Below are 60,948 nucleotides of genomic sequence, written 5' to 3' on the forward strand. Positions count from 1 at the left end.
TGCGTCGGGATCGATTAGTGACTTGAATGAGGGATATATGGCTTCAATATCAAATTCCTGGAGACGTAAAGCCCATCGGACGAGTCGTCAAGAGGAAGCACTGCCAGCAGAGGGCATTATATATGGTCGGTGACGATGCAGAATGGATGGCCACAGATGTAAGGGCGAAACTTGGAGATTGTCCAAGTGATGGCAAGATATTCTTTTTCAGCAACAGATTAGTTGGTGTCAGTATTAGTGAGGGCGCATATGGTGTAAGCGAAAACATATTCCGGATGCCCAGACTTTCCGCGGGCAAGAACGGTGCCCAAGCCCATGTCGCTTGCATTGGTGTGAATTTCTGTTGTACATTCGGGATCAAAGTGGCGGAGTACAGGTATGGAGACCAGCAGGCGACGCAAAGTGTTAAACGCGGCATTGCAGGCGGGTGACCAAGACGAGAAGTTCGGGCTGCGGGCGAGAAGCTACGTTAAAGCGGCGATGATACAGGCAAAATTCCGTAATAAGCGGCGGAAGTAGGAACGCAGGGCAATAAAACTGCTCAGTTTTTTCGGTGTTGTCGGTTTAGGGAAGTGAGCAACGCCGCGAAGTTCGACAATGTCGTGAAGAAGGCCATCCTTGGAGGTGACATATCCTAATACTGTCAGCTTCGTGGCGCCGAAGTAGCATTGCTTCAGGTTAAGTTGCAGCTCGTCTTCAGTGAGAAACTTGAGTACGCGCTGAAGACGGAGTAACTGGGAAGTAAAATCTGTAGATAAAACGGCAATGCCACCCAGATAACATAGAAACGTTTCACGTTTGAGCCCGCTAAGACTCTTAGCCATCATTCTTTCGAATCTGGCAGGGGCATCCCCCAGGCCGAGTGGCATGACGCTGAACTAATACAAACCATCTTGGGTGACGAAGACGGCTTTCAGCTAATCACCGGCAGCCATGGAAACTTTTCAGAATCCGAAGCGCAACTCTAAGGACGAAAACTACTCCGCTACCTTCAAGCAATCTAGTGCGTCGTCGCTTCGAGGTAGAGGATAAACGACTTTGTGGGTTACCTTGTTGAGACGCCGGTAGTCCGCACAGAACCTAGAGAAGCCGCCTTCTTTCGCACCAGAACAAGCGGAGAGGCGCAATGTCTGCGAGAGGGCTGTATCATGCCGCGCTGAAGCATATTGCAAACATTGTCACAGATGACACGGCACCTAGTGATAGACGGCTAACGCACGGCCCAAGGAAGGCTGGAAAGATCAAAAGACGTGCTGAAGCGTTGGAAAAATGCAATATCTGGTCACGTTGAGCGGGCACAAGGTCGGCAGCGATGGTGCGATGGAAGACGTCGAAGGAAAGCGCATTGGGTGCGGTCGCTTACAGGCCATGGTAGTAACCTCAAGACAGGCACGGCGGTCAGAGAACTTGTTGGCACGAGCCCAGTTATGCAAGAAAAAACTTGTTATGCGTGGTTATGCTGTGCTGGTAAGCCAGGTTAGACTCAGCTTCTTTCTCCGCCGCCGAAGTAGTGGCGGAGGCACAAGCAGCATCGGTTCATTCCAAAGCTCTTCACTGCCCGCTTTAGTCATCTTCCAACTGCCCGTTGCGAGTCGACGAGTTCGTTCTTCGTCGGTCTCTGCCGCTAGATTCGCACGTTTGACTTCCCTGCTTATAGCTAAATACTAAGCATGATTGGCAACGTGAGCCGGATTATCACACTCAGCCTGTCTTCTACGAGACCATCCCAATGGCGTAGACTGTCCCGGCCTACTCCCGGCCTACCCACTTCTGTTTTTAATTTATATTAATGACTTGCCAGGCAACAAGAATTCTAAAATTCGCATGTTCGGAGATGACTGCGTCATTTACCGCTCAGTTACTACCATTAATGACCAAAATTCTCTCCAGGAGGACCTTAACCGCATTCAGGAATGGTGTGACATTTGGTTAATGGAACTTAACCCACGTAAGTGTAAACGGATGTCATTTCACCGCCGCCATAATCTGCTTGATTTCCCATACGTAATTAGTAACGTCCCTGTAGAGATTTGTCTATCATATAAGTATTTAGGTGTCACCTTGTGTAACGACTTGTCCTGGAGTGCACACATCACTAATATTATCTCATATGCTAATAGAACACTAGGTTTTTTACGACGTAATCTCCGCCATGCCCCCGATCATGTAAAATTACTAGCATACAAAACACTTGTCAGATCAAAATTAGAATATGCCTCACCTATTTGGAGCCCGCATCATGCTTACCTCATCAACGCTCTTGAAGCAGTACACAACAGAGCAGCCAGATTCATTCACTCTTCATATTCCTACGACATCAGTGTGTCAGGGTTGAAAGATAAATCAGGGTTATCACTCCTTTCAGTTCGTCGTCGCATCGCCAGCCTTTGCTTATTCTACAAATTTTACCACAGTTCACTTTCCTGCGCGCCCTACATCGTCCCGCCAACCCGCATATCTCATCGCACTTGTCATCCTTTCCAAGTTTCTCGACCACGTGCCCGCACGGTTACTTTTGCAGCCTCATTTTTCCCCCGTACCATTGTGGACTGGAACGACCTTCCCAGAGACATTGCAGCCATAATGTGCTCCGCTACCTTCGCTGATAATCTTCATGCTCATATCATCGTGTTAACACTTGCCGCCAACGAATATTGTACCCACCCCTTATGCAATGCCCCTCACCGGGCCTTTAAGGGAAATAAATGAAATGAAAAAATGAAATACATAGCGAAAAAGTGCGTGGCGGCACTGTGTATGCACGTGAGAGCGGCGCCGTCTCACTTTCAAGTAAACGGCAAAGGACATCTTGTACTGAGGCTGGGAGACACATACTAGGCAAACTCAATATTAATCCTGTAATGGAATAGGATGGCTGAAGGAAACTTCCGGACCTCTTACGATATCATTAAATTGTCATACTAATACCTAATAATATTTTTCCAGGCAGACATGATAGCAGACGAACAGCGAGAGCTGCTGCGTTGAAAATCGAGCATGACTGCAACCACCATGCAGTATACGTAGAGGCAGCTGAGCACACTTACCACCAATTCACAGCATGTGCAGTGACCGGGGAAGGAAGAATAGTTATCACGGCTGTGGTTAAAGCGGCCTAAGTTGTAGAAACCGAAGAGGCTGCAGTGGCGCTGACTTCAAGGATACATCGACGCACACCGTCTGAAGGGACTACAAGCTGGCCATCACGAATTTCTGTGAAGACGTGGTAGCGCACTGCTCTCGTGCAGTGGCCAGTGAAGCTCATCTCTTCGCGCAACCGCGGATTGAAATGTCAGTTGCGGCAGTATTTCATTTATTTATTAAAGGTGAAGGCTTCAGCGATTAATCGGACTTTGCAGCTTTGGTCTTGAAGCAGCGCTCTCGCTCTAAAACAAGCACATGACGCCAGTGGGATCCGACCCCACAGCATCTGAATTTCGCATGCAAGGCTCTAACAATTGAGCTACTGCGGCTGCTGTCCAGTCTTCTGCTTTCGGAAAAGGTCTGCAGGATATATTTTGCGCGTAACCTAATCTTCAGAGTGTTCACCGACGGCTCCTTCATGCATAGCGGGCCGGAAGCCAAAGTCGGAGGTCGCGGGTGCGGATCCCACTGTCGGCATGTTGTTTTCTTCTACTTTGTAATCAGTTATTGTTAAGCGGTAAAATGCCTCCACTAATTATTTCCTGATGATCAGCACCATAAACTAAGAAAAAAGAAGAGAGCATCATTCCCCTATGTTCTTTGGTTGCGGTTTCTGTTGGCTTCGTTTGTGTCTATGTCGTAATAAGTGCCTCACTTCTATTGCCTTGTCTCCTCAATAGTCAAAAGAGCTAGTTGGAAGCTAGTTGGAAGTAGCTAGTTGGGCTAGCTGGAAATACATACTTGAAGGATAGTGTTTTGACAGGCTTAGAAGTGGTCACATTATTACGCGCAGTAAAATTCGTGACAGAACAGTTGATTACAAGACTATCTACGTGGTTTTCCTCGAGGGAAATGTAATGAGTAAGCGCTGGTAACTACGGCCGAGTTTATCATCAAAAACATTGAAAGCTTCTTGTTTACACCGCGTATTTTTATGGGTTAGGCCTTTCACTTCTCGAACCGCACTGTTTTACGCGATAGAGTCATGAGCTCATTCTGCTGAGTACCCGGCACCACTGTCGTCCCGAAATCAGGGGAAAAATTCCAGAATATAGCAGTTGGCGATTAAAAGAATATTACCATTAAAATAATTAAAAGAACCCAGGCCCTCTGCGTGCCTGGCGGGCACGCAACGAATAGAACATAAATGGTAGGTGGGTCGAGCGTGTTGGAGAGGCACCTAGTTTGTTTATTTATACTGTCAGCCAAAAAAACGGCCTCTAAAGGAGCAGATAAAAATACAAAAACTAAAAGGTACAAAACTTTGCTCTGTGCCTCACGAGAATCGACAATCCAGTACAATGGCAGTATCTATAAAAAGTTACATGCGGTGATACAAGACAAAATACAGTCGTATTGTGCGCGCCAGACAACAGAAATAGACGTTAAGACGCATTCATATCAGAGAAGAGCCTTTAACTCAGCAGTAAGAGCACTTTTGGCGGAAGACATCACAAGTGGTGAAAGCGTTGTGGTTTATACAAATTATTAACGTGTGTTTCGAACGTGTGCGCATGTTGTAAAAACTAAAAATAAAACCAAATATATATATGCTATTCATCGTGAGATATTGCGCGGAATGAAAAGTTGGTGTTACAATGCTTCATATTGCTGAGACAAATGGTGTACATATGCCAGAGTATGTAGTGGTGTAACACGTTGTGCAGGCTAACCTAGATACTGATTTGCAATCGATGAATGTGATTGTTAATCTTTAACGTGGTCGGTAATTGTCAACTTAATCAATGATCGTATTCTGTATGTGATTGTGGATTGGTTTTCGGTGACAAATTTAATAGGAAATTAATAAAAAAAGAAACATAGGAGAAGGCATAATTAGGTTTATTCGTAAGGCGAAGCTTAAATATTCTCCTTAATTTTTGTTGAATAAGCTAAGTCCTTATTTCAGTATCTGATAACGTGCCGCGGAACAGGCACCACGCAAAGTGCCTACGGGCCGCGGGTGGTTAAAAACTATGCACCCCTTTCAAACGGTCCCCTTTTTACTCTGACCCATAAACTCTAAGGATTGGATAATATACGTCGTTTTGACAGGGATTTTCTTTCTCCCTCGTCACGGCCGTCGCACTCGTAGCAGTTATGGCATCCGCCGTGTAGTTTGTTTTCGCGATCGAAAGCTTTGTGCCAGGATTGGAACGATTACAAGCAGTTCAAGATGTTTCATCTGGTAAGCCACAAACAAATTTTTTTTATAATTTCTTTTGAATGTATGCTTTAAAAACGTTATTCAACTCAATTTTACTGCGTGCTGTGTACACTACGCTCATGGCAGTGCCCTGCTTCATTGTAGTCGCGATATAAAGTCGTGTTCCCAAAGGCGAAAGCTGAGCTGACAAAGCAGTGAGATTTTCTGGCCGTAGCGGTTTCAAAATAAACAGAAACTAACATAAATACAAAGTATTGAAGCCCATGGACTCAAGTTAATGCATAATATAAATTGCCAGTGTCTAATCATGCTAACGAAATCTTTAACGATCATAAAATTCTGGACGTCAGATTTTCGCGGATGTGATGTCCTCATCATCAGCCTGCCTACACCAACTGCAGGGCGAAGGCCTCTCCCATTAACCCTGTCCTTTGCAACCTACGGGCTCAGTATCCCCAAAGCTTCTTAATCTCATCTGCGCACCTAACTTTCTGCCACCCCCTGCTACGCTTGCCTTCTCTTGGAATCCACTCCGTCACCTTTAAGGACCAGCGGTTATCTTGCCTTCGCATTATTACATGCCCTGCCCAAGCCCACTTCTTTCTCTTGATTTCGAATAGGATGTCATTAGCCAGCGTTTGTTCCTCCACCTACTCTGCCCGCTTCCGCTCCCTCAACGTTACTTGTAAGAATTATCTTTCCATAGCTAGCTACGATGTCCTTAACTGAAGGATGTCCTTAACGATGTCTTTAGCTGAACCCTTTTTGTTAGCCCCCACGTTTCGACACCATAGGCGAGTACCAGTAAAATACAGCGGCTGTATACTTTTCTCTCGGGGATATTGGTAAACTGCGACCCATTACCCGAGAGAACCTGCCGTATGCGATCCACCCAATTCTTATTCCTCTAGTTATTTCTCTCCCATAATCCAGATCAGCGGTCACTACCTACTCTAACTTGACGTATTTACTTACCACTTCCCTCACAAGACTGTTGAACATTACTTTGGTTTTCTGCGTGTTAATTTTAGGACTGCCGTTCAGCTGTTTCTAACCAGTTGGTCATGCTTTGTAGTTCATCTCCAGAGTGACTTAGCAAGGCAATGTCATCAGCGAATCGGAGGTTGCTTAGGTATTCTCCGTTAGCACTTGTCCCCAGCTGTTGCCAATGCAAGCTTTAGAATACCCCTGTAAAGGGACGGTGAATGGCATTGGCGAGATAGAGTTTCTCTGCCTGACACACTTCGCTTTGGAATGTTATTGCTGGTTTAACAGAGGACAATGTTAGCCGTGCAGTCTTTATTGATATCTAGTAGTATTTCCTCATAGGGCTTTTCTGAACCGTTATCCCGCAATACCTGAATGGCCACAACTCAGTCAAATGTTTTCTCTTAAAGAAGGCTGTATATAGGGATTGGATACATCCTGCGCATTTCTCTATCACCTGATTGATAATGTGAATATGGTCACTCAAATCAGTCTCCTTAGATGCGATTAGATTAGTCAGGTGTCATTAATATTTGCCTGAAAAAGCAATAGTTAAGATTCACCTTCATTTATTCACTTTGCTTTCAAGCTAGTCCTCGCTCGTTTGGGGCACGGTAACACACTGGATATGTGTCCTTCATTGAAAAACGCACACGAGGAGCACTTTGCTATGTCGATAACTGTCAAATAGCGTTTACATTATGGAAGAAAAGGATAAACCTTTGGGTTTGCTTTTTTCTTCCATTTTTGTCTTGGTTATGAGAGCAGATTTTTTTGCTGCGGTTTCTTTTTTTTTCAGCTTAATCAATGTAGTAAACCTTCGCGTGATTGGTTTGGTTCACAGGATTTAGTGTTCGAAAGCGACTCAGGCTATGAAGGAGCCTGTAGTAAAGAACTGTGGATATTTTCATGCACGGACGTCAAACAGTACACGGGCCTCGAGCACTTCACCTCCACTGAAACGAGGCGGCCGCTACCGGGTTCGAACCGGTGCCTTTCGCGTCAGCAGCTGACCACTGAGTCATTACGTTTTTATTGCCTTTTCGAAAATTGCTATGCGGACAAAAGACTTCAAATCCGCGGCTGTCAGCATATCCTCGGGCTTTTTCCCTAACCCGCTGCATTCGCAGAATAGTCCTCCGGGCTGAAAGCATCGGTTCAGTGCTACTAACTTGTACTCTGGCCGCCGCGATGGCTCCATGGTTATGGCGCTCGGCTCGTCAGCGCTGACCCGAAAGACTCGGGTTCGATGCCGGCTGCGGTGGTCAAATTTTGATGGAAGCGAAATTGTGGAGGCCCGTGTGCTGTGCGATGTCAGTGGATGTTAAAGAACCCGAGGTCGTAATTTATGGAGCTCTTCACTACGGCGCCCCTTTGTCTCCCATAAGCCAAAACCGCCTTCTACTTTAATCTTGGGCATTTGTCTTTTAAAGCCTCCTATGATTCTTATCTTTCAAAGCAATATAAATAAGTCGTTCTGCCAAAGCGAGGAGATAAGACATTCTTGTCAGCTTTTCATATAGGCTGCTATGACCTTTTCCTGGACGCTTCATAAGATTTACAGCGGCGAAGATAACACTAGTCCTTACGGAAAAATACAATGAAATCCTGTTTCGTGATGCGGCATCCTGGTCACTGACGGCAAGTACTCTTCCGCTGCGCAGGAAAAAATAAATTGCTTGGTAGCGGAACTTATCACACATACCAAATCACACCACTTGTCGCATTGACAAATATCGTCTGATGCTTGCATCAGCGCACCGATATGTTAACAAGAAGCAAAGTTCCAATGCGGAAGCTTGTGAACAGGCTGCCGCCAAACAAGGACGAGCCGTTGCCGCATCGCGATGTTCGGATTTCAGGTAGCACGCCCTCATTACATTCGCAGGCCAACACAGGACGTTCGTCAACCCAGCTGCAGTCATGCTCCTGCTCCCGGGGCACAGCCATACGAAACTCCAAACCGCCACAAGACTCTGCCATCAAGCCACAAGTCTCCCTTCCACCGAATGATCTTCAAGCTGGCTGCCCTGTTCAAAAGAACACCTGCAGTTAAGCCTCCAGAATGGGGAGCGTCACCAGAAGAGAGAGAGGAAGCTACACTTCTGTGGGTGAAAACAAACAGTCTCTTGCCGGCAAGCGTCCAAGAAGGGTCACCTGAAGCTGCCAGGAGCCTTGCGATGAAAGCCTTACCAGAATCGTCCACCTGTGTCGCAGACGCCAGCGCAGTGAAGAACGATCGACAACCGAACACCTTCGCCAAACGAAGTGAAGTTTTTGAGCAACTTCCACCGGAAGTGCTCGAGACAGAAGGAGTTTCCTTGGTCAGGAAAGCTCCCTTGGCGACAGTGGAAGACTTCTCGTCGTCTCCGGCTTCGGAAAAAGTGCTCTTGAAGGAAGTGGTAACAGTGTTCAAGTCGGCTGGGCTGGCATTAACGAATGATATCTCGTCATCTTCTGATTCGTAGGAAACAAGATACGTCATCGTATTCAGCGATCAAGGCTGTCAACCATACATTGGCGACTTTCGCAGCGAGGCCGCATCCAGTTACTCAGAAGCCGCCGTTTGAGGTGACATCCCCTGGAAAATTGAGGGTGCTAAGACCATTATGCAAGTGCGAACCGCAAAAATGAGCGAGTATATAGCGTGTGGAGTATTTTAGAAACTGAATGATGCAATCCAAGCACTGTGCCTGCAGCTGTACTCCTATATGTTGCTCATCTCAGTTGTTTACGTTGCTAGCTTTCCACGTTCACCTTCTCATAAACAGTCCATCCCTGTTGCCTGTGTTCTTTGTGTCGGTACCTGCTTATTTTTTCACCCAGTTGTAAAGCTTTCTTCTGCGCATAAAGCTTATGTGGAATCATGCGTGAAGTTTATTCGTGGGAACATTGCTCTGTCAGTACTGTCTGCGTTAAAAATATCGCCGTAAATAGCAAGTCACCCCAGAGATACAATTTCTGAGTAGCACCGCGTAGCCACGAACATGCAGGTACCGATAATAGCGGGCAGTTTCTAATTTTACCTCACGGGGGAGCGAAGGTTCCTACTTGGTCGCGTTGTAGGTGACCAATCCGGTTCCAAACCTATTGCCAACGGTATCAGTTGGAGTTGTGCAACTGAAATGATGCCCGAAATATGGGGCGGCTGCGCGGTCTGCCTACAAATTGGTTGGTGTATGGTCGGGGTGTGCGAATATTCGAAATTTTCGAATATATTTCGAATATTATAATTTTAGTATTCGAATTCGATTCGAGATCCGAGTATGTTTGTTTGTTTGATCATTTTATTTTGACAGAACTGGTTCCAATACAAGACCGAATAACACACATTGGCATAAAGCACTGCCAAGGTAGACGAGGCAAAAGGCGTTTAATGCACGCCTGACGAGGCCTCGTCTCCGGAGGCCTCGTGTTGTTCGAATTCGTGTTGTTTCGAATATTCGACCCGACGCGAATATTCGTATCTAGCCGAATATTCATTGTGAGCACCGGCGTTCATTTTGATCCGCAAGCCATATCGACAGATACATAACAACATGGTGGCGCCTACACGGAAGGAAAATACTTTCTTCCTCCAAGGGCCATGCCGTAGCTGACTGCGCTGGTGAGCTTTTTGGTGCTATACCTGCGAAGCTGGTATAGTCAGAGGTGTGCACGAAGTACCTCGCAATACGTGCCAGGTCAGTGCCAAGTGAGAGGGCGTTTTCTGTTGCTGGAGGAGTCGTTTCAGTTAGAAGGGAACTACTTCTGCCTGAGCATGTGGTGCAGCTGGTTTTCCTTCACGACAACCTTTTACGTCATCCCAGCAACGCGCTTTTGTGCTGATGGCAAGTTAGCCTTAATCAATGCTGTGTACTAGCCATCTTCTCTGATATTTCCACTCTTCTAAGAATAATGTTCGAGACTTTGATACTTTTTGTGCAGCCACACACATATTTTGTGTTCATTTATTCATCGATAGTTGAACTGTGATGTTCTTGGGTGCCCAAATAAATGTTTTGTAGTGATTAAATGCGTCTGTCCTTGATTATTCGATATTCGATTCGATATTCGGAGCTAAGTATTCGTATTCGATTCGTATTCGAAAAATTTGATATTCGCACACCCCTAGTGTATGGGGTTTAACGTCCCAAAGCGACTAAGGCTATGAGAGACGCCGTAGTGAAGGGCTCCGGAAATTTCGACCACCTGGGGTTCTTTAACGTGCACTGACATCGCACAGTACACGGGCCTCTAGAATTTTTCCTCCAAAGAAATTCTAGCCGCCGCGGCCGGGATCGAACCCGCGTCGTTCGGGTCAGCAGCCGAGCACCATAACCGCTGAGCCACCGCGGCGGCCTACCTACAAATTAAATGTGTGTCAAAAGCTAGAGGAATAAATTATTACGGCAATGCAGCTTAAAAACGATGCGTCGAAATTGACTGTGGCAATTTAACTTGAATTCAAATTCTATTCTTTCTTTCCCTGACGAGTCACCAGGGCTAAATGCTGTCATGTGAGCTTTACAAGGCCCAGGGCCCAATAGACAACAAGAACGGGCGTACCATGCAATTTATTGTAAATTAAATATACATTACAATAACGGAATACATAAATTCATAGCATATAAGTGAGCAAGTGAAAAATTTATTGTAGCAAGGACATGTATACATACGAGGAGTAAAACGTTTATATAGCTAGAATACGTAGAAAATCTGAACAACAGGAAGTAAATAACAATCTGCCATGGTTTTTTAAGGTTGGCTCTGGTAAATTGCTCATATTGAGTATTAAGGGAAGGTTATGTGTCACAGACTGTAGTTTATAATTGTTGCGGAAGTGTGGGATGAGCCACCGATCAGTGATGTCTGTACAGGCAATAGCTAGGTTATTTTGTAAGGATGCGATCGACCAAATAAACTACCTGAAAGCGGGTGATAATAAATAAAATCAGCGCAACGTAAGAAACTCGTACGTTTTTCGTATCGAGACTATATTGCATTGTCAAAAATATTGTTTTGTAGAATAAAACTAGTGAATATTAGCTATGATGCACACAATCTTTTTTGCAACACATGAATCTTCTTAATGTGGCCATGGTTGTTGTTAACGACAGCGAATTGCAACAGTCAATATATGAAAATAACAGTGCGTGATATATTGTTAGCTTGCCTGACATATTGATAGGCACGCTCTCCCGGTTTTGTAGGCACGGCAGGCGGGATGGTATGGAGGAAGGAGACCATAGGCGAGGCAATAGCTACCCGAGCTGCTTGACAAAAAGCGTGCCAGAAGTACGTGTTTTTCCAAGGCCTACTGGAAGTCTTGGGCTGATGGAGCAGCGAGTAGCAGCAACGTTGGCCGCAGCGGCATCTCTACTTCACTGTCTCCTGCGCATGCGCAAGCGTCCTGAGACAACGACCAACTAGCGATGTGAAGCACACACCTTCAGCTTAAAAAAAAATCTCACGCAACGGCCTCTGCTCAATTCTTCCCTTCCTCACCGCCGTTTAAGGCCGATTCACATCACGTGTTCATGCGTCGGCACATTGAGAGGCACGCTGACCAGGCTGCGGGCCGACAGCGCGGACCGTCGTGTGAATCGGCCTTTAGCGGTTGAAGCCAGGTCAGTGAGGCAACGTTTTTGCGGAGGGGGGGGGGGGGGGGGGGCAGCCGCACAAGATGAGTGTTGTCGTCAGGTTCTCTTTTACAAACATCTGCGCACAACATGAGATATCTGCGTCAAACGTTTTTGTGTATAAGTCGGTGGGTCGTGATGAAGCTCGAATTGACAGCAAGGCTAAGGCGATGAGCGTGCACTGAGAACTTCATGCTGCGCACGTGCCTCCTCGGGCGCTGTCACGGTTGACGCGCACCTGCATTGTCGGCGTATTGCTGTGTCGCTTTTGCATTAAAGCCGGAATGTGAGGTTTTAATGCGAAAGCACTTCTGTGTTATGTCGGTAGGATCGTGCCACCAAAACGTGCCCGCAAAAGGTGGCCGCAGCACTTGGGACGTTCTCAGATGCAGCAAAGAAATCATTGCTGTGAAAAAGGAAAAACAGGAGCGGCGGTCATCTTCTTCAAGGAATAACGAGTGCCGCGGCGCGTGTACTAGTCGCAGATCTTCGTAAATTTTACGCTATACAAAAAGAGGTACGAAGTGTGCTTCCGGTGTGGGAATCTCGGGCATCGGTCCGACGTGTGCCTAAGCACGAAATTTTGCTAGAACTGTGGAATCGAGGATCCCACAGAGGGACACGAGTGCAAAGCTTGGTGCGCTCTTTGCAAGGGACCGTATCCGATGGGAGAAAGGAAGTGCAAAAAAAAAATCCGAGATTCGGCAGCAGAGGAAAGAAAAGCGCAGACATGCGCGGCGCCGCCGTCAAAGCGCAAGGGTGAACGAGTAAGGTCAATTGAAGTCAGGGTTGGAAAGATTGAGCGGGTAATAGCTGAACTTCAGGGTAAAACGGTTGAATTTCAGGGCTCCATACAGGTGCAATTGCTGTGGAAAGAAGTGGATCATCTTAGCAGAAAACCGTCTGGACCAACAATGGCACTTACCGTCAACTATCATGGCTCGCGAAACCAATGGGAACGATACAATCTGCCAGTGGAACTATAGGGGCTTTCCGAGGAAGCAGGCAGCACTGCAAGAATACTTAAAGCGCGGGAACCGACCGGAGTCAATTGCGCTCCAAGATTGCAGTAAAAAGACAAAATTATCTGGGTACAAATCTTAAAGAAATGGGAAAAACAACATGCCATTGGATATCTTGACTCGGTGGGTTGTTACAACGATGTAGCACGACACTGGAAATAAACAAATGAACCGCGCCCGGAGTCCTTGTGGAAGTTATTGCTAAGTAGAAAGGAAACAGTAGCCGTTTTATCTTAAACATGTAGAGTAAACCGAGGCAGCGTAAAATCCGACTTTGGGAAACTGTTCGCCAGGAGGAAACAAATTTGTCAACAGAATGCTTTGGTCATTCTCGAGAACTGCAATGGTCAACACACGGCATGGGGATATAAGCAGAATCCTGTACAAGGTAGGAGTCTGTGGGACATCGTACAAACACACGGGCTAGACTTGCTAACAGACCCTTGCAGACCACGAGGGCTGAAAGCAGCGTCGCCTTAGACAGACACCTCTCCCTACCTCACCTTTGTCAAAAAGGGGAACTCAGCAATGGGGTTTGATGCACGGGAGGATCTTGGCAGCGACAACAAAATCATAGAGGTAATAGTAGAAGGGTGATCATCAACACCCCGCAGGAGGGGAGACAATTCGGTTGATTGGGACCCTTTTAGAGCCTTTCCTAATGACGCGGGACTGATCGTCCACATTTTGAGCTGGAATTAAGGCGTTCTGTAACCAGTGCGAGACGCCACGGAAGCGGTAGGGATAGACTGAGAGGAAGAGGTAGCACATCGCAGCTTCATGAATCTATGGGGAAAGAAAAAGAGATTGGAGGACAGTCTGAAACAACGCAAATTGGATCGAAATTTATGAAAGAAGTTAGCGCAACTCAAGAAGGACATAGAGAGCTACGCGATCGAACTTACAAGGCAAAATTGGGGGAAACGTATGCGATCAGATGGATAGTCCTGAACATGGCGACTTGTCTGGCACATACACGACCCCCAGATTATAAAATCGGCCTCGGGGCAGCAGCTCGAAAGGCTAGTACATCATTTCCATGGACCTAAGGTGCAACTACTTGTACAGATAAAGGACAGATACACGAATTCGGCTGGTTACGAACAGGGCCCAGCGTGCACTGGAGGAGATAGCCCAGGCCTAGATGCCCCAATCTCCATAGCAGAGTTAGGGTGGAGCACAATAGACAGAACTGGATCGGTGGCAGGTGCGGATACGATTACGAACAAACTGTTACGAAACCTAAACGATAGGTCGATAGCAAATCTCGTAGGTTACTTGCAAGGGTATTGGGACAACGGTGCCATTTCGCTGGACTGTAAATCTGTAAATCTGCAAACCTCATTCTCATTTCTCGGCCGGGCAAGAAAGTATCGGTCGAGAATCTCAGGCTCCTGTGTGGGCAGACTTATGGAGCCCGTAGGTCAAACTCGGTGCAGTCGGTACCTCGAGGACGAAGCCCTATGCCTGGATACCATGTGAGGATTGGCTGCAGCGCAGGCAAAGTATCAAGGCACGAAAGGCGTTCTGTACGTAAATGCAGCAGAATACAAGACGGGCAACGCCTACATGGCGGTTGCGGTTCGAGAGGATGGATGCCTGGAGTGGTTCTGTTCGGTAACGGGTGTCACGATAGTAGAGGCGGAGGAGGTGGCCATAGCACTCGGGGCATGTCATGCCTAAGTCAAGGTGGTTGTCAGTGATTCCAAACCTGCGATTAAAAATTATCAAAGACGAAGGGTTACGGCAGTACAGCGCATCTAATAAATGTAGCACGGGAACTTCAGGAGGGATTCTCAATTTTCTGGGCACCCGCGCAACAAGGCCTCCACAACAAGTAGACGGACTACAAGTAGAGGTCTTTTTATAAAGCACCCCTCTCCGCAAGCAGAACGATCATAGTCCACGAGCTAGGTATCGTGGTATTTCAGGGCGCCCACCCTCGAGATGTTCGATGAGGAGACGCAGCTCGGCGTCGGCGCGCTGTCTGGAAACGAGCTCAGACGTGCTGACCGCTCCAAGGAAGCTATCATCGTCGGTGGTGTCTTGTGGAGGAAGTTCGACGGGAGCGCGTGACAAGCTATCAGCGTCGGTGTGTTGCCGGCCTGACCTGCAGGTGACGGTGAAATCGAATTCCTGCAGGCGTAATGCCCAACGTGCTAGGCGGCCGCAAGGGACCTTTAAATTTTTCAGCCAGCACAGCGAGCGGTGCTCGGTGATGATACAAAACGGTCTGCCATACAGGTATGGGCGGAACTTAGCGGTAGCCCAGACTACGGCCAAACATTCTTTTTCCGTACTAGAGCAGTTCAACTCAACGTGCGACAGTGCGCGGCTGGCGTAGGCAATTACTTTGTCGAAACAGTTTTCCCGCTGAACTAGAACGGCGCCAAGACCGACGTTGCTCGCATCCGTGTGTACCTCCATGTCAGCGTCTTCGTCGAAATGTGCCAGGATGGGCGGCGATTGGAGTCAGCGTCGTAACTCGTCCAAGGCAGTCTGCGGTTCGTTGCCCCAGGAAAATGACGTGTCATCAAGGGTTAGGAGAGTCAGAGGGCTGGCGAGCTGGGCGAAGTTTCTAATGAAGCAGAGATAGTAGGAGCACAGGCCCAGAAAACGTCGGACTGCTTTTTTGTGGGTGGGGACCGGAATGGCAGCAACGGCAGCAAGCTTCTCTGGGTCAGCTCGGATTCCGCCAGCACCAATGACGTGCCCGAGGAGCTTCAATTCGGTGAACCCAAAGTGGCATTTTTCTGGTTTGAGGGAGAGGTTGGCGTATCGAATGGCCTCGAGGATAGTTCTGAGGCGGTGCAGATGTTCTGTGAACGTTGCGTAAAAATGATGGCATCATCAAGATAAACAAGACAGGTCTACCACTTGAGCCCTGTGAGGACGGTGGCCACCATTCTTTGGAATGCGGCAGGAGCACAGCAGAGCCCGAATGGGAGGACGCGAAATTAGCACAGCTCATCCGGTGTGATGAAGGCGGTTTTCTTACGGTCCCTCTCATCAACTTCTATCTGCCAATAACCAACCGCTCCTGAGGTCGACCGAAGAGAAGTACTTGGCTTGACGAAGTCGATTGAGGGATTCGTCCATACGCGGCAGCGGATATACTTCTTTCTTGGTCACACTGCTAAGCTTCCTGTAGTCGACACAGAATCGTAGTGTCCCGTCTTTCTTTTTCACGAGGACGACAGGAGGCGACCACAGACTGCTTGACGGTTGGATGACGCCGTCTGTGAGCATCTCTTCGACCTGTGTTTGAATAGCATCCAGCTCACGAGGGGACACGTGATAGGGCTGCTGATGGATGGGTCGGGCTCCTTCATGCGTGATAGTGTGGTGTTTAACTATCGACGTTTATCGCACTTTAGACGACGACCTGAAACACGCACCAAACTCCCGCAAGAGGTCCTGGAGTTGCCTCTTTTCACCGGGTAGAAGGCCTGGATTTATGTATACGTTGGTGACCGCTTCGGCGTCAGCTCCAGGTGGGCCCTCCTCGCAAGCAAAGCATTCGGCCGCTTCCTGAACATGGTCGGCGTTAGCAATGGCTGTGCCACGAAAAAGATGTCGATCCTCATTGCAGAAGTTGGTGACAAGAACCTCTGTCCAACCGTCTTGAAGGGATCCAAGGACCCGTGCCACCTCAACCCCCTTAGTGAGTACGAGGGAGACATTAGGCTCGACAACCCGGAGTCCCCTATGTGGCTCGTCACAGGTAACTGTAGAGAGAATGCTTGCACGTGGTGGCACAGTAACGTTATCGTCGGCGACTCGCAGGGCGGACCGAGAACCCTGGTGCGCAGGTTCTTCCGTGGCCATTGCGGTAGAAAAAGTCACCAAGCGATTCTGGAGGTGTATGATAGCCCCGTGATCGCGAAGAAAGTCGATGCCAAGGATGACATCGCGAGAACAGTCGCGCAGAACGAGAAAAGTGGCAACGAATATGCAGGCTCGAACCGTAACCGGGCCGCACACATATTGAGTGGAGCGACAACATGTCCGCCGGCCGTACGTATGTCGGAACTGTCCCAGGGTGTCGTCACTTTTTTCAAGGCTGTCGCAAGCCGTCCGCTAAGGATAGTCTGCGCCCGTATCGACCAACGCGCTGACCTCATTTGTGTCGACGAGAACAGGGATATCCAAGGAGACCCTGACTTCAGCGCGGCCCGTCGATGGCTGTTGTGGATGACTCAGGCGGTGTGGCGGCGGAAGCTGGTCGGTGACTGGGCTTGCGTCGTCGAGGCGATTCAAGCGGCGCGTTGCGGGAAACTCTTCGGCGATGCGGCGTTCGGCGTCGGGGCGGTTGGGTCGGTGCGGCGGTGGAAGCTGGTCGGCGGTTGGGGTTGCAGCATCGCGGCGATTCGAAAGGCGTGTCGGGGAAAACTGTGCAGCGATGCGGCGTGCGACGTCGGAGCGGTTCGGTTGGTGCGGCGGTGGAAGATTTGCGTGGATCGGCGTTCGGCGGCCTCGCCTCCAATGGCCGCCGGAGCTAGTTTTCCCGACGAGGGCTCGAGGAATTACGTTGTCCTGAGGCGAAACAGGACCCAGAGGGCGAAGACCAGCGTGGAGAAGGCGATCGCGACTCGCGGCGCGGAGGAGATGGTAACTACGCTGGCGGGTGACATACTCGGCGATGTCTTGAGTGCGCTCTGCAGGCCGTGGGCGGGGGCTGTCGATAGAAAATCCGTGTAGTCCCATTTCGCGATAGGGGCACCGCCCGTAGAGATGGCCGGCCTCACCACAGTGGTAGCAGAGCGGTCGTTGATCCGGAGTGCGCCAGAGGTCAGTCTTCCGCGGTGCCTAGCGCCGATCCGCCCATTAAAGAGTCAGTTGAGCAGAGCGCACCGCGACCACTGAAGGGGTGTATGGCAAAAGCCCAGGAGATGAGGCTGCGCGGCGCACGACGTCCGCGTACGTGACTGGCTGGACAGGAGTCGGGTACGGCGGGGGATCGTATGCGGCCGGTTGCGGCGCCGGCACAACTGCAGCGTCTTGTGCCCTGAATGCCTGCCGGACTTCTTCGTGGATGACGCTGGTGACGGAATTGACGCCAGGGGAAAAGGTTGCTTGATGGTGCTGCAGCTCCTCGCGGACCACAGAACGGATGAATTCGCGAAGGGAGTCCGGATTCGCCCAGGGATCATGGTCGAACCAGTACAGCGTTGACAGAGTCGACACTGGACGCAGTTGGCGGGTGTACTGATTGGATCGCTGCTGCAGCAATTTCTCCGTGTGCACGGCGTCGGCCAGAACCTCTGCGAGGGTGTTGGGCGGGTTCCGCACGAGGCCGGAAGAGAGCTGGTGTTTTACGCTGCGCGTCAGGTGCTGCAGCTTTTTTTCTTAAGACATGGCCGGATCGGCACAATGGCAAAGACGCGTCACATCCTCGACCTACATGGCAACACCCTCACTGGGAAGCTGAATTCGAGAGGACCGGGTACGCTCCGCGCTCTTCCGGTGGTCGCTGTTGGCGTACGTAGTCAGGAGCTGACGTCGAAAGTCCGGCCACGTCGACAAAGTAGCCTCAAGGTTCTCGAACCACGTGCGTGCAGAATCTTCAAGGCTGAAGTACACGTTACGCATCTTGGTAGCGTCGTCCCAGCAGTTAAATGTCGCAACCCGTTCGTAGTGAGCCAGTCTGTCCTCGGCATCTTCGAACAGGTCACCGTGAAAGGGCTTAGGTGTTCGTGGGGTCTGAAGGGTGAGATAGGTGGGGCTGGCTGCAGGGACAGTCGTAGGCAGGGCGGGCATTGGCGTCGCCATGAGTGGAGTGGTAGTCGAGGGCGCGCCGACAAAAGGGAGGGCCTCGGGAGACAGGCCTCGGATCCTCCGGTTGGCACGGTCGACAGGGGTGGTCACAAAAGGGGGCGCGTCGAGTCATCCGCAGGAGTAGGGAGCATCGGTCGCACCTCCACCAGTCTCACGACCAGAGGAGCCGTGAAGGTAGGCGTCGGGAAGAATCGAAGATTGGGAGCCTTCTTCTAATTGTAGAGCCAGGTTCCAGGACACAGAAAAGAACAAGCGCGCCTCGAGAGCCCACCGCCGCTTAGTCGTCGTTTTCGACTCAGCGCGGAGACCGCGCGGCGCGTTAGGCGCGTGGCAATATTTACGATGCCAATGCGGGATACAGAACCGATAATATTTTCAGATTCAGATACGTGATACTGCATCTTGGATAGTTCGATACACCACAGAAATCATCAGTATTATTGATGCAGGTAATAACGACAGCTTAGTTAAGAAATTTCTTTTCGATTTGAGGAACATTTGTAGTAATCAATACAGCACGCTGTTCTGAAAGGGATTAAACTAAATCAGCTGAACAAATTTTAAAGCTCCATTGCCGGCGTAGCTGGCTGGTTTCTTTAGAACTGATAGAAGTGGAGCAGTAGAACAAAACTTTTTAAATATAACTTCCTTTATGTGAAGCTGCGTCTCAGCTATTCAATACCTACGAATAAACGAAATATTTTGTGATGCTTATGTTTTGTTGCTGTGGTATTTAATGGGCTGCTTCTGTCTTTGCACTGTGCTAAATGCTACAAGGTTAGTATGGTTGGGAGAACCGAAAGGTTTTTTATTGCGTGGTTACCCGGCGGTAACCACGTTTGACCTTTATACGACCCCCGTAATGACATCACACCGAGTGGAGGAAGAACTGGAGACCAGCTCGGATTGTCGGCGCGGTCCAAGGGTAACCAAGGCGCGCCGTGCATCCGTGCTGCGCGCCGCAGCCGCGAGGAGGCGCTCGCTGTGGTCACGTCACACCACAATTGAACACCTCATACTCAAATGTGATGGTATCCATCCGGATGTCGATGCAGGCCCAGTCACTCTTCCGGAGGCCCTAGAGTTTAAAGATAACAATGGTCATGTAAATAAATCTGCAGTAGAAGTTAGCAAAAAGCGATAGGAGGATTGGTGGCTGAAAAGCAGAGATGTGGCATAAGGTTAGAAGTGTAGGAAACCGTAGATAAAGAAGATGGCGAATCTTAATGAAAATTGACAACACAGTTGAACAAAAATAAACAAAGAAAAGCTGAGCATGGTGGCAATTGCCACCACCCCGTTTCAAAGGGGGCGCTCCTATCCATCCATCCATCCATCCATCCATCCATCCATCCATCCGTCCGTCCGTCCGTCCGTCCGTCCGTCCGTCCGTCCGTCCGTCCGTCCGTCCGTCCATCCATCCATCCATCCATCCATCCATCTCACCAAGCGGAGAGAAAACTGGAGACCAGCTCCGCTCGTCGCCGCAAACCCAGGATAACCATGCCGCTGCTGCTCTCTCTCTCCTTCCCTTCCTCTCTGTGAGAGAAGACCACGTGTGGATGTGTATATATAAGGTGTTTCGACCAAGGCCTCGTTTGCTTTCGCAACCTACCGGGCTTAACCAAGCTAAGCCTCTGCCAACTTTTTTCCCCCAGGACTGGCTTTAACATACATCTTCAGATTAGTTTCGCACATCAAAAGGCGGAATACAAACAAAAAATAAAACAATGTAAGCTTTATTACGCAGGACTTATCCACCAAATATGTTATTTAGTTGTTACTTTTAGTTAGCGATATTAACAGCATTTGCTCAAACCGCCCGACGATGCGGCCATGACGAAAACGAAGCAAACTATAAAAGCCTCTCTACTGCAGCAGGGGTCATGTGTTACTTTATGCAGGTGCCTATTCTCAACGGTTAAAATGAGAGCATGTAGCCACCTAGATTCGGTGGCCTTGGCGGTATGGATAGAGAGCTAAATTCTCACGAACGCCCCTCAACAACTGTGAACTGCGATGAACGCATCAACTGACGAATTTGACGCTGCTGGCACTGTTTTTCCCATTGTCCAGGTGTGGAAGAGTGCGCAATCTTTATCGGGTTGGCAATGTAAACAACGAATCTTCTGTAAGCCACGGGACATAACGGCAAAAACGGTTTATTTCGCTTGGCAGCCACCGCAAATTGAAAAATAGTTGAAGGGACGTAGCTTTTACCTGAACGGTCAGCATTTTTCTTCATTCCAACTGTCGCAGAATGTGCAGAAGCCCAAGGTATTAGCCGTCTGTCTGGCATGCAATGAACGTAGCAAGAATGAAGGCTGGTGGTGGCAACAAAACTGACATGGTTTATGGCTTCGCAACGGTATTGGAATCGTCTCTTTCTAATTAATGTGCTCTAGCCCCATTTTATTCGTGCGCTTTTGCCTGGGCGAGCACCCCGGCTGAAAGCCTCAAAATAGCCTCAGAACCTGTGAAACATTGCCTACGATGGAGTTAAGTTAACCGTCAGTACATCACGCTTCTGTGGTCGAACTCACGACGCTGCAGTCACTCGTGCAATAAAACAATCGTATTCTCAAGGACTTACCTGACCGAAGTATAATTTGTAGACATTTATGCGTTTTCGCTGGCGGGCAAGCGCAAGTGCCCAGTGCCCCTTAATGCTACCGGTTTTCGCCTACAGTGACTTTCAGCATCACATTAAACCAGAGCAAACCACTGAATTCCATAAATCTTGATAATGTCTTAGTTGAAGGGAAGTGATTTATAGCGCAGTTTATGCTCACTACGCAGGCACATTATCATCTTTTTAACTAGTAGCAAGCCCAGTATAAAAGTCTCATCACAAGCCTTAGACGTAGCCTTATATAAAGTTTTCTTCTTCACTTTCCACATGATAATACTTTTGCTTTTCGTGCTCGCGTCGTTTCAGTTATCCTTTGCAATTTTTTTTTTACGTTGCTGCTGCAGTGCTTGCAAATAGTCTGAAGTCGGCTAAAAATTAAAACAGTTGAATACCGCTACTTTTGAGTTGAGTTAGATTCACAGCCAAAATTGCTGTCAAGTTTTCTATCCTTTTATCGTCATAGTTTGCTCGCCACAAATTCTCAACTCGAGCACATTGACCGCCCGATTGTGGTAGCTGTCCAAGCAGCCGTGGCTCCTGTTTGCATCAGATGGCCACGCACTGGCGGGGATGAGCGACAGGGCACTGTAAAGGCAGAAACATCACATGGGTTTACCGGTGGCTACAGCAAATGCGCCGGGCCAGATGCCACAGTGGCATTTGATATGGGCACGATCGCAAACTGCGCCCGCATTAGTCACTGAAAACCTATCCAACGACTCTGCCGTTGTTGTCACGAAAGCGGGAATACCCGGGCAACGATCGTGATAATCTAGGTGCAGATGAATGCATGCTAGCGGCTTCGAGTAGCGAAGAAATAAGGAGAGCTGTCTGATCGCTCAAGTAACCACCTCTAAGCTCTATCCTCGTGAGGACCACTGCGGGAAGAGCAAAGCAGTGGTTTTAAATGAAATGACCACATAATAACGGGGATGGGAAGGAGTGGGTTCCCCTGCGAGAGGCGCTCACAACTTAGAACAGGTCAAAAAGATTGTTTTCATTGAAAGGTTTGTACGTCTACCATCAGGTGGTTTAGTGGGCAAGGAAACGGAAATGAGGGGCTCATTTTATATACATGTGAAGGACGCCAAGGGTCATCGTGACCAAGATGCGTCAGGGAATGTTGGCATTTTTTTTTTCATTTGTAGGGTTCATCAATGGGGGAATAATACTGACGTTAATCTGCCGCTTAAAGACCATTAATTTTAAAGAAGAAGGAAAACAACGATGACGCCGATGGGATCCAAACCCAGAATCTCCGAATTCCGCGTCTGGTGCTCTACCAGCTCAGCTACGGCTACGGCTGTCCAATCATCTGGTTTCGGGGGTATTCACCAGCCCCACCACCCTCGTTCATAGCGGCGGATGTTGTACGCCCTTTATTACCGCGAGTGTTACGTGGAACGTCATTAAACATTAAGGGCAAAAGCTATGCGAGAACCCTCTTATGTTGCCTATGGCATCAAGACTGACAGAACCGAGTCCCTCGTTAAACTGTTTAGCAGAAAAGGGATCGGATATGGGCTTGTCTGACATACATAAGAAGGAAGCCAACAGACGCTGAAACAATGGTCCCCACGGCAACAAATTTATTTTTTTTCTGGTGTATATTGTCACGAGCGGGTACACGTCTTTCTTGGTCACACTGTTCAGCTTCCTGTAGTCGACGCAGAACCGTAGTGTCCCGTCTTTCTTTTTCACGAGGACGACAGGAGACGACCACGGACTGCTTGACGGTTGGATGACGCCGTCTGCGAGCATCTCTTCGACCTGTGTTTGAATAGCATCTCGCTCACGAGGGGACACACGATAGGGCTGCTGATGGATGGGTCGGGCTCCTTCATGCGTGATAATGCGGTGTTTAACTATCGACGTTTGGCGCACTTTGGACGACGACGTGAAACACGCACCAAACTCCTGCAAGAGGTCCTGGAGTTGCCTCTTTTCAGTGGGTGGCCAGGCCAGGATTTATGTCTACGCTGGTGACCGCTTCGGCGTCAGCTCCAGGTGTGTCCTCCGCACAAGCAAAGCATTCGGCCACTTCCTGAACATGGTCGACGTAAGCGATGGCTGTGCCACGGAACAGATGTCGATGTTCATTGCAGAAGTTGGTGACAAGGACCTCTGTACAACCGTCATGAAAGGATTCAAGGCCCCGTGCCACCGCAACCCCCTTAGTGAGTACGAGGGAGACATTAGGCTCGACAACCCGGAGTCCCCTATGTGGCTCGTCGCAGGTAACTCTCGCGAGAATGCTGGCACGTGGTGGCACCGTAACGTTATCGTCGGCGACTCGCAGGGCGGACCGAGAACCCTGGTGCGCAGGTTCTTCTGTTGCCATTGCGGTAGAAAACGTCACCAAGCGGTTCGGAAGGTCTATGATCGCACCGTGCTCGCGAAGAAAGTCGATGCCAAGGATGACATCGCGAGAACATTCGCGGAGAACGAGAAAAGTGGCAACGAATGTGCAGCCTCGAACCGTAACCCGGGCCGCACACATGCCGAGTGGTGCGACAAGATGTCCGCCTGCCGTGCGTATGTCGGGACCGTCCCAGGGTGTCGTCACTTTTTTCAGGGCCGTCGCAAGCCGTCCGCTAAGGATAGCGTAATCTGCGCCCGTATCAACCAACGCGCTGACCTCCTCTGTGTCGACGAGAACAGGGATATCCAAGGAGACCCTGCCTTCAGCACGGCCCGTCGATGGCTGTTGTGGAGGATTCAGTCGGTGCGGCGGCGGAACCTGGTCGGCGACTGGGGTTGCGCTGTCGGAGCGATTCAAGCGGCGCGTTGGCGGAAACTCTTCGGCAATGCGGCGTTCGGCGTCGAGGCGATTGGGTCGGTGCGGCGGCGGAAGCGGGTCGGCGATTGAGGTTGCGGCATCGCGGCGATACGAAAGGCGCGTCGGGGAAAACTGTGCAGCGATGCGGCGTGCGACGTCGGGGCGATTCAGTTGCTGCGGCGGTGGAAGCTTTGCGTCGGAACGGCGTTCGGCGGCCTCGCCTGCAAAGGCCGCCGGAGCTAGTTTTCCCGACGAGGGCTCGAGGAACCACGTTGTCCTGAGGCGAAACGGGACCCAGAGGGCGAAGACCGGCGTGGAGAGGGCGATCGCGACTCGCGGCGCGGAGGAGATGGTGAACTACGCTGGCGGGTGACATACTCGGCGATGTCTTGAGGGCGCTCTCCAGGGCGTGGACAGGGGCTGTCGACAGAAAAACCGCGTAGTCCCATTTCGCGATAGGGGCACCGCCGGTAGAGGTGGCCGGCCTCACCACAGTGGTAGCAGAGCGGGCGTTGATCCGGAGTGCGCCAGAGGTCAGTCTTCCGCGGTGCCTGGCGCCGATCCGCCCAGTAAGGAGTCGGCTGGGCAGAGTGCACCGCGACCAATGGTGCGGTGTAAGGCGAAGGCCCAGGAGATGGGGCCGCGCGGCGCACGACGTCCGCGTACGTGACTGGCTGGACAGGAGTCGGGTACGACGCGGGATCGTATGGAGTCGGTTGCGGCGCCGGTACAGCTGCAGCGTCTTGTGCCCTGAGTGCCTGTCGGACTTCGTCGCGGATGACGCTGGTGACGGAATCGACGCGAGGAGCAAAGGTGGCTTGAAGGTGCTGCAGCTCCTCGCGGACCACGGAACGGATGAGTTCGCGAAGGAAGTCCGGATTCGTCCTGGGATCATGGTCGAACCGGTCCAACGTTGATAGAGTCGACGTCTTGCGCAGTTGCCGCTCGTATTGATGGGATCTTTGCTGCAGCAATTTCTCCATGTGCACGGCGTCGGCCAGGAACTCCGCGACGGTGTTGGGCGGGTTCCGCACGAGGCCGGAAAAGAGCTGGTCTTTTACGCCGCGCATCAGGTGCCGCAGCTTTTTTTCTTCAGGCATGGCCGGATCGGAGCGATGGCAAAGACGCTTCACATCCTCGACGTACATGGCAACACCCTCATTGGGAAGCTGAATTCGAGAGGACAGTGCACGCTCTGCGCTCTCCCGGCGGTCGCTGTTGGCGTACGTACTCAGGAGCTGACGTCGAAAGTCCGGCCACGTAGAGAAAGTAGTCTCATGGTTTTCGAACCACGTTCGCGCAGAGTCTTCAAGGCTGAAGTAAACGTTATGCAGCTTTGTAGCGTCGTCCCAGCAGTTAAAGGTCGCGACCCGTTCGTAGTGAGCCAACCAGTCTTCGGCATCTTCAAACAGGTCGCCGTGAAAGGGCTTAGGCGTGCGTGGAGTCTGAAGGGTTAGATAGGTGGGGCTGGCTGCAGGGACAGTCGTAGGCAGGGCGGGCAGTGGCGTCGGCATGAGTGGAGTGGTAGTTGAAGGTGCGCTGACAATAGGAAGGGCCTCGGGGGACAGGCCGCGGATCCTCCGGCTGGCACGATGGACAGGGGTGGTCACAAGAGGCGGACGCGTCGAGTCGTCCTCAGGAGTAGGGAGCATCGGCCGCACCTCCACCAGTGTCACGACCAGAGGAGTCGTGAAGGTAGACGTCGGGAAGAACCCAAGACCGGGAGCCTTCTTTTAATTATGGAGCCAGCTTCCACGACACAGAACAGAGCAGCGCGCCACGAGAGTCCGCCGCCGCTTCGTCGTCGTCTTCGACTCAGCGCGGAGGCCGCGCGGCGCGTTAGGCGCGTGGCAATATAAGTGGCAGAATAATACTTCCATTAACTTAATTCATGTCAATGGCGATAGTGTACTAGGAAAGTGCGTCGCATCAATGCGCCAAACGGGGTTAGATCGAGAATGATAGGGCGACTTCCGCGGTGAACGGCACCAGGTTTGGCAGTGTCCCTCGTTCCTTTTGTGGCTATACAATACTTCTCTCAGCCGGTTTACAAAGGGGACTGCACGCCAGATCGGGGTGGCCTTACCCCTCTGCTGCGTGTTATGGGCGTGAGGGCCACTGTCCCACCAGACGTGATGCGGTACACGTAAACTGAAGCGCATCGCCTCCTCGAGATACGCTAGGAAATGCGATGCGTAACTGTCTCATTCACGTAATGGTGGCTAGCGGCACCTCGCCCAGCGTATGCGGTGGAGGTGGCCAGGGGATATTGTATAGTGACCACAGGGAGGAGGAGGGGTGCCCTCAATCTTGTTTCCATTCACCGCGGAAGTCGACTTGCCCTTATCGGACGGGGAGAATCGCATTGATGATGGTGACGTTGTTGGTGTGGGGCGTATCTGCTGTGAGTTTGGCATGCTTCCCTGCCACGCCTTTCTGGCGGCGGCAGGGTTTTTTGCACAATGAGGCAAGTAATGCTCTCGCATTAAAAATTTCTTCGGTAGCGTAGTTCTTCCAAGCACTGGCGATCGAAGCAAATCTGTTCGCTAAGCAGCGGGTTCGACTCCCGAGCATGGAAGTATTTGGCTGATTCAATTTTGTTTATTTATTTCTCTTGGCACAAAACCGCAAACATCGTAAGATACTTGGCACGCGCCGAAAGACATCGCGATATCTTGTGCGGGGTTTACCCACCGGAATGGAGCTATCGTAACAGCATAATAAAACCATGGAACCCATTAGACTTTTGTCCTTTTTGCGTTTGACCGACATTCGTTATTTCTGTTCTTGAAGCTAGGTTCACTGCTTGTAGGCTGAAATGCTTGACAGATTTTTGATTACAAGACTGAAACGTACTCAAGCAAAAAGGAGCAACTACTCATCACTTCGAACGCAAGGCTTGTGCAGATCGCTCTTCTGCGTCGCCAAACAGGTGTACAGCAATCCAGGCCTTTGTTTAGGAAATTTGGGGAATTGTACGTTCCTACTGTGCTTGAAGGCATAGGACAGGTCCTATACCTGCGGTGTACATTTAGGCTGTTTTATGACGCATATAATCAGCCACTACTCCGCAGAATTCATTCGCGTTACTTCGTATTACTGCTCATTCACAATCCTTCTACTGGAATGGAAATGTTGTATTCGAGTGAATATGTTAGCGCTTCATATTTTATTTCCCGCATCGTATATTTAACACTTTCATAAATGACAACTGATCTTGCAAAGAAACGCACCAGCCAGTTGTGTAGTATTCCTGTTAAGTATTTTTTCATCTGTGTGTATATAAAAATCTAAAGAGATCGAACATTCTGTCGTTTCGTTGCTCATTTTGTTTATGCTATATATATATATATATATATATACATATATAAGGAATAACAAAAACGTCAAGGAAACTGATTAAAAATAGAAGTTGGGGAAGTCCCAGATTTATTCAACGTTTCGACTAGGGACTGGTCTTTGAAAAAGACCAGTCCCTGGTCGAAACGTTGAATAAATCTGTTAACTTTTTCAATGTGACTTCCCCAACTTATTACATATTCGAACCATAATGCCATCCCTCAAGGTCAGCGCTGGGCCCAAAATGGTACTTTCGAGATGTCCATTTTAGGTGTACAATTTTTAGCACGGACTCAAAGACTATAGTAAATGGCCTGTTGACATTTCCTAACCGCAGGTGGAGACAGTTTTCGTCACACTTTGGCTCACCTAATTAATGGCAAACAGGAGTTATGTGGGGATGGACTGCTTTGGTCGAGTACTTACACGCAAACGTTGGCTTCTCACTTAATTCTTGACTTCTTAGCAAATGTGGTGCTCTTTCTAGCACAGCAAAGAAAGCAAAATGGGAAGGAATTGTGCGCCTCACAGTATGTAAAACTGTTGCAAAATATACTGTACTAGCGTCCGGTGCAACTTAAGACGCGGTTAAGAAGCTGTGAAACGAGGCTCTCCTGCCAATATTCTCGAAAGATTCTAATGATGCCGTGGCTTCTCCCCTGTGACCCGCTAGTGTACGCGGCATCGCAGCCGGCTGGCAGTGCAAGGGTTAACTGGGTTAACGACTACGCTATAAAAATTGGCCAGCGGCATATGCTAAACGTCCTCCTTAGACGGTCGCTACCCGATGGTTCTTGAGTTGCATGAGACTAGGGCGTTCAATAAACCATTCAGTGCAGTACCTTTATTACTTTTCTAGAGACCTATTAGACAAGCAGGTGAGGTAGGAAAATTTATATTATCTTTTGATAGATTGTATTTTGCAAAAATGTTCATCGAAGCAAACTCCAGAGAAGTCAGGCATGCACGCTCACTAATGGGCTTCAGAAGCCTGGCTACTGTGCCCTACCGCACTGCCAATAATTCTGGAAAAAAAACATTTTTAACGGAAACGGGTTTATGTATGGAATTTATTTCAGTCAGTGTAAGATTTCACGATAAAATTCAGTAGATACACGGATCTACCAGCCAAATGCTTTTATTTTTTTGCTAAAACCTTTTTTTATACCGTCAGAAGCGTTTCCCATTGTTTTCCTATGGCATACTTCTTTGCTCGATGCGAGCTATGGAAAAACTTGAAAGAATGATTTTGCTACCCATCAGAAGGATTCATCATTAACTTCAATATTGTTACGTGGCGGCCAGCCGAAGAATGAGACGTGGTGAACGATGGCTATGAGATGATTTAATGGCCGCTGGCCTAGCGCGGGCGCTCCGTCCCGCGCCACTGCCAGCTTCGTCTTCGTCACACTACCCGGGGCCTCCAAGCGATCGTCCCGATCGTTTACGAACAGACGGCGAAATGGCGATGGTCTTGAGTGAAGGATCGAATAATATGTAGAAGATGGTGCAGTGCTGGCCGCCACGATGAGAAAGATGAGAGAATGAGTCCCGGTCCACGAAGCATCCGGGCCGTAGGGTGCCAGGAGCTGACGGCCGAGGTCTCTGGACGCACCGAACGGCAGAGGCAGGGGGACGGTGTCTTCACGTTTGGGTCTTGGGTCAGTGGGGTCTTGGGTCGGTGGGGTCTTGGGCCGGTGGGGTCTTGGGTCGGTGGGGTCTTGGGTCCGTCGGGTCTTGGGTCGTCGTGTCGTGTGGTCCCGGCGGGGGACGGGGCTGGGGTGAGCGTCGAGGTCGGTTCAGGTCGGGCGGGCTGGGGCATGGCCGTGCGGCGCTGACCAGGTACTCACGGCCGACGTCCACGGCAGGCCCAGGACGCCGAAGCTCCGTGACCAGGATGGCGATGAAGGGACCCCAGCACCTCACACCAAATGTTACGTGGCGGCCAGCCGAAGAATGAGACGTGGTGAACGATGGCTACGAGATGATTTAATGGCCGCTGGCCTAGCGCGGGCGCTCCGTCCCGCGCCACTGCCAGCTTCGTCTTCGTCACAATATTTTCATAAATTTTCGTTACAACTTTCCAATATTAAAATTTTCGCTCGAAGATTGTTGGCCATGCGTAATGTTCAGCAAGTTTTCGGAATTGCAGATTATTAGAAAACCAAAATTTATTTCCCTTCCATTTTACACTACCCTCCATCGTTAAACAGGAAATCTGTAAATAAACGAGCAGCAAACTATCTCTGAAGGTTTGGACAAAGATGAACAAGCGAAAAATTCTGAGTACACCTACAATCTTGAAGTAATGAGCCCCTTTTTATAGTTCTATAGTTCTAACGAAAATCTATAATTTACTGATCAGACGCTGGTTGCGAGACTGCCCGCAGGCCCCATGTAACAATATCGGGTGATCTCAGTGGGACTAAAATGGAAGGCACTCGGGCGGTTGTGACGCCTCTATTAAGCGAAGCCAACTGTGACGAAGTTACTCGATCCAAAATTTCGAACTTGGCATAGTGGCGCCGTTGTGCATTGCAGCATAATAAGGGAAAGAAATGTATTCAAAATAATTAAATACGATGCTCCGAATATGAAATATTATACAAGGTGTAAATTTCTCCGTTTCTGTTGCATATAACAATGCACAGCGACCCTTTTTTGTTTGGTGCGCCCTGCTGACGCCTCCATGAGAAAACACACGTGACGTGGCCCTGGGAAGTATACAGATTCCGAAGTGTAGTTCCGTAGCTGGTATGGTCAAGGAGCTCTGTCGAAGAAACAACCGACTGCAGCGCTTTTTTTTTTCATATCTCAGCAGTTTGGGTAGAAGCCCTTTCAGAGTTCCATGGTGTGCTGCCATCGTCCCCTTGGACGAGCACTTGCGAGACGTGCTCGATGCTCCCGTACAAGGAAGTCGCCAGGCAGGTGTAGTTGGCTGACTCGCGCACGTTCCCCAGCACAAGTACGTTGCGCCCAACTGGTACCTCGCTCGCCGGAGACAGGTCGATGTCCCCCTTACGCCAGCGTACATGCGGTATGGGAGACCCAACGGCCACGCAGGTCAGGTTTAATGCGGCGCCAGGCGGCAGCTCGTACGTCGACTCCGGCTGCTTCAAGAAGTAGGGCGGTACTCGCCGATCTGAAACACAGGTTATCGGATTACGTCGCAGTCACCGAAGCTGTCTACCGCGCTACGCCTTATGTTCAGCTTCAGCCTCTTTCCCTATTTGGACGCTCTCTAATATCGGTGACTATTTTAAATTAGTTAGTGAAAACTAGTATTTTCAAGCTATTTTTTCCTTTTACGATGGTCTGGAGCAAACATTATGAACTCTCAGATCTACGTACTAGATTAAGTAAACATTAGGGATAGCGTGGTTTTTTTTCTCAATTTTAAAAAAAACAACGGGTTCTGCTAAACTTGTTCAAAGATTGGTCTGGGCACCCGCCGTGGTAGCTGAGTGCTTCGGCGTTCGGCAGCAGATCTCAGTGTCGCGGGCACAATGCCGGTCGCGGCAGCAGTCTTTCGATGAAAGTGAAATACTAAAAAGCCGCGTGCTGGGCCACGTTGGCACATGGTAGGGTACGAAGGTGGTATACATTATTTTGCAACCCTGGGCTGCAGCGTTCCTCATAGCCTACGTGTCGCATCGGGACCTTGAGCATCACAATTTGAAATTTTGGTAGTCAAGGCATCGGTGAACAACCTAGAGGGCGGTAAAGACGGCTTCGGGGTCTAGCAATGATGAGAAACAGGTGGAAAATCTGGCACTACTTAGCCTATCAGCATAGGTAACGGTGCCCTGGTAGATGGTAGCACTTAAAAAAACGGATGGAACAATATAGGAAGAGGAAAACTTATTCCGATGTCACGAGATAGTAGCGCTCAACATCGGCACCCGATTTATCCTCCCCGTCATGGTACTGTCATTTCTTGCGCATTTGTTTTAGTTTGATATTCTTTGAGTCTAGGAAAACAATCTTCCTGCCGAGCAGCCTTGGTGACAAGCTTAGGAAGTTCGTTTTTAAAAAGAGCAATAGGCGCTAGTGTACGCAATAACCGCCACCGGATGAGCGAGTGAGAATGTTTCAAATAATTTCTAAATATAGCGCTTTGTTGCTTTCTTACTGACTGTTCGCGGTCGCTTCCGATAGCGATATGGCTCCTTCTGGAAAGCTCACATCGAATCTCACAATTCCCCGAGAACCTTATGCAAACGTGTTCTGTTAGTTACCTTCGAATCACGAAAAAAATGTGGACACTTTGTCGATCCAAAAAACATACTGCGGGCATCTCTATTTTAATGCGTCTCACATCAGCAATACCATTAAGTTTTTTGCAGCAGCATGTGTGTGCGAAGTCAGCGTTGCTGAGGTCGTACCCTAGATGCGACAATACCCAACATTCGTAGCGCACAAGACGGCATTAATGGCCAATGTGGCCATCACATCTGATGCCTAAACTTGTCGCAGGCACCGGTCCTTTCATTCTGAGATGCTCAATTCAGCCAAACGATGTACTTCTACTCCCGACTTTGGAGGCAGTATCCACTTACCGCGAACGTATAGGGACGCTATGGGCGAGATGGCGGTCCCAACACTGTTATCTGCAACGCACTCGTATTTGCCCTGGTCTTGTTCCTGGGCATCATCTATCTGTAGCGAACCTGTCAGGAAGTACAAATATTACAGTTAGGCCATTCTTGAACTATGAAACCCAGTTGCATTCACTCTCATTACATCGTGGAAGGACTGCAGCGTTAAATGCTTTAAGGGTCACCTTGACAAGGCCTAAGAACCTCGAATTGGCAGTCAATAATTGTTAAAATTGTTATCGCCCCGAGCCTGACTACGTCGACTGCAGGACAAGGGGCTTTACCCTACCTCTCCAATTAAACCTGTTCTGTGCCAGCTGCGGCCGCGTTATCACTGCAAACTTCTTTATTTCATCCGCCCAGCTAACTTTCTGCCGCCTCCTCCTACGCTCATCTTTCTTAATATCTAGTGCGTTAATCTTACCAACCATCGGTTATCTTGACCTCGCATTGCATGCATGCCCTACCCAAGCCCATTTCTTTTTGAGTTTCGACTGTGACGTCATTAAACCGCGTTTATTCTCTGAACCACTCTGCTCTCTTCCTTTTCTACTAAGGTCGCATCAGTAATTTCCCTTTCCATAGCTGCTGCGTTGTCATCCATTTAGCTTGAAACCTTTTCGTTAACCTCCCCGTTTCTGCTACAGAGGTAAGAACCGGTAATATACAGCTGCTAAGCACCTTTCTGCCGAGGAATAATGTTCAACTGCTATTCACAAACAGAGACAACCGGCCAATATGCTCCACCCCCTAGTTAGTCAAATACCTTCCCATTTATGATCCGGATCTGCGAACAGGACCTGCCCTAACTAATATTCCGTTACTACTTCCAGCACCTCGCTGCCAATTTTTAACTGCTGTCCCCTTAGAAGACTGCATCGCTGTTCTGCATACTAATTTTTTGCCCCAGCTTTCTGCACTCCCTGTATAAATGTTAGAACGTGAATGTGCCGGTGTAGGGGCGCATCATGTGAAGCTAGGGTGCTGCGAAAAGGAATTACCGCAGTGCGAGCCTAATCTTAAAGGGAGAATACTGTCTTCAGTACTGATCACTTTAATGTACAGGAAGAGCCGTTCTACGGGCCTAACCGCGATTTGTCATGTATCGGAAGTGGGCGGAGTGGGTGAGGGAACAAACGCGGCTTAATGACATCCTAGTTGAAATCAGTTCTAAGTGTGTCTATGTGGGCATTCCATAAGAGAATTTCGTAGAATGCGCCACCTACGAATCTGGTCGTAGGAGACTGTTGTATGTCCTGGCCAAATTTTAAACCTGGAATTGTACGCATTTCCGTACCTTTAAAGCGAAATAGTACATACATTTTTTTTTTTAAGTTTAATGCGAGCCGGTTACTTCCCAGCCTTGAGGTCAAACCCAACATCGAATTGTTTGCCTCCCTGAACAGCGCATCTAGATCCCTACCCGAAAAGAACACATTGGTGTCATCCGCATATAAAACCAACTTCTGAGCACCCGGTATGTTTACAATATTGTAACGTGGCGGCCATCCGAAGAATGAGGCGTCTTCTTCGTAACATTACCCGGGGCCACCGAGCGATCGTCCCGATCGTAAACAGAAGAAGACGTCGATGAAAGCATGGGCGAAACGGTGATGGGCTTGTAGGGTAGAAAGAAGTGGCAAGGTGATGAAGCGCTGGCCGCCACAGTGAATGAGAGGATCGAAGAATGAGTCCCGGTCCAGGAAGCATCCGGGCCGCAGGGTGCCAGAAGCTGACGGCCGAGGTCCATGGACGCACCGAACGGCAGGGGCAGGGGGTCTTATGTGTGGGCAGGGTCTCGGGTCGGTCGGGTCTTGGGTCGTCGTGTCTTGTGGTCCGGGCGGGGGACGGGGCTGGGGTGAGCTGCGAGGTCGTTCAGGTCGGGCCGGCTGGGGCATGACCGAGCGGCGCGGCCCAGGCACTCACGGCCGACGTCCACGGCAGGCGCAGGACACAGAAGCTCCGGGACCAGGATGGCGATGAAGGGACCCCAGCACCTCACACCAAATGTAACGTGGCGGCCAGCCGAAGAATGAGGCGTGGTTATAGTGAACTAGTATTTTAGTTCACTATAGGCGTGGTGAACCATGAATTATTCTAGTTCACTATAACCATGAACAAGAGATGGTTTAATGGCCGCTGGCCTACACGAGCGCTCCGTCCCGCGCCACTGCCAACTTCGTCTTCTTCGTAACAATATCATTAATATGTCCACAAAACGTTCATTTCCAAGTAAAATGCTACAAATATCTCTAGTGCTGTTGTTTATATGGCTACTTGTCTCTTTGGAGAATATTCAGAGAATTCCAGAAGAGGGCAAATACGGGCTGGTTGGTACATGTTTTACGAATTGGAAAAGCAGCGCAATCAGCGCTGGTGTTTTGTCCTTCTCTTGTGTCTCGTCTTTGATTGCGCTGTTTTTCCAATTCGTAATTCAGAGAATTCCTCAACAGAGTGGCTTGAGAAAGGAAGACCGATGCACATACGTAATTTTACAGACGCCGCATATCATCTTATTTGTTGTCCATATTTTCATTAAAGACGACACATGGTGATTTTTGTTGGTTGCTGAAGGTATAAGAGGAAGTTGAAATCATACCGAGATAATCTCCATCATCTTTATTCGCGTAATCACGATTCACCTAGGATCTAAGATGCTTCCTGTATGCATTTAAAATACATTTTTTATGCATAAGGGTGATAATTCCGGCAGGGTCTTCTCCGTTCTCATCGCCGTAATCTTTAGGCAATCTATATCGTCAGCAAGTAACGAATTAATGTCGGCAAGATAAGTTTTTGCCCACAACAGAACCCTTTTCTCTGCTATAAATCGGTTCACAGGGGGCTCTCAATCTCTGTAGTTATCCGTATATACTTTCCCCTGCTTCATAGTAACTACTGTGGCCCGTAATTCGGTAAAAATGACCTGTCAGCAAGCCCCACCCAATTTCATGCCACCTTTAATTTGAACCATGTAGCATGCGCCTACTCACCCTCTCACACCTTAACACTCTTGTTGGCTAAATGTTGCACGCGGCTCATGAATATGTGCGCTCCAAAACTGACGGTGATACATGAAACTGCACCGGAAGAGAGGTTTTCCCTTCGGACGGCAAGACTTGCCTTCCGCGGCGATGGAGTAGCGTGGGTCGGCAGTGTTGATGGGGATGTCGTTCTTCAGCCAGGAGATCGTGGGCTTGGGGATGCCTTCGGCTTTGCAGGGAAGCAGGGCACTACGGCTGCGCTGCACGGCCGTACGTTTTGGCAGCAGAGTGAAGTGTGGGAAACCCGGCGGAATGCGGCCCTCTGCGGCCCGCAGGAAAAAAAGAAAGCAAAGTAAACGGGATAGGGAGGAAGCTCATCAGGAAAGACAGGAACCTATTTGAAAAACGTTCACGTACAGGCCCGAAGGAAATCATCAATCGGGAATACCACTAAGCCGTTTTATTACTAAATGTCCGTTATACAACGACTGCTTCTACAAAGCTGCCGATAGGCAGTTCTTTTTTGTGCGGATTCTTTATATCATGTTGTATTGTTTTTAACTTCCCCTTTATTCCAACTTAGCCTTAGTCGCTTTAGGACATAAACGCGCCAACCTTTATTTCAACTTAAACTTCGGGTCTGTAGGCTCGAAGAATATTCTAAAGCCTACTGTCAGTTTGAACTTCTCAGGAAGTGAAGCAGTTCTTCGTCCCATCGAAGTCCTAAATATCAATATCGACTTTTTGCTTCTACGGCTGACCTTCATATTACAAGTACACAAAATGCGTAGCACAGCCATGGCTACTATATTCCTTGGCCTTTCATTAGGCCAAAGTTTGAAGCTTTACAGATGACTAAAGGAACAGTTTGTGTTTTATTTAGGACAAATGCTGTTTGTATTCCTTCAAATCCTGCCTAAAATATCCCACATCTGAGTAAGTGGCGGCGCTTCTCTGAGTTACAGTTGTTGAAGTCAAGGGCTTTGCTGTTGGGTAGGCGCACTGTGATATACCAGGTGTTTCAGGGAACCTCACTAAAAAATATAAAAACTCTCCTTTCAGGAAAAAAGTTGAATTTTTCAGTGGTGCAGAAGCAATGCTATCCCACGTCAGAAGGTAACTGAAATAATTTCGCTAAATTATAATAGTTATCTTTTAAACTTTTCCATCAACGCAGATCGTTGCAATCAAAGGTTTGCGGCTGATCATTTGTGAAATTTATGTCTGTGTTTTAGAATTTCGAAATCTTTATTACCCTCGTCACTGTGACTCAACATATTTTGGCCAATTCTTGCAACAACCTAGAGTCACATGCCCGCGTTGCCGGCATCAGGTGCAAAATGCGGAGGTCATGGTTTCGGATCCGAAATGCGGCATGTGATTCTTTTTATACTCTCTAATCAATTATTTTTCAGCGATAAACAATTGCAATAATACTCTCTATTGGTTACATCACAATTAAAAAGTATTAGAAACATTCCCTTATGCTCTTTGGTTCAGGCGACTCCTGACTTCCTTCATATGTATGTAATAACATGCCCCTCGTTTCGCTTACCTTGTCTGCGCTCCAAAAGTAAAAAAGCGGTAAGTTAGCGGTACTCACCTGTGGTCCACAAGCGTATAGGATAACAAAAAATTCCAGCTTAAGTTGAGGACCACGCAGCGATCTATGGAAAGGACCGGAAGCGGGCAGAGTGCGTGAGGAAACAAACGCAGGATATTGACATCCTAGTAGAAATGAAGGCGAAGAAATGGGCTTGGACAGGGCATATAATGCGAAGGCGAGATTGCCGCTGGTCCTTAAGGGTAATGGAGTGGATTACAAGAGAAGGCAAGCGTAACAGGCGGGCGACAGAAAGTTAGGTGGGTGGATGAGATTAACAAGCTTGCGGGGTTACGGTGGCGGCAGCTTTCAAAAGACAATATTAATTGGAGAGGCATAGGAGAGGTGGTCGTTGCCCTGCACTGGACGTAGTCAGACTCATGATGATGATGTCTGCGCATCAGTGAATGACACTCGACGACGTACGCAGTGTGTTACCTTCACCTTCTTGCCTCGTCTGGTGCAGGAAGCAGTGGTGAGCAGCGTAGCGCTGATATCCCAGGCGGGATGGAGAAGGAAGCGCGGCACCTAAGCTGCGCTTTGAAGTAAATTTACAGAAGTCGCGACGTGCCTGCAGGTGGAGTGCGATTTTTGCATTGCACAGCTACCATAGTTCTCCATAAAGTCAGCAATAAAATTCCAATACCGAAAGGTGTCAGGCAGGGAGACACGATATCGCCAATGCTCTTCACTGCCTGCTTACAGGAGGTATTCCGGGGACTGGAATGGGAACAGTTGGGGCTAAGAGCTAATGGAGAAGACATAAGTAGTCTGCGATTCGCTGATGACATTGCCTTGCTAAGTCACCCAGGACGTGAACTGCAAAGCATGATCAATGAGTTAGACAGGTAGAGCAGAACGGTGGGGATAAAAATTAACGTGCAGAAAACCAAAGTAATATCCAACAGTCTAGCAAGAGAACAGCAGTTCGCAATTGGTGGCAAGGTGCTGGAAGTAGTAAGAGAATAAATTTATTTAGGGCAGGTAATGAGCGCTGATCTGGATCATGAGAGGGAAATAACCTAGAAGAATAGAAATGGGGTGGAGCGCATATGGCAGGCTCTTTCAGATCATGAATGGCAGTTTACCAATATCCCTCAACAGAGAAGTATACAACAACTGTATCTTACCGGTACTCACCTATGGGGCAAGATAACCGGTCGTCCTTAAGGGTAACGGAGTGGATTCCAAGAGATGGCGAGCGTGTCAGGGGGCGGCAGCAAAGTAGGTGGGCGGATGAGATTAAGAAGTTTGCGGGGATACGGTGGCTGCAACTGGCGAAGGACAGGGTTAATTAGAGAGACATTGAAGAGGCCTTTGCCCTGCAGTGGGCGTAGTCAGGCTGACGAAGACGACGATGATGATGATGCCAAAGTTTGGTGAGCCACAGCGAAAGGGTAATCGCGCTTTCGTAATTCTAGAAACAGATAAGGATATGACTAATGGTGGGCTAAAAATCTTTAATTGTAAACAGATAACGATCTGCAATAGTAAAAAAGTTATGCACTAGCGTTTATTTAACGAGTTTACCAGTTAACATGGATCACCTGTGTCTTGATGTCTGGCAACATCGCTGATATTTTGCCAAAAAAGCCATTCCTTCGCAGAAAAAAGCCTATTTTTACAAATAGTGACCAACTTCGTTCAAACAAGTGGCATATTTCATGTCTGTGTTTCGTGTCATATAGGCTTGCAGACTTTTCAAATGGAAGCCTGCGACCTTTAACATTTTGCGACATTTCTAACCGCTGGTCCAAACAGGTGGCGATAGAACGGCACCTATGCACCCTGCTTTCGGCCACCGTTTTGTTCAATACCGCATTGAACGTCAACATCTCCTTTCTTGGCCCGCGCACTTTTTACATAGGTCCACACAATTCTGAAAGTTGCTAAAATAAAACACGCCTGAGTGTCGCGAATCAAGTGGACGCGTCCCCGACTGCTGAAGGAGAACGCTTTTGCGTGCAGGTTCGAGGAAAGAAAAGAAAGGAATCAAACAAAACAAAACGAAGCCGTGTTTATATTTTAAAGAAAAGGAGCCAATAAAAGATACGAAAACATCAAGGAAAACACACACTAGAAACGCGTACAACACTAGAGACAAAAAGGAGAGAGTTCACCGGATACAAAGCGTCCCAGTTGGAGCGGGAAGGCCTTTCAGGGGACACAGACGCGGGTTGGCGAGTTGCGATGCGTCGCTGGCGTTACGTCCAGGGAGGCGGTGGTAGAGAGCCAGGAGAGGAGGAACGGAGATGACACGGGAGACGCTGACGAACAATTGTCAGTCGCCCCCAAGAACTGGGCAGCAACAGCAGGAAAACCGTGGCCAGGTCTTGTCGATGGCGTTCCCAAAACGCCGTAGGTTTGAGCAGCCTATAAAAGGAAGCCTTGGCAGCACAGCCTCGAAGTCTGACGGCTGCCACCTCGACGCTTGACTGAGGCTTAATGGTCTTGCGTCGATGATTCAAGGGAAGCCTTGGCAGCTCGAACCCAACGTCCGACCGCTGCCACTTCCACGCTTGAACGAGATTCGATGATTTTGAGTCGATGATTCAAGGGAAGTCTCTGGGAGCTCGGATCAAACGTCCGACAAGTCCCACTTCCATGCTTGAACGAATAGACTTGTGGGGCGGTGTCTTCCTTTACACCTCGGTTTCCTGACACGTAGCCTTACGCTCCTCGTGCCTTCCTCGCTCACACCACTCGCACGCGCACACGCGCAACGCGGGGCTGGCACGCACGGTGCTCCGATGTCCGACGCACCACTGCCGCGTTCCAAAAGTCCCTCGACAGTGTGGTGTGCACATCACACTGAGAATGGTACACGTATCAGCGCGATTTCAACGCAAGTGCCTTTGATGAACAATTCAAAGCGGCTTGGCTGATGTCTCTTGGCACTCTTTAAAGACCACAATGCGAATGCACATTTACGCGCCCCTAGAGTGAATTCATATCGAAGAAAGCATGCTGCACATGAAAGAGAGCACATACTTTTCCTTATGCATATGTAGCTAATTTTGAAACCTTTTTAGAGCGTACCAAGCAGCTAGAACGAAGGATAAGCTGACAAAACTCGTGAGCAAGCATTGTTTCACCAAGCAGCTAATGATTTAGCAAGCGATTTGATAGGACCGATCCCAGGGGTAATTATTATAGGTAGATATAACGAAAGGCATGGCAGCAAGCTAACGGCAGGTTCACACTTCGAGCGTACTGTGCAGGAAGTTAAAACGTTAGAATGGTTTGCTTCTCGTTAATAGTGAATAGAAACTTGCATTTTAAAAGATGCAGAACACTGAACAGAAACGTCAATAGTCATCAGTAGCCGAACAAGTAAGGAAGTTTGGGGGTCTTGGAGGATTAGTACATAAAGATCCATTTTCTTTTTTCCATTTCATTTGCTGTCATAGCAGCAACATACGAAAGAAGCAAGCGGCCATTGAAGGAAATAACAGTGTGGCTGGTTGTGACTTGGACGTTCGGTAACGGGTTCATAACAAACTTTAAAATAAAATAGAGAAATCTATAAATTAAAAAAATGAAATAAAAATAAAGAGCAATGAATAGGAAATCATCAATATCGCCAGCCATAAGCAGCCAATGGTGAAGTCCTGTCGTCAACCAGCTAGTGGTCGGAAGCTGGACAACTGGACTCGGTTAGAATACAACTCCATTTCACCTTGTCCACTTCTTTCCCCTAGGTCAATGAAGGCTGTTCCCCGATGACGCTAGCCTGCTCTGTCCACAAACATACCACGGTCGCCAAAAATGTCCTCACGCAGAGGAGATAATGTATTCCAATTCGCTGCAATCTTTCATTCCACCGACGCGATCGGCTTGACATGAGACTTGCAGGCGGTTCCAGAACAAAAGAGCCGCGAGAGCCCGACAGGCAATGCAAGCTAATACACGTTGCTCTGTACGCTTGCAGTCTCGCATTAATTGGTCATTTATTTGCATAAATTGGTCAGTAAATGTTTATTTCCTCAAACACTTGAAATCTCGCTCCCTGCATTAATATCCAAATACAGGTCAGACACCCTGTTCTAATTGTCGCGTGACCATGCGGACGGGTGCTAGCCATTCATAACGAGTGACAAGGGACACCATTTTTAAGGCCTTTAATGCCTGATACTGTCGTTAACAGACGCGTCGGCAGCTGTGTCGACAGACGCGTCGGCAACCGTGTCGACCGACGCGTCGGCTGCCGTATCAGCAGATTTGTCCGCCTTTCAGCGTCACTGCTTAAAAAGAAACTGCGCCGAGGGTGGAAATCGAACCAGGGCCTGTGGCATTTGAAGCGGATACGCTACCACTGCACCAAGAAGCTCAACGTTTCGAGCATGAATAAAGGCGCATCTAGTGAATGCATGGGTTTCATAAATCAAATAAAAGAAATAAAGGCAAGAAAAGGAAAATAAGTAAAAATAAGAAAATAAACCAAAATAAAAACGAAATAAAAATAAGATATCAAAATAAAAATAAAAAAAAACAATAAAAGATGAGAAAAGGAGCAGAAATAAAAATGAACAAAAACAAAATATGAAAATGAAACAGTAAATAAAAACAAACAGTGCGCCACGAAACGCTTTCGCCTTGCAGCACTTTAGTGAGCCAAAGTGCCCCCTGAATTTTTTACTGCAGTCCAACAACACTCTTTAATGTCCATGCGGTGCGTGTAAGACATCATTGTTTTTACTCATTTTTTTTTGTTCCCACTCTAAGCTCTCTCATATCCACGCGGTAGTACGAAGTTTCACGATCAGCACAGTCGTTAATACTGTCTTCGTGTCGTCTTGTCCTTGCTATTTTCGGCGCTGTTTTATTGCGTTAACAATACTACTGTAGGTTTGGCCTCGTCGCGTAGCCCCGGTAGGTAGGGACGGATGACCTTGAACAGCCGCTGCGCCGAGGAGGTGGCGCGCCGTTGCTTCAGCCGCGCTCCGACAGATGGCCGCGCCGTCGGCGCGCAGCGCGGCAGCGACGCCGAGCAGTTTGCTCTGTCTACGACAGATGACGCCACTAGGAGGTCCGCCACTTCTGGCCTTCGAAGCCGGCGTTAGCAGCATTGACGCGCAGTGCTTCAATGGCATTCGATTGATATCGGAACGCGATTTAAGGCATTCTGTAATAGTTGCATACTAAATAGTGATTAATTGAGCAATAATAGCTAAGCAATTAGCCTAATTTCTAGTCAGACCATACATATAAATAATACCGAGTACGAAATTTGGTCGAGTTGGGGAATCGAACCAGGGTGTCCGGAGTGCGAGACGAGCACGCTGACCACTCCGCCCTGCCAGCTCGATAGTTTGGAATGAACAAGGCGCCTCTAGTGAATACGGTGTCTTCGTTCACACCCATCTTCCTCCCTTCCCGTTACGGCGAAATGCAGGCGTCCACCGAGATATGCGAGACAGATGCATTTCCTTTCCTCAAAAACCAATTTACCGACGGGAAAGGCGTACAGCCGAACGGGCGATAGCGTTCTGTGGACTCCCTGGCAGCGTGTCGGAATAATCACTTGACCAATATGGCGGCGCCCATGCTCCCACGCTTTAAAGCGTCTTTGCATGTGCGCTTGCCTTGGCATGAATGCTTTGCTATGCAGTCCTCTAAGGAGAAGTGGCAGCGACAGGAAGAAGCGAGAAAGCGACAACGTGCACAAGAGACGCCAGAACAGTGCAAATAACGTCTTGCAAAGCGTTGTGCTAAGGATGCAGCTCGGCGACAACGTTCTACCTCGCTGCCTGGTTCCACGTCATCGGTCCCTGATGAATCTGAACACCTGACTGCTCAGGAACGCCGTAAAGCTACCAGGCGAAGGCATCGCACCGAAGGATCGCCAGAAGAACGCGCGCAGCAATGCTAACGCAATTTACCCGGTTTACCCAGAGCTAAAGCACTGCCATTTTTTTTTCATAATGGAGCTTTATCTCCTTACCACCTTTGCGATGCCATTATTTTCATGCATTTGGTTTTGTTTGTTTGTTCCTTAACACGTGAGAGATCATTCCCCGCAGCACATTCGCGACCAAGTGCGTTTATCCAGCGCTCCATCTACCTCTCCTTAGCGGGTTACAGTGTTTAGATGCACAGTACCGCAGCATAAGACGAATACACACAGAACAGAAGCCAACAAGACTAGGAACGAAAAAACCCACAAAGCCATACTACATTATAGCTTTGCCCTAATGTGCACCGTTTCGAGCCTCACGCTTCCTCGCGGCTCCGTCCATGGTCCCCTACAGTTGTCATCAGGAATTTCTTGCAGGTTTGCCTTCTCCACGACGAGATAGGTCATATCTGATTCTTCGCTGTTGCTCTCGACCTGGTGCCCGGCGCAAAGCGTGAGAACCCACCGGAGCAGGTCTCTCCGTGGTGTCTGAAGCAGTCCCTCAATTGGTTCTCCACAAGCAGTGCAAAGGGGAAAATTTTAGCTCTTACAGCCACTTGGACCGCGTCACGTTCGCCTTGTAAACCGTCTTTCTGTTTTTCGCGTACAAAATACTACTACGCTGTCGGCACTCGCTGCGAAACGGAATGGAATGAATTCCAAACAAGCATGCACACAGTTTACTCTCACCTTCGAGCACAGTGAGCGTGAACTGAGCAAGCGCGGGCTCGCCGACACCATTTGCAGCAAGGCACTCGAAGTTGGCGCTGTCCGGGCGCGGACGGGCTCGACGCGCAGTACTGAGCCTTCGACCATCTCCCTCCAAGTGTACCGGGTTGTGTTGGAGACGAGCCTTCCCTTCTTACGCCATTCTATCTGCGGCTGTGGGTGGCCTGCAGCCGTGCAGACGAACACCACCGATTGTCCTGCTACCACCGTCTGGTTCCGTGGAGAGATGGTGATGGTCGGCGGCTCTGGAAAGGCACGCAAAGTTGCCAGATATATATTCAAGGGAAACACTGTACAAAAATGACAGAAAACGTTCGCCTTTAAAGCACATTGGGCACAATGCAAAATGGTTGATTATTAACCACTTCTTTAACAGCCAAGGGTGATCAAAAGTGACAGAAAACATTGTGGTGCTATCGGTTGTAGGCAGCGATACTTGCAGTCATGTCACCAAATTATGTACAGTCGTGTGCAATATGAGAGGCAAAAAAAGATTTTTCACAGCACCGTGAATTTTCTAGCTTCGCTACGAGGCTCGGTTTGAGAGGGCAAGGCGGTAGTGGCGCGTTCCTTATAGACCCTTTTCTAAACTTCGAGTACCTTTGAACCTCCCCTGCGTTACGCGAGGCTTGTTGCACGACAGAGCCACTTTCTTGTATCGAGTATGGAGTGCGCATGAACACTCTCTACACGCCAGTATAGTTGCGCAAGATTCACCGCGCCACCTCACCTATGTGTGTACACTGCAATGTCGGTGATGTGAACCGCTTCTATTTAGCGTGCCCGTGTTTGTGCGCTGAACGTGAGGCACTCCTCGAGAAACTGAGGAGTCTGAACGTTCCCGTGGACGACGTCTCGTGTATCCTGAGGTCTGCCGAACTGAGCGACGATTACTGTCACGATGAGTACGGATGTTTTTAGCGGACAGTGGACTTATGGGTCAGATGTAGAGATGAAACACTTTAAACCATTGACTGAGGTGGAGCAGTGGCCGACACGACTAAGTAAGTCTAAACCTGGCTCTGTGTTTACACCACTAACACTAAAACCCAGCGGACCCAAAGAGGCGACCGCCGCTAGTCCTACCCATGAAGACAAGACTAAATAAAAATGACCGAATATTTAGCATGGTTCGGCCGAATGCGAATTAGGTGCGCTCAAACTTCGCTTTTCACTTCGGTTTCACTGCGAGGCTCGGTTTAAAAAGGCGAGACGATAGCGATGTGTTCTAAATCGATTGCTCATGGATTAAAGTTGATGAAGACGACGACCTCCAGAGGAGGAGGAGGAGGATATAGAAGAGGAAAGGCAGGGAGGTTAACCGAAATAATAATCGGTTTGCTACCCTACACGGAGGTAAGGGGGTGAGGGGATAAAAAAAAGAAAGAGAAAGGAGAGTAACAAAAAATTGAAGTCACTATAAAACGTCACTGTTCGTTAAAGTCACAGCCTATCGTGCAGGCCAGAAGTTCTCAAGAAGCGGAGCAGTGCCTTGCAGGCCTTCTCCGCCGATGACCGCCGCGGCCAGGGGCCGAGAATCTTCATTTCCGTGAAAGGGCGTGTATCTAGGCGCTCCAGCGCACGGCTGAGAGACTGCCTTTCGGTGGTGTAGGCAGGGCAGTCACAAAGAATGTGGGTTATGGTCTCGTCTTGCCCGCAGATGGAACATGCAGGACTATCAGCCATACCGATTAAGAATGAGTAGTGATTGGCGAACGCTACACCAAGCCAGAGGCGACACAGCAAAGTTTCTTCTCGTCGTGGTAGGCCTGATGGTAGCCGGAGCTTCAGGTCTGGGTCCAAGGATTGTAAACGGGAATTGCAAAATTGGCCGGAATTCCACACGGCAAGCGTGATGTCCCGCGCAAGTGCGCGAAGCCTGCTCGCTGCATCCGATCTCGAAATGGGGATCGATACAAAATCGCCGTCGTCGTGCGCAGTTCGCGCGACCTCATCCGCGCGGTGATTACCTGCTATGCCGCTGTGCCCCGGTAGCCATTGGTAGATAATGTCATGCCCTTTGTTGATGGCAGAGTGATGTAGCTGTCGAATTTCTGCGACCAGTTGTTCATGGGCTCCACGGCGAAGAGCAGCTTGTAAGCCTTGGAGGGCAGCTTTCGAATCGGTGAAAATAGACCACCGCTGAGGGCGCTGCTGTCTGATGCATTCAATGGCGACACGAAGAGCGGTGAGTTCTGCACCCGTCGAAGAAGTGCGGTGACCTGTCCTAACTCTAATTTCTGTAGTGCTTGCGGGTATGACGACGGAGCCAGAAGAAGATATAGTGTTCACTGAGCCGTCGGTGTAAACGTGCACCCGGTTTGCATGGTGCTCATGTAAATATTCAAGGGTGACTTGTTGTAGTTCTGTCGGCGATAAGTCTATCTTCTTCCTGATGCCAGGTATCGAAAGAAGCACACGGGGATTATGCAGGCTCCAAAGTGGCGAGGACGGTCTAGAGGCAGGTGTAAACTGGGACGGCAGAATGGCGGGATGTGCGTCAATGACGTCTGTAAACGAAGTGCGCGGCCTGGTAATAGGAAGACTGGCAAGATGGTGAGAGGGAACCCGGGAAATGTGCCGGAAATGTGCGCTCAGTGCGTCAACTGTTAAGTAGGTAGGGATTGGATGCTCCTGGGCGATAAGTACAGATGCGGCCGTAGAGGCACATTTCGGCAATCCTAGGCAAGTCCGGAGAGCTTGAGCTTGAGCGCTTTGCAGACTTCGTATGTTTGTTTTTCGAATATTTCCAAGTACAGGGAGGCTGTAGCGAAGAAATCCCATGAATAAGGCGTTGTAGAGCTGCATCATCGACCGCACCGACGCTCCCCACGACTTTCCCCCAAGAAAGGCGAGAACGTGAGAATGGCACATAAACATGCGGAATGCTCGGCTGTTGTTGTTGTTGCCTCTGAAGAGATGCTCTGCAGCGGCAACGACGTACTGATTTAATGCAGAGGCCAGCGAAGCTGAGCAGTTGCCGCCGCCCTGAAGTCAAAAGCCACTCATGACCATCGAGCGTTTTGCCATTAAATTGCATATTTGGCTAGAAATACTTCTGGAAGGTTGCCCACAACCAGGTGGGTACGTCGGCGTGTTATGGAGATTGGGGGTTTTAGTACTAGGGCACGAAAAACAAAATAGGTGGTCTGTAAAGAAGAAAAAATGGCTGAGGCTTAAGTTGGTTAAGCCTGGAGAATGCGAAGCATCATCGTGTCGCGTAATTTGGAGGCGCACAACCACAGCGACGGTGTGAGGTGGGCCCCCGTTTCTCCACTGTCGTGACGTCATCAAGTCACGTGGTGTGACGTCATGTATCACGTGATTTGGAGGCGCACAACCACAGCGACGGCGCGAGGTGGGCCCCTGTTTCTCCACTGTCGTGACGTCATCGTGCCACGTGGTGTGTGTCATGTATCACGTGATTTGGAGGCGCACAACCACCTCGACGGCGCGAGGTGGGCCCCCGTTTCTCCACTGCCATGACGTCATCGTGTCACGTGGTGTGGCATCATCGTGTCACGTGATTTGGAGGCGCACAACCACAGCGACGGCGCGAGGTGGGCCCCCGTTTCTCCACTGTCGTGACGTCATCGTGTCACGTGGTGTGACGTCATGTATCACGTGATTTGGAGGCGCATAACCACGGTGAAGGGCTGAAGTGGTAGCTAAAGTAGTATGCTTCGCATAAAATTTAAGGAGACAGCAACGCAGCCTCGTCAATGCCACACCTTGAGGATGTGTCAATGCAACAGAAGCCAACAATAAAAATGAAAACTTCCGAATCCGCAACCTTCACCCCGTCATATATACTCCATCTCATTAGTTGCTTGCAGCGATATGTAAGGTAGAGACGACCTCTGCCAGTCAGAAGAGCGGGTTAAATGTGTTGCTACACGATCGTCGTCTGCTTGTCGTCTTCTCGTGGGTAACACACATAAGGTTAGGAATTAGTATAAATCGGCATTGTCTACGTACCAGGAGCCTGTGCACGCTTACGTACGCTAAATGCAAACGTTTTGCTGGAAGTTACTCGATTTTTCATATTCGTACTTCCACTGCACTCAACGATCAGCTCTGCCTAGTGGCGCCATCTGATTGTTAAAGCGGGAACCATTGTTGTTAACAAATCCACGCTCCTCTTAGCACTACAATCGGCTTTATTGCCACTCTAAAAAAGAAATAAAGCAAATTTAACCCCCATATAATTTGTTATCGGCGAGAGGAGACGAAGAAAAACCCCTGCGCCCAATTTAGAGCCTATGAACGGGCTGAAAGTGCCAGCAATAGCGAAGTATCCCGTCCGGCGTAAGGGGTGCTGGTTCGAAGCGTGCTGTCATTTTGGATACGATCTTTTAGCATAGGCAAGTGTTGCCCTCGTTGAACTCGAGAAATAGCGTACGTAACTCTAGAGTATGTTAAGGCTCGATATGAAATAGTGTTTAACGCATGCGAAATTTAATGCACGCTATCTTATATGCCAGTTTGCCTATTTTATACTGCCACTACTATATTCAGTGTAAGAATGCTCTCTGTGTACTCCTCGTAGGTTTAGTAGTGCTGCAAGAAAATACCAAGATGTAGTATATAGTGAAGCGTTCTTACCATCTTCCTTAGTCTATGATGGCCGTTTCGTTGCAGAGCCGAATTAGCCAAAATGGTCGGTCGTAGGCCGCTCTGCTCATATACGTTGTGGTCGCCTCGGCTGGGAAACAATGACAGAGTCTATGCTGGCCGGAGTGATATCCCTACAGCCACAAATAGGACGTGTTTGTGCACCCCAGACCAAGACTAATTCTTTCTTAACTACGAAATTTCTAAGAAAACTCTATATAGCTTTTCTTTGTGTCCGAGTGGCTCCTGCGTTACATCCGTTACATCCTGCCACCGTTACATCCTACGTTACATCCTGCCACCAGAACCACCTTCCACCAGAAGTTACACCCGCGAACGGCATTCTCAAATTTAAGAGGAAGTTGCCAATATCTCACCTCTTACCAAGGTCTTGCTGAAATGTATTTCTTCTGTCTATTTTATTTCATTAACCATGCGCTCTGTTATATTTATAACCTTCTGCATCATGCCCAGTTGTGCGCTCAATATAAGTACTAATGGTGAAATTACTTCATGTTCTTCATGTGTTTGGTGTTTCTGGAAATTTGTTGCGAGTATACTTTCTGTGAATTTTCTCTTTTTCTTACATGTATTTATTCGCGTGCTTCCGTTGCTTGATTGACATGTTTCTCCTAGTCAATATCTTCATTTTGTCGCAATCATGTTTAAGATTTTTTGGATATCCCCTTCCTTCGCCAATTTATTTTTTTTATGTAGCACTCCCCTCAGTGATGTACTGTGGGTCTCGAGAGTATCAGAAATAAATAAACAAATAAGTATATTTTCGCAGGACACAGATATTGATCATGTCTTTTTGCGGCTGTTCACGGTTCCACACCTCGCCCCCTTCCTCCTCCTGTTCCCGCTTGTGTTCTTTTTGCCGGGAAGCGCTTATGGTCTCCCTGGCAGCTTTTGCGAATTTAGATTTCACCATCAGCCGCGCTCAGCTATGTTTGCCGGTATTGGTGTGGGATGAGGCGGCGCGTAAAGCGGTTTATATTTTTGGGGCGGCTGCTGGGCAGCGCGCGCAGCGTCTCTCGCTGTTTTCACACTTTGATGTGCCTATTGACACTATCTCCAGCGGCCTTATCAAAAATTCTTGGCCATAACAAACCAAACCTGTGCTGGCAGCCCTTACTTTAAATCACTGCAACAATTTTCTTTCGCATTCATCACCAAACACTGGCCAATTCCCTGTTGTGAATAATGGCCATGTTCGAAAAGGCGATCAGCAATTCACACCGCGAGTAGCTGCGCTGATGGCCTAGTGGTCTAAGGTACGATGAAACGAATCTGCTTTTTTTTCTGGCGCTGCATATTCGAACCCCCTCCGGGACCAAAACGTAATACAGTTTTTTTAGCTTTAAAATTTTCTCCCACATAATTTCGAGCTTTTGTATACAGGGTGATCAATACTAAGCTTTACAGATTTCGCAGAATTATACCCTTATAGGCACAACGCACATGAAATCCACCTCTGGCATTAGACATGTGCGGCCAGAGGGAAAAAAGGTAAAATGGTAATTCTCACCATCAGACACCGAATTAAGTAAAGTATATTAATGAACCTTTAGCCATTTGGGCTAGCGGGAAAATTTATATTGGCCACCTATGGGTGTAACGACCAGGCCAAGCAAGAACAGAATGAACCATTATTGATAGCAGCTGCTCGGTTTTAAAGGGGCAGGTCGATGTAGGCACGTCTTCGCGTCAACGGAAGCGGTCGGTTCGGGATGTGGCTGGCACGCACAGCGCATGCGTATCATGTACGATACAATGGGCAATCGATTTTGCAGGCCACTTTATTTGATACGATTTTTCAAGGTCACGCGTGTCTCGAGATATCCGCCCCGTAGTGTTTCCACTGATTTCTCGTAACTGATCATGCAAATTGGTGCCAGTCGCCGGGAAGCTATTGTTGTGCCGTATTGTTAGGCCGATGTTGCGTTGAGAATTTCTTCCCTTGCGATATCCGAAAGTGAGAGGGAAACGAGAGTTTCACCAGTCGCTTTAGGCCATTATCAGACGAAATGCCGCATCACGCCCGGAGGATGTTCACGCCGATCGTCACTACCTTACATGCGCAATTAATCTGATCGAGCTGAAAACTTAGAAGTGAATATCTCCAATATACTTCCAATATACACACTTCCAATATACACATGTGCCCTTACTGCACTCACTGCAAAATTAGGAATGGATTAGTTTCATTAGGTACCTGACGGGAGAAATTATCCTGTTTTGTATCCCTCAGGCCAAATGACTGATGTGCAGATGTTATTTTCACGTACCTCTCAGCGCCTAACTTTAACGAGTCGGTAAAGCTTAAGTTGGTCACCCTTTATATTTTTCGTCGGACACGGTTTTAGGTTACCGGTTTATTCGGCACATATTCTCCGTAGATTGCTAAGAATTGGTGCCATTGTAGCGCTTTAAATATCATTAGCGTTTCATATTTGCACAAGGAATTAAGAAAGTCTGAAAAACTATTGCACTTCCGTACTCATAACATCGCCTCTCGTTATATGCAGGGGCTCGTTTTTCTGTTTTGAATTTTGATAATTCTGCGGTCTTTTTTGTTTTTATTTCACAACACAATTTTTCTTTTTTTTTTCTTCGGCAAATAAAATGCCAACTTTTTTCAACGATTGAGTCAGGCAATCTTGTCTTTTCATACTGCCTTAATATCTATCTCAGCGCTTTTTTACTCATGATCAATTTATCTAGTAGCAAGAACTTGCAAATTGTTTTACTTAGAGCTGTGATTTTGGAAAAAAATGATAACGTCAATAAAAGAACAACTCAGGTTAAATTAGATAGCCGGCAGACAAAAACACCTCTAGCCTTGCTTCATAGAACTGGTTTTAAATGTTATCGTTGGGTTGCTGGCCTCGGTTCAGTGCAAGCGCGGAGTACTGCGTGGTTTGCGTGTTGATGGCAGAGCTGGAACAGCCACTCAGTTGTCGCCAGAATATAATTTTCGTTACGCGGATGCATTGTTCCGTATCGGTTTCCTACTAGCACATCATTAACCTTCTTAAGCGACTGACTGCTCCAAGGAGGCAAAGACAGTCAAGAAGCTGCTTAGCTGTAGCTGGTACGATGCATGTAAGCCATGACGAAATACTTGAGCTTGCACAACTGTGCTGTTTCCCCACTTCGTTAATTTTCAGCTTTGACTGAGTGCAACTGGCACTCAACAGCCACCTAGCTAAGCCTTGCAGTTATAGGTTTAAAGCGCATTTCTAACCTGCACTCAGTGTACTTTTATCTGCTGTTCTCGGTTCAAACAGAAAAGTCCAACCACTAGATTTAATAGACATACATATGCGAAGCCCCCTGTTTATTTGAGTTATTATATAACTTACACATGCCCTTAATTAGCACTACGTTTAAGTTAAACAAATGCTCGGTTGTTTTCGGGTTGGAAGAATCGAAATCGTAATCCATAATAGTTGTCGAATTTCATTTTAAACTTCTCACCGTTGCAGACGAGATATTCTCGGAGAGACTAAAAAAATTATAGGACCACTTAAATGGAAAACTAATTGGTTACTCAGGAATTCCGCTCTTTGGAACTTCGAGGAAAAGCATGCAAATTATTTTTGTACTAGCGTTTAAAGTGGTAACGTCATCGTAGAGTAAAACCACAACGATGTTCAGGCGTTCGAGAAGTGCCGGGAACCTCGTTGTGACATCATCGTTACCGGAATTTTAGATGTACAATGCCTTCATCTGCATGCTGCTGTGCGTCGTTCGTTGTCCCCAAACAATGCTTTGTAAGCTTCAACCTCGATGGCTTTGGTTTTTTTTTAAACATAGCGCTGTCTTACGTCATTAGACACCTTTAGCATACTGTGTACCGTGTTACCGTCACCGGTAAAAGAGTACCGGATGCCCGGCCACCACCGCTGAGCCCGCGCTCATTGGTCCCGATGCCCCCCCCCCCCCCCCCCCGCGCGAAGCTGCCGGGTACGTGGCGCCATCTGGCGCCGACAAGGCGATCTGGGCATGCGCATTGGCTGCGCGCGGGCTCCCGGTACTCCGGTACCGGTAACGTAAACACGGTACACGGTATGCTAAATGTTGTATCCTTCTTTCTTGTTTCAGTTTCGTTTCTTTCAGTGTGCATATCGTCATCGTCATTCAATATGATTTCCTATATAAGTGGCTTCACTGTGACGAATAAAGGAGAGTGTTTTTGCATACTGCGCTTGCGTGGCCCCGTGTCATGCGTCTGGTCTGAACCAGACACCACACTAAAGGTGTCTATTATCGAGGCCTCTGACCGTCGCAGGTTATTGAAGAGACGCCTCAACAGCGACGCCGCTTTATTCTGAGATTACGTCACAATTTGAAATTCTAGCGCAAAACGATAATGAAGAAAGAATGTTATGATAGGTGACGGCGTGTACCATCGCCAGTCTTTTCTATTATTTTAAGGGATTCGTAACATACGAATAAGTAAACGGAGTGAAAAGCTGATAAAGAGATACCGACGTGAGTAAATGAGGTTGTTTGTAACATAGCTGTTCTGGCTGTGGTAAAGGATGATGCAGAGAATTAATCACTAAAGCAGACTATTTTAAACACGCCTGGAACATTCCTATACGAGTTTTCGACCTTAGGGAACCTTCAAGCAGAAGGATAAGTCAATTCATTATTTAAAATTTTTTAAGTTAAGCTTTCAGATTGCCTATATCACGAGCCCCGTAGCACCGATATCTGCACATCTTTACCTTCTATAAGAGCCGGCCAATTGGGTCCTCCACGTTGCCAAATGTGGGGCCTCATTTATCAAGAATGCAGTCGAAAATAGGATGACGCCACAGGATAAGCGGCCAGTACTTCAGGAACAAGCAGTTTCTCTCATATGCTTACCCTTTCAGTTCTGACGAGTCAAGGTGGCTGCGTAAAACTAAGACGTCTAAGGCTGCTTCCAAAATACCCACAGCAATCTGTTGAAAGACTCATTATCCAAGGAAAAAGCCGACAGCGATCGATAGTTTTATTTTAATAAATTAAAAGCACAATCTTCGGTACGCTCTGTCCACGGAGACATTCGAGAAGAGAACGGCAACTATCTATACGAAAGAATCATCGCTGAGTGAAAACAGTACCTCTAAACTAATTGCGGCTTTAAATTGTTTTCAAATTCAGATTTCAAAATTGCTGTAGTATCTCTTTATATACATATACAGGCCGAGACGCCTGTGGTCGTGTTCATCACCGACTGCATTAAAATTCAGGTGCTCTTCTTTTTATGACAATACTGCTATGGTGGAACTTCTTCGAAGTAAACAGCACGAAATTTGAGTTACATTTAAAATCTCGAGCAGTCACCGGTCACCACGAACAAAACGTTTCCCAGTAGGACCAGCGCCTTAAGTACCCGCGAACACTGAGTGAGCACTGTTGAAAATGCACCACCTCAAGTCTTGCGGTTGATGTCGGCTGAGGGCACATGCACACGTGGGTATGGGGGTCCAATACATTTTTTCCCACGGCTAATTAAAGCTCCAGCACCGCTTCTTTAAAGTCGCCGTTAAACAGTGTCTCTAACGTCAGGCTCTTGCTACGCCTTCACTGCACTGAGCGGCGACACCATACAACAAGACGCGGTTCTTACCTACAGTGGCAGGCTTCTCCAAGTACAGCAGAGCAAGGCTGAGCAGGTAAGCAGGCAGCCACATGTGCATCGCATTCATGGTGGTAGGGAAGAATGTTACGGCAACAGATTCACTGCGTCAAAAGGAGCACCGACCTTTCTTCTGAAGAGCAGACGCAGGCATTAGTGTTCCTGAGATAAACCCTGGCTACCTCTGCGATTGCTTACCCAGCCACGATTAGAAGCGCCTGCCATTCCACTCGTTCCCACTTCACCCCCGCTGAGAGCATCTATTTGCACGGATGTTGAGTGTCCAGCGAGGAGGTTGGGATAAGAGTTTCGTGTGCCGAGAACATTCCGTTCACCTCCATCAAAAATAGTGTTTATGTATATGCTTTTCTAAAGCAAAGAAAATTGTATTGTAGCAACGTTGGAGTGTAAAGTGTATTCGCGTAAAAAAATCAGTGAATGGTCTAGGCCAGAAGTCTAAACGAACGCCAGTAGTCGTCTTCGGTGCGGGAAATATTTCGTTTTTCAGGATTGTTACGACTAAAATCTGTGGAATTTCACAAAGATTTATTAACAGAAACTGTTTTTTTTTTCAAAACTGCATAAGGATTTAAGCTGCTGCAGCAAAAAGTGGCTTGAATCGGGCATTTTTGTCTTTAATTGAGGTAATCTGTGGCCAAGAGATGGGACAAACCCAGGCGACAGCGCGGAATGTCCCCACATTGCTGCATGAACTTTGTTTGAAATGCATAGTAGGGCTGCACGGCATAAAAACCATCGCCATTCAGCGGAAATATGGCGCATTTAACATGCAGACTGCTATTAACTTTAACACATCTTTTTCCGTTTCTTGAAGAGCTCTGAGGTCTGAAAAAGTGATGAGGAAAACTTGCCGCTCATTTTATATATATTTAGCTTTTAATCAAAAGGTGCGCAAAAGAGTTGACGGTCGATTACTTTGCATCGTAAAGTCGCGACACTTAATAATGTGGAACAGCTCTCTCAGCAGCACTGAGGAGGCTGACTGGCTGCGGAGATTGCTGAATACGAGGCCGTGGGATATATCGTGGAGTTTTAACCCCATAACCTTAGAAACCGCGTTTCGCATAAAATAGGGCACCGTCGCCGGCGTCGCTGACCGAGAGCGAAAACTTCCCTAAAAACTCCCAGAGCGCAGAATATTAGGCAGGTGGTCCACCTAGGTTATGTGACCTAGTGACGTCATCACAACCTACCCACCCAACTGTGAGCAAACTGCCCACCGAGGCAGGTGGCTGCTCAATTATTCCTTGTTCCCGAGAGGTTGCTGGGAAGAACAACCTGTATAGCATATGTCCCACAGGTGACAACACCTGCCATAGCAGGAAAGTGGCACATTGCTTAATTAACCGCAGCACCACTGCGCCAGGATTGGTATGAGGGCTGTCATGAATCTATGAATATTAAGTAGAAATGCGCAATTCTGCATACATGGTCATTAACCCATTTAGTACTGCATTATACCCTTACGCCGGAGCTACGTACAGCAAAGCAATAACGCGTCTTTCCCTACGCGCTTAGTGACGGCCAATTGGGGAAACTGAAAGCAATAATTGTGTTATAAAATCGCCCATATATAGGCACGAGGCTCAGGTATGTGTGGTTTTATTTTCTTTGTGTTGTCAAGCCACCACGAAATGCACAGCGTTTTTTCTTACAGCGACCGCGATATCTCGAAATTAAATTAGGGTTGCTATAGGTCAAGCAGCGAGCATTAATTTGTTGATACTTAAATTTATACAGATAACTAACAGCTCTTCAGCGCAGAGATTGTTATTTTACGGGTTTTACTGCTTCAAGCAATCTTGTTTTTTGACAGTCCGATTAGTAACTAACAACCGCAAGCCAAAGCAGCATCAGGCTTATGTGCTTCGTGAAATGCATGCGTGAGCTGCGGGAGAGTAGTGCTGCCGCGAAAACACTTCTCTCAGAGGCATTGAAGGTGCTCGCTTGAGTAGATGTAGGGCCGGAAAGTTGAGAAGGGGGGTCCACGTTATCTTTAGTGTTTATAGTTTTCAACGTGCTGTTGCTTTCCGAGAGCGTCGTAGAGCATTCGGGTTGAGTTCATATTTATTTCTATCATTTTTTGAGAGGAAGGGGTGGAGGTTAACTGGTTTGAGTGGCTTGAGTGGCAATCACTTGCAGCCATGGAAATAGCTTCGTTTGCTATCAAACGCCGCTAATGATATTGATGTAGAGCGCCAGCAAACTTAAGACCAGTCCTCTGGCGCGACTTCCTAGGCGGATATTAGCGCCGTGGAGCCCTGGCAACAAGCTGCAAGACCGGTGTGCTTATGGTGGTTTGAGAAAAGTTGAAAGCGTGATGCGCTCCTTCTTTTAAGACAGGGCTCACTTTGTCACCAAAACCCATCCCGTGGTCAGCATTGTAACATCGAACCAAAACGTCCTGAATACACAAGACATCGTATGTTTCAGCGCAGTTAAAAAGGTAATTCTTGGCGGCAGGCTGTCGACCGAGTGCATCTGAAAGAGGACGACAAAAAGTTTTTAGTTACGTATGTCAGATCTAGTGAAGATATCTTCATGCGTACTGTATTAGACCAGTGCAGTGGTTGTGAGGTGACATATAAGGAAATAATAAGTAGCGATTCCCTACAGGGGGCCGCGTGCCACCGAAGCTAGAACCAAGTGTCATTCTAATCTCAATTCCTTCAGCTCACATTACGTATGCACGTTTCACCTCTCTGATTTTACCTAGATTGAAAGCTTTCTTGTACGCTGGCACTACTTCTAAACGTACCTCGGTTTCTTCTTTTAAGTTCGCACTGTAAAGACAGGAATATTTCTGTTTTCGCCCCATTTTGCTTTTCTTAGGTCAGCAGTAATGTGCCCTCCCTCTAGAGTACGCATCTTTTAAATATTATGTTATATTTCTTCACAAGCCATAGAATTAATGAATACCTGAACAGAATTTATGACGTGTTTATTCGTGGAGCTATTACTCTAGCTTGAGGTTGAGAACAATGACAAATCGTTGGGCCTGTGGGAGCGATCAACAAGAGCGCAGATGGGTCAGTAGGATGCGCTTGTTTTGATGATGCTGATTGGGAGACATGTTTAACTTCTACTCTTTTGCCATCACCTGTGCGAACGCCTGGTGCTTCCAAACGTGTGTTCAGGTAACTGTGATGTCTACTTGCTCGCTGTTTTAGGCGCTTTAGCATAGCATTTGAAGCCAGGCGGTGGTGGCCTATACCTCAGTGTAGCAAAGGTACAAGCTCGGCGAGTTAGCATCTGCGTAAAGAGTAAAACTGCATGTCTTAGCAGTGTGATCGCTGTATCATTTTCGTCTTATCTTTAATTCAACCTCTTTCTAGCAATCACAGATACCAAGAGTATCATCATTTATGTTCTTCTTTATTCCATATTTTCTACAACCAAAGTAGCAGCACACCTAATGTTTCATAATGCAGCTTTTCTTTCCTGCATGACTACCCGGCTACAGTTTATTACTCGTTATATTAATCAAAACAGCGTGGTCTTCGTAGTTCATGGTGTCATTGATCCTTCACTAGCAGTAATAGGGACCTGTTGTGTGATTAGAAAGTGAGGGAAAAATATCAGAAAGCCAACAGTATTCCTAAACGGCGGTTAGATTTACGCAGTTCTTGTGTTCAACTCTGATTACTATGGTAGGTAGAGTGGCTTTCATCATTCGTGCATTCTCTAGTGCAGTAAACCTCATTCGAAAAAAATGACGACTCCAGTTCACTGTTGTACATTATCCGGGGCGTGTACGCGTAAGAGAAATAGTACACGTGCAGGATGAGACCTGGTTGAGGAAATGAATAAGTGTGCACCTACACCATTGCATCTGCTTCACATAGCAGCTCATTTAAAAACCATGACAATCCCTACTAATGTACCAGGTTTCTGCGAAGCGCAGCTGCGCGCTTCCCGCGAGGAGAGTTATTACGATGTCAGTGCCACAAACGTGCACGTGTCGTTTTTCTTCCACACGTATGCCACCCAGACGGTTGTTACACCTCCACAGCGATCTGTCACACCAACCGGTTTAGTGCTTAGCCTGTCAGCACACTCAATTCAGGGCACCGTTTGTGTGCTAATACTCTGCATGGAGCAGAAGTTACTACACCCACAGTAAATTGCATTAACAGGCCTTAATGGTTCATTTAGTGATATAGTGACAGCAACGCCTCGCACCTCGTAGAAGACAACCATTAAAAAGCTTTAAAACCTCTTAAAAAGGATCTTGATGACCCCTAAAACAAGTTATCATGATCCAAAGAATACGCCTTCCCATCAAGCTCGCAGGCTCTTTTCGCATAACGATGACTTGACGAAGTCTGCCTCTCTATGCGTCAGACTTTTACCATTACCTTCTCTTGAGCAAAAGGAAGAAAGCAACATGAAATATATTTTGCATGACAAAGTTCTTTTCCATCAAGGGTGCTGAATGCTGACCTTAGTGTGAAACAACACCGTCGCTTTGCATAGGAACTGATTGCTTATGAATGTGACTGCTGGGAAATATAAGAGGGCTAACAGCGAAATCACTCTGATTTTTCGCGCCGAAAGGTGATCGGATGCACCAAAACATCATAATTCTTCGCCTTCTGATGGTGCGCCTTCTAGCTTTCGTGAAGTTGATGTTACCTGATATAAAGCTATGAATATGTCGTATACTGAATTTACTTTCCCGCCTGCCCATTTAGTTCTCAAACTGACGAATATTATTTTGAGAATGGAAAACGCAGGCTCTTAAAGTCAAGCTGACAGTAATTTCACTCTGCCGTACTTAATGTATGTGACGAAAATCTACAGACGTGTTCCGTTAAATACAGTTTAGCACGCAGACCACACCAACGCAGTGAGGCCTCGCTTCCTGTGGTAACAGGGGCGGCTTGGTGTGATTTGAGATTGCCAGCGCCACATGCTTCAATAATCTTTGTACTTACTGGTCAAACGTTGCCTTGTGCTTCGCTCCCAGTTGCGTTTTTCATTGTTCCGTAACCGTTTGTAGAGCGCTAAATAATTTTTGGCCCTTTGTTCAAGAACGCGACCACAGAATGCCACTATGCCTGAAACTGAATCCACGGTAGGACCTCCTAGATAATTTTTATGGTTACCTTACAACTGCGTGAGCGTTGTTCTTAGATACTTGAGATCATCCGAAACTTGACGATAGTTGTTACCACAGCATTACATATTGGATATTTCAGAGTGGCAGGGAAACTTCTTTGGCGAGGTGCTTGCATTTGAGAATCGCTTCTGCATTGCTAACAGTCTGTCGTGGTTGTTTAAGGAACGAAACAGCGCAACTAAAACGAAGGACCAAGAAAAAGAGAGACACAAACACGCGCTGACTTACAGCTGACTGTTTTAATCGGAAAACCACATATAAATATAAACCACATATCTCTAATCGCTGCGTCACAGGCTCACGTCGTCATCGCAAACCACTAACATAAAAAGAAAGGAAAACCATTGGCACAACAGTGTTGTCAAAGTTCGGAGTGCATAGGCAGGATTTGCAATGTGCAGCCAGTTTTGACGAACCGGAGCCACGCAAAGAATTAGCGTGTTCCAAAAGGCGTTCGTTGAGGCACCTGCCTGTTTGACCCACGTAGAAATGGCGCACGAGAACAGAATCCTGTAAACGACTCCAACTCTGCACTGCACAAACTGAGTGGCATGACGGACTCCGCACCCTTCTGTGGCGTTGTCGTTTTCTTTCTTGCGTTTCACTGACGCCGGAACCTTGCTCAGCTTATTAGGCGCTGAAAACAAGACCTTGCCCCCAAACTTCGCCGCTATCTTCTTCCATCTGTGAGACAGCCGATGCACATATGGGACTACCACCCCTTTGTTCTTACTTCCAGTGTCACTTTCAGCTACTTTTTCTTTCTTTGTTTTCATTTTCAAGAGTAGCCTGTTGCACGTTGACACCAACACCTCTTCCGGAAAACCTGCTGCTCTGCAACGAGACCATTGTGTGTCAAAGCTTGAACCAACTTCATGCAAGCATGACTTCTTAATTGCCGCTCCAAGGCACGCCAAGGCGATCCCCAAGGGTGCGGAGTCCGTCATGCCACTCAGTTTGTGCAGTGCAGAGTTGGAGTCGTTTACAGGATTCCGTTCTCGTGCGGCCATTTCTACGTGGGTCAAACAGGCAGGTGCCTCAACGAACGCCTTTTGGAACACGCTAATTCTTTGCGTGGCTCCGGTTCGTCAAAACTGGCTGCACATTGCAAATCCTACCTATGCACTCCGTACTTTGACAACACTATTGTGCTGTATCGCCATAAAGAACAACTGGTACGGGAAGTAGTAGAGGCGTATCATATCTGCACAGAAGGTGACTCATGTGTGAGCAGCACTTCGATAGCCTTGTCTAAGCGCGAGATATATCTGTTGGAAAAGCGTGGGAGCCTGTAGGTGCTTACCTTTCGCCAATGGTTTTTCCTTTCTTTTTATGTTAGTGGTTTGCGATGACGACGTGAGCCTGTGACGCAGCGATTAGAGATATGTGGTTTATATTTATATGTGGTTTTCCGATTAAAACAGTCAGTTGTAAGTCAGCGCGTGTTTGTGTCTCTCTTTTTCTTGGTCCTTCGTTTTAGTTGCGCTGTTTCGTTCCTTAAAGACGCAATACTAACTCGCCCACTAAGCTATGTTGCTGTCGTGGCTCTCTACAAATTTTCTGCCACGCATAAAGCAAATCGAAAAACGTTTGATCAACAGAAATCCTAGTAAATGTTCGATTCAGAAAAATTTCTTTTTAAAACCCTCAATTATCTTTACTGCTAGGAGCCGTGATACATTCTCTAACTACAAGCTTCTGGTTTGCTTTTGCCAAGTAGTCACCTAAGGATTGCTCAACTGCGAAGGCTGGTGAGCACTTCCTCTGCTGTGGCAAGTCGGCAAGCTGCTTTCTTGTGGCTGCGTTCACTGTATTGCGGTAGCGGCAACATATTCGTAGGCTGTCATTTGTCATACATAGTATCACGAAACAGCGCAAGCCAGTCAGAATGCTCTGTACGCTCCAAAGTTAGATTTTCCGCGCACTCCCACCTAAGCCAGACTCCCACTTGAACGCAAACAGAAGACACCAGGCTTCAAGAACCAGAGGTGTCGCTTCCAGTGTTTTCTGAATATGCACACTGACTCCACCATTCCTTACGATGGACTAAAAGAAAATAGCCTGTCACACTTGTGGCAGTTCTTCCATGCGTTCCGAGACATCCATGAGTTGCTAGTTTGTGGTGAATGCCAGAGACCTCCGTCCCTAGTGAAAGATGCAAATTGTGTCGCAGTAAGCTGCATCCTGGGACATTAACCACAAATATTGGCAGCTTGGATGCCCTACCGTCCAAGAAAGAAATAAGTGCTTCTGCTTTGTGCACTGCAGACCGTC

At 48.1% G+C, this 60,948-nt stretch overlaps 1 pseudogene; it reads right to left on the bottom strand.

Moving 5' to 3' along the window:
- Nucleotides 1-30,276: 30,276 nt before the first annotated feature.
- Nucleotides 30,277-53,601, bottom strand: LOC149327272 (tyrosine-protein phosphatase Lar-like; annotated as a pseudogene).
- Between the last annotated feature and the right edge of the window lie 7,347 nt (nt 53,602-60,948).

Source organism: Amblyomma mixtum, chromosome 10, assembly GCF_055824585.1.
Source record: "Amblyomma mixtum isolate Tamu chromosome 10, ASM5582458v1, whole genome shotgun sequence".
Lineage (NCBI taxonomy): Eukaryota > Metazoa > Arthropoda > Arachnida > Ixodida > Ixodidae > Amblyomma > Amblyomma mixtum.